This window comes from Nicotiana tabacum, chromosome 1, assembly GCF_000715075.1.
Source record: "Nicotiana tabacum cultivar K326 chromosome 1, ASM71507v2, whole genome shotgun sequence".
NCBI classification, from domain to species: Eukaryota; Viridiplantae; Streptophyta; class Magnoliopsida; order Solanales; family Solanaceae; genus Nicotiana; species Nicotiana tabacum.
The window spans coordinates 192,158,404-192,230,492 of NC_134080.1; the positions used below are offsets into that span (position 1 = coordinate 192,158,404).

The 72,089-nt window shown below is 38.2% G+C and overlaps 3 protein-coding genes across 3 annotated transcripts; 2 read left to right on the forward strand and 1 right to left on the reverse strand.

The window, feature by feature from the left end:
• Positions 1–3,138: 3,138 nt before the first annotated feature.
• Positions 3,139–4,452, forward strand: LOC107772339 (acyltransferase Pun1-like). Its single transcript, XM_016591839.1, has one exon. The coding sequence runs from the start codon at positions 3,139–3,141 to the stop codon at positions 4,450–4,452; it is 1,314 nt and encodes a 437-aa protein (XP_016447325.1).
• A 26,137-nt stretch (positions 4,453–30,589) lies between these two features.
• LOC107772338 (acyltransferase Pun1-like) lies at positions 30,590–31,531 on the forward strand. The gene is made up of 2 exons (XM_016591838.1): positions 30,590–31,024; positions 31,460–31,531. Exons 1-2 carry the CDS (start codon positions 30,590–30,592, stop codon positions 31,529–31,531), a joined length of 507 nt encoding a protein of 168 aa, XP_016447324.1.
• Positions 31,532–37,805: 6,274 nt separating this feature from the next.
• Positions 37,806–40,278, reverse strand: LOC142164589 (uncharacterized). The gene is made up of 7 exons (XM_075222544.1): positions 39,880–40,278; positions 39,398–39,624; positions 38,940–39,148; positions 38,620–38,727; positions 38,495–38,571; positions 38,263–38,452; positions 37,806–37,951 (listed from the first exon to the last, which is right to left on the reverse strand). The coding sequence occupies exons 1-7, from the start codon at positions 40,276–40,278 to the stop codon at positions 37,806–37,808; spliced, it is 1,356 nt and encodes a 451-aa protein (XP_075078645.1).
• Between the last annotated feature and the right edge of the window lie 31,811 nt (positions 40,279–72,089).

Sequence of the window (72,089 nt, forward strand, 5' to 3'; positions counted from 1 at the left end):
ACAATTCGAAGAAGATTTACGTGAACAAGTCTTAAAGGAGCACTTCCTTGCGGGCCTCATTATTGGTAATTCAAGTCTACTCTTCAAATTTCGGCAAGCCTATACTCTAGATAAAACCTGAAGTAGGGGGAATTTGTATTCATCAAAATTTTAGAAGTATTAAAATTGTTGTTTGGAGGCTACTCTATCAATACCCTAACTTTGAGGCTACTCTGACCGTAAGCCACTCCTATAAAAGAAAGTTATATATTTCCTTAAAAAATCATCTCAAAAATTGAGATCATCTCAGCAATTTCATAAATACTCGGATTATGCACAAAGAGATCAAATACAAGATTTATGAAATTTCATAATACTCTTGGAATATTCATTAAAAGATCAAAAACATGCTTCTTGATCATTAATTATGTCAAGGAGATGTATATCAAGCTATGTTCGAGAAATATGCTACTGAGACCCACGAATTACAGATAACAAATCAGAGGGAAGAATCAAGGATAAATAGAGTTGTAACCCGTAATATTATGAATCAAATTCTTTTTTCTTGATAGTTGTTTGTGACCACAGTTTTATTTTTCTGCACAAATTTATTGCAACCAAATTGGCACACCTTGTAAGACCAATTTTACCCTTCATCTCTTCGTCTTGGAAATCAAAAACTATAACTTTCAAAATCAACTAATGCGGTAGCCTTCAAAAAAGAGATATGCAGCATTGTTAAGAATTTATATCAAGGTAGTGACTCTCATAAGTAATTTTACTAGAGTGATACTTGTATAGATTCAGAAAGAAAAATTCTTCTATAGAATTATGGAAGTAGCAGTTAGGGGTGGCAAAACAAACCCAAACTTATTTAAGATGCCCAACCAGCCTAAGTTTTAATAGGTTTGGGCTTGGATGATTTTGAAAATAGGCTGTTTTGGGCTAGCCTATGTTAACCCATAAAAAATCATCAGTCCAAATGGATCCATGATAATGCCAAACCTTGACCCATGAAAATGCTCAAAGAGTTCTACTTTGACCCATGTGCTGAAAAAGATTTTCTAATTTTTTCATGTTTGGTTGGTTTAAATATTTGAAAAATATTTTCTTTACGACTTCCTTTTTCTCCAATTGGAGAAATTGTTTCTCCGAAAATATTTTCCCTATAAAGAGAAGGGAAAATATTTTCTAACACCAGGGTCGTTGTTGTTGAAAAAAATAATCATCAAACATGAAAATAATTTGAAAATTAAGAAGGAACACATTATAAGAACAGAAAAAGAACAAATAATATTTATATCAATAAAAGAAAGGACGAGTACTGAGTTATTCTTTAGGTATCACAATAAAATAAAAAAAGTACTCATTTTATTGAAATGAAAGAAAGTACTTTTTCTACATCATAAAAAGAAAATACTCATTTTGTTGAAATAAAAACAATACTTTATCTACAACATTAAAAGAAAGTACTCTAATTGTATTTCTATCTAAGGGTGGGTGGAGGTTTGGGGGGGGGGGAAGGTGGGGGTTAGGTTGGGTGGAAAGTTCTAATTCTACTATATTTTAATTATTCTAATCTTTGTTAGTATTATAAGATGATGAACTATCAAATAAATTCTAAATCCAAATTGAGGAAAGAAATCATTTGGCATGAATTGAAATTTATTCCAATACATAAGATAATTTTTATGTATGCTTGTTTAAAAGTTGAGAATATTGCAAAGATTTGAGTCAATTTTGGACGGGTTGGGTTACAACCCACTATTTAGCTCATCTTAATCCAAGTGAACTTTGGGTTGGGTTAAGCGATAACTCATTTAATGAATCATCCCATCTTCACCGGCCAAAATACAACCCAAATAGCTTATTTGCCCGCCCCAGTAGCAGTACTCTTTCTTGGCACACACGAAATTTTCTTTTATTGGAAATGTGGCATATCCTTGCACGCTTGTGAAATTGATATCCAACAGATGCAAGGGAAAAAGAAATTCAAAAGTCAGATCATTCACAAGCCACACTTCAAAAAAGATTTACGTGAACAAGTCTCAACGGAGCAATTCCTTGCGGGCCTCATCATTGGTACTTTAAGTCTCGTTTTCAAGTTTCGGCAAACCTACGCCCCAGACAAAATTTGAAGTGGGAGCATTTATAGAAATCAAAATTTTAGGAGTCTTAAAATTCTAATTAAGAGTCTATTCAGATTGCTTGGAGGCTACTCTACCGATAACCTAACTTTCTCGAACCGTAGGCCTCTCATATATAAAAGGTTATATATTTCCTTAAAAAAACATCTCAAAAATTGAGATCATCTCACTAATTTTATAAACTCTCGGAATATGCACAAAGAAATCAAATATACGATCTTTGAAATTCCATAAAACTCTTGGAATATTCATTAAGAGATCAACGACATGTCAAATATGTCTTGCTCAAAGTTCTAGCAACATTCAAGATCCAAATGGAGTGTTGCTACATGCTTCTTGATAATCAAATACATAAAGGAGATCCTTGAATTACGGATAAAAATCGGAGGGGATATCAAGGGATAAAAAAAATTGTAGCCCGCAATGTTTATCGATAAAATTCTTTTTTCTTTATAATTGTTTGTGATTGTAGTTTTATTTTTCTGCTCAAATTTACTGCAAACACCTATATATATTGCAACATCTAGACATAATCTTTGTACACAATCCCTACATTACTAATTCCTATATTATAAATATATCTTGCATTATTAATCCTTTAATTACAGTAGTTGCATCACTAACCCCGCATAATTTGCTTCTACACCAAATGGCCCCTTAGTTTAATGTTCATACCAAACGAAAGCAGGTAACGCCACTTGCTCGTTAGTTGTTAGCCTTATCAGCGGGAATTATTAAGATAACCACTAATTTGAATAATTATATTCACACGCATTACTGCATGCACGAAGTTTTTTTTCCTACCCGCTCACATTTGACTTTGAATCTTTCAAATTGCCAGTTAAAAGAACTTAGTCAAGTTGTATTTATTTTACATTACTAAGAAATGGGGTAAAAGAATTTTTTTTCCTCTAAAAAGTGCGACATAAGGGAGGTAAAGGCTGGTGGGTGTGTGTATATATAGTGACAAAGATTAACATGGAAAGTTCATATAGTGAGGAGTTTTGTTAAGATGACTGGTTTATCAACAATAATCTCCAAGAAAATAGTCAAACCCTTGTCTCCCACCCCATCAACTCAAAGATGGCACAAGCTTTCCCTTCTTGATCAAGGCATTGGTAACTTTTACATGGGCCTTGTGCTTTTCTACCCAAAACACCAAGTAGATACCTTCCAAATTGAACCAAAACAACTTTCTACACTTCTTGAAAACTCATTGTCAAAAGCATTAACTTATTACTATCCATGGGCGGGAAGTTTAAGAGACAATGCTACCATTGACTGTGATGATACTGGGGCTAAGTTCTTGGATGTTGAAGTGAATTGTCCAATGGATAAAGTTCTTTATCACCAAGATTCAAGCATAAAAAATATAGCATTTCCTCAAGGTGTACCCTTGAGAAATGCTGCAGATGGTGCCTGTTTAATTGTATCTCAACTCAGTCATTTTGAGTGCGGAGGAATAGCAATCAGTGTGTGTCTGTCACACAAAGTGGGCGATGCGCGCAGCGCCCTCTTCTTTGTGAGAGATTGGGCTGCATTAACTCGAGATCCAAACGCAGAACTAGTATGTCCTCCATATTTTGTCCAGGATTCCTTAATACCGTCACCGTCTGATGGTCCTCTTGCCTTCCCAGTAATCGTATCAAAACCAGAAGAACGTATAGAACTCGAAAAGAGGTTCTATTTTTCTGCCTCAAAGATAAGAGCTCTCAAAGATTTGGTGGCTGCTGAATCAGGCGTCGAAAATCCAACGACGACTGAGGTTGTCAGTGCACTTGTTTACAAAAGTGCTGCTATTGCCAACTTGGGTTCATCTCATGAGCAATCTCGGTTGATCCTACTATCAGATATACGAAAAGAAATTTCACATTCAGTATCATCAACATCCATCGGCAATATTCTCACAATCTTTTCCACACCAATCTATAACAACAAAGAAGACCTTAAGGTGTCAAAGTTAGTAGCCGACATAAGAAAGTCCAAACATGAGCTTTCCAACAGAGATAATTTTAAAGAAAATGATTGGGCTTCGGCGATGCTACATGCATATAAAACAGGAGAAGGTACCTATCGCCAAATTAACTGTGATGTATACCGTTGTAGTAGTGCATCTAACATACCATTTAAAGATTTGGATTTTGGATGGGGAAAGCCTATTAGAGCAACCATGCCCAGCAGTCCATTTAGCAAGATGTTTTACATGATGAGTACACATGATAAAGGAATAGAAGTGATTATCAACTTGAATGAACAACAAATGTCCGCTTTTGAGAATGACAAGGACCTTCTCGAATTTGCTACTCCTGCTCATGTTGAGGACTAAGGGTGTAAAATGGGCTAGTTGGGCTGAATTTGAATTAGTCAAAATGGATTGAGTAAATAAATGAGCGGGTCATATGTTTTGTCAAGATAAGCTAAACAATGAATTATAACCAAGCTCGGTCTACTCTTATTAAGTTTTAATTTCTTTGTTTGTTTCCTTGTAATTTGTTTAATTATCAAACAAAACTAATAAAAAAGAAATTTTCTTTATTATAGTTATATTCATTCTGTTTCAATTTATGTGAACCAATTTGACTGAGCACGAAATTTAAGAAAAAAGAGAAGACTTTTGAACTTGTGGTGTAAAATGAGGCACATATATTTTTTGTGGCTATAAGTCGTTACATAAAGGTAAATTACTTCAAAATATGAAAATGGATTCTTTTTGACACAAACTAAAAAGAAAATAAATTAATATATAAATTGAAAAAGAGTGACGGCGTATAACATATCAAATCAAACTTTTTTTTTTTGGAAAATTATTTTGATAAGGATCATGGATTACATTGGGCTAATTTTAGATGGGCTGAATTAGACGGGTTAAAATAGCCTTACTTAATAACTCGCCCAACCTTGAACAGATTGTGCAAATAATATTTTCTTGGACTAATTTTGCAACTCCGAGGACGTTTTTTTAAGTATAAGAGAAATGTATTGAAGCTTTCAACAATAGTGGAAGTGAACAAATTCATACATGTGCACGACGTGACAAGGAGCTTATTCAATTTTTCTTCCCCTATTCGATTCATAAGTTTATAAATGCGTTTCTAAATTTATCCATTTGCTTTATGTTATATTGTTAATTTCTTGTAATTCACAAATTTTTTAGTATTTTTTTTTTCTCCTGATGCTTCGATTGGGACATGCCTCTCTACTCTACTATCCTTCGGACGATTTTATTCTTGTATTAGTGGAGAATAGATTCGTCATATGGGTCTATTAAATGGTAATATGTGTCGGCAAAGTAAAGAGTGACATGCAATAATCATATATGAAACACTCTTGGGGTCGAATTAACAAGTTCATATCGTGCCTAATAGTTTCAGAGTAAAACATAAGAAGACAATCCCAAATCTTATGGAAAGGGTCATTAATAATATGAATATGAGAAAAATCAGTCAATCCCTAATTACACGGAACTTGTCTCATAAACTCAATCGTTACAAATCAATCACGTATGGCAATCAATACAATAAATAATTGTAGCGGGCATGAGCTAAACAATGTTACAAATGAGATTACTATTTAGGCTTATGAGCAGGAATTACTAAAATAACCAATAATTTGAATATTATATTCACACGTATAAGTGCACGTCGTTCTTTTTGTTTTTTCTACCCTCTCTCATTTGACATTCGATATCTGCTGGCAAGAAGACATAATTGGAATCTTTCAAATTGTCACGTAAAGAAGTTAGTCAAATTGCATTTCTTTTACATTAATAAGAAATGGGTTAAAAGAATTTTTTTTTAAAGGCAACATAAGGGAGGTAAAGGCTGGTGGGTGTATATATATATATATATATATATATATATATATATATATATATAAGACTAAAAAGGAAAATTCATTGCTGAGGGGTTTTGTTAAGATGGCTAGTTTATCAATGATAATTTCCATGAAAATAGTCAAACCCTTGTCTCCCACCCCATCAACACAAAGATGGCACAAGCTTTCCCTTCGTGATCAAGGCATGGGTAACTTTTACACGGGCCTTGTGATTTTCCACCCAAAACGCAAAGTGTTTACTCGTTAAATAGTACAGTTGAATTTGTAATGTGGTTTATAGACAAGCGAATTGATTTGACCCAAAAATGATAACGAAATAAGACATGAAGTTTTGATTTAGCAATTGAAATTAAAGAAGATAACAAGCCTCGTTCCGACCCCGGCCTTATCGAGAGAAAAAGTAAAAGTAAAAATAACGCAACAATGAAGTTGTTAAAGTGAGTGCTAAATAGTAAAGCATGGCTTTTGGGTATAGAGTGTTTCGTGTCCTAACAATTGTGTTAACCCTGCTATTTGTAGTTCTACCTAAGGAAACAACATCCTAGGATGAAGCTCCTCTATAAATAAATATAAAAGTATCATTGATGAATATGTAACGGCAAGCCTTGAATTCAAATATTCTCTGTAACGGCTGCTCAAGTAACACTAGCAAATATTCCCTCATTAAATGCTATCCCATGGTGAATCTTTGAACTTGTATCACCGGCTATATTCCCTTCGAAATTCATCCGGTACAGGTCACACACGTCGCATTCGGTACTAAATATTTCCCACTCGTCCTTTGTCTACTCTACGTGTCATCTTACCATTTGTTCACTTATTATCAACTAATTTTATGTCATACAGATAGTCCCCCTACTTTTCGATGACGCAACTTAGTGTTATCGGGAAGTAGGTGAAGATTCCTTGCTTGGCGGGAAAGTTCCTGAACAGTCTTTGATATTTGAAAGGACCCACATCTTCTCGCATTTAATAACTCAAACACGTGTTACCCCACGATATAACAAATATTTTTGCCAGTTTTCGAGGTAATTATGACTAAGAGTTTTGCCGTCTATAATTTCTTCTACTCATAATTTTTACTTCTTTATTTTTACAACTTTCATAAGTCTTTCTTATTCTCTGCATCTGCTTAGAAACCTTTAACAACCTTCAACTATTTCATCAAGAACTTTTTCTCTTACAACCTCTTACCACCATGTCTTTATATAATGCTTCCTTTGATAATAATAGTATCTTCTTCAGTGGAGGACGGGAAAAAACCAAAGACAAGGAGGTTAACGTTGAGTTTAAACCTCCAATTGTAGCACCATCATACCCCTTCATCTTAGCACTGCAAACGACTTTCAAAAAAAAGCTCCTTCTGCAACTTCTCTAGGCCACCGATTTTGGCCAGTTCTCAGGTTTTCCTCCTCCATTCGCCCTTCCAGTATCCTAACTATGAATGAGGACTGCAACTGCCCCAATATTGAAATCATCGCCCCAGATATGGTAGGGTGAGTTACCTACTCCAAGGAGAGGTTTATGTATATCTATGTGTATCCCTTTACCTTGGGCCCATTCTTTTTGGGGTCGAGTGGAGGGCTCGACCCAATAATTTTGGAGTTTTGTCACCGATATTAGGACTGCATAAAAACAAGAAGGCCCATCTATTTGGCGAACGGTGGCCTGCCTTTGACAATTGTGCATTGAGACTGGGTAAACCCTAACTCTTGGACATATAATGAACCTTTACTCTCCCAAGATTTTCCGTGGACGAGTAATAAATTTTAGCAAGCGAGGTCATCATGATATCATTACCAGCATAAAGACGAAAATGATCGTGGATGAATGGAGAGGTTCATCGTTATTTCTACCGGGGGCATTATCCCGACCACAACTCCATCCTTTCCCGAGTCGTGGAACCTTTTTCGTAAGGTTTTGGTTTTTTGTTTCCTTTTTTTGTGAAAAGGTCATTTCCCGCTTTTGTTGATTTTCTATTTCCTTCGTTTCAGCTACCCGATGGGAACCACCATGTGTTTAAGGCTTGGACCAGTGGGTTTAGAGAATTATGGATATTACAACTCCAAAATCACGGCGGTGAAAGAAAATGGCTCCCAAATACGGGTCTAAAGCCAAACACCATGGTAAGCTAAGTCCTTTTTTTTATCCTTTTTCTAACATAAGAAATCTTGTGAATAAATTGCTAGCCCCATTTTTGTCTAATACAGGGCTTCTAAGGGGTTCTATCATCTGCCCCGAATTCGACATCTTAGATGACCTGAGGAGGCTAGGAGGGTATTGCAAAATTCCCTTTCCCAAAACATAGCTCGTGGGTCTACTCGAATCTCCGGTGAAAGTGCCTCCTCCTAGAGTCCCCAGTTAGACAACAAGAAACCAGAGAGAGGACGCTCCTCCTCGGCTGGAACTTAGGAGAAGAGATCAAATAAAGTACACCATTCAATCTGGCAACAGTGGTCCTCGTTGATGAAGGACAAGCTAGTGATGAAGAGGCTTCCCTTCAAAGGAGATCTTCATTAGCTCAACCGGATGCTCAACCGTGAGAGCTCCAAAACCCATTGACAGATGAGGTCCAGGTGCTTTGGGGTGAATGGGATTAGTTGAGAATGTTGACTATCGCTTCCCGCCCTATACTTTTGTCTCCTGTCTAACCGAGTTCGGACCCTAGACTTTCTATGTCCTCAACACTTGAGCAAACAACAACTGCCACTCCTTCTGCCATCGCTGCTTCTACTCCTCTTACCCCAACAACTTCTCTCCCAAAGATGGCTGCTTCCCCTTTAGCACTAGCACCAACTACATCTCCTCCACCGGCACCAACTGATCAAAAAAGGGATGCCTTTTCTCCTCGGTCTCCTGACCACGAGAACTTGGGGAGCACCTAAGCATACCTTCTTAAGATCCCAGTAGAGGCGAAATGCCACCTTTCAGTTTCAAAGAAGTGTCATCTCCTTTCCAGGCCGATGGAGCTTGCCAACTATATAAAGCCGTTGGCCTTGGAAAAGGATTGGAAGAAGATGGGTCCTTTTCTGGGGAGTGCCTGATAAATAACAGTATGCACTATTCAGTGCAGGTACCATACTAGTTTCTTCCTATCTTCTTTTCTGCTTACGTGTTACAATGGTAGTCCTAACTTCAACCTTCTCTTTATAGGCAAATCTTCTTGCTTCTGAAGGCCGGCAAATGTTAATCCTTGATAAACAAGGACTTGCTTCAGAGCGGGATAAACTGTTAGCTGAGAGGAACCAGCTTGTTATGTGCTTCCCGGTGTTAGAGGCAAAAGCTACAGAGATAGACGATCTTGATGCTCGGTTATGGCAGATCGATCAGGATAGAATTAATGAGCTTAAAATTACTCGACATTTTATGTCTGTTTTTGGCCTTTATTTGGTTGATTTGCTAGAGATTTAGTCTGATTATGGTCTAATAGTTTGCTTTTTAGTGCAGGTAGTGTAGAGGGGATCATGGACAGATAGTGCACGAAGAGGGAGGAAAACAATCTGAGAGAGGAGGAACTCGGCCAAGCTTGTAACCTTGACACTGGCACTGTCTCAGACACAGATTGACCCAAACATGGGAGTTTCCTTCACCTTTGCATTTTAATTTTGTGATATGGAGACATGCCAATAGTTAATGTAAGGGTGGGGGTATTGTAAATAACATTGTTTAAATTTCCTTCCTATTGAAAGAAAATACAAAAATCTCAAAAATATTTTCTTGTTTTTTATATTAACTTCTTCACTTGTATTTCCATGGGTTTCTTGTTTGATTCTTGATCATGGTCGCAATATTTTGAACCAAATACTTTTTAGAGTAGATTTTTGTTATTTCTTTATTTTTAGATATGTTTTTGAAAAGTTGCTTGTAGCTGACAAAGTTAATTGTGCCTGACTAGTGGGATGCATGATCCTGTCTTCGTAAGTCAGAGAGACCATTGGTGACTGCGATCTGAATTGTGTGTCTATCCAAAAATTCTATGTTTGGTGAGGCGAATGTTTGCTTAGTGATCATGCCTGACAGGGTCTAGAACTTGGCTTGGTTGTGACTCAAGGTAGAATCATAGGTAATAGTTGAGTTTGGAGATGACTGCATGCCTTCTTTGATAACCCTTTTATCTATTGCTTTGAACCCTCATAAGAATTGATAAGTTATGCCTAGTTAGCCAAGTGTAGCCTAATTCCCTCTTTCTTTTGCAACCAGATTACAACCTGAAATCGCAGCTATCCCTAAACACTGGAATAATTTATCTGTGATTCTAAAAGATAAAAAGACATAAGTGTGTGTGTGTTTGTGGGGAGGGGGGTGATTTCAAGTGGAACCAATGAGAATTTAAAAAAAAAGTGCACCATCATGAATGCACGTGAGGTAGATGATTGTGAAAAGTGAAAGAAAAAATATGCTCATGCTGAATAATGAAATAAGAATGAACATTCCCCTGCTGATGTAAAGTCCTTGTACATTGTCCTCACAGAAATGGGAACTGGGTGTTATTCTAAAGTGGATGTATGGAGGCAATTGTAACTTAAAAATGTGTAGGTCACGTATGCAGTTATAGGAATTAAAGTTCTTAGAGAGGTGAAGGTACTTTTGCACAGATTATATCCAACCTATCCCATAGCCTACGTTGACCAAATGCAAAGTCCTACATGATCTAGACGAGACTGTTCCAACATTAGTGGAGAGTTACATGATTGCCAAGCTTATGGTACTCTTGAAAGCATGATTCATTTTTTTGTGAGGGTGAGTGATTGTTGTGTTATTGCTCTATGTTGTTGTTTGCAATTGGTATTTGAATGGGCATTGTCTTTTTCTTATGAGGTGTATTGAGGATTTGGCTCTAATTTGACCGCGACACTAGTTGGATGTCATGACCAGGGATGAGGTTGAATGTGACCGCATGATGGTATCTAGTGGATTCTGGTCGTCCACTTGTCTAAGGAGGTTACAGTGTTAGGAGCAGATTAGTTTTAGATTTGCTCAGGTCAAACAAAAGCTAAGTGTAAGGGTCTTTGATGAGCTTAAAATTACTCGAATTTATGTCCAATTTGTGGCCTTGAATTAGTTGATTTGCTAGATATTTTGCTTTTCTGTGCATGTGGTGCAGAGTGGATCAATGGACAAATAATGCACGAAGAGGAAGGAAACCAAGCTGAGAGAGGAAGAACTTCTCTTGCATGGCCGCGCACGAGTAGCCCCAACCACGCACATGAGCGCGCAAGTATCACATACGAACTAGTAGATGTGCGCGACCTTATGCATGGTCATACACCCAGATGAGCGGTCGTGCACGTCCATCTCCAAAAAACTTAAGTCAGGCCTAATTTTATAATTTATGTGCATTGTCCTTGACCTATATAAAGCCTAAGCTCGTCCAAACTAGGGAGGACAGATTTTTGGAGCAACTTTTGAAGAGAAGAAGGCAAGGAATCAACATAAATTTTGAATACTTCATCTAAATCATTCAATACGAATGTTTCTTTGAATTCATGGTTTGTAATTTTTTCTTGTCCTCTTAATATTCTTTTGATGAATATTTTCTCCACTAGCGAGTAGTCTTTCTAAAGGTTATTGACGGGTATTGTGAATGGATTATTATTTGAGGGTTTGATTGCTATTGGTTGCTTGAATTGTGGAACGAGTTTTTAATTAAAGTACAAAGTTAATTGGGGTTTCACTTTAATCAGAAGAAAAGTGTTGTTGCTTTTATCATTGTGTTATCTTGTTGGGTTAATTTCACGACTCTCATAGGTAATTGAAAGAGTTTGTAGAGTTATCAATTGACCCAATTTAGAGGAATATTAGAGAGACGTTCTTCATAAGAACATTCATTAAGTGTATTTTTGCATATGTTCATAGCACTTATCGTTAGGTTATTTTGATGGAACTCTCATTCATTTGGAAGAAGAATTTGACTCCTTAATTAGCTTAATCATCTGTTGAAATTGAAAAATTCAATATAATTTAAGAGTGAACTTAGCACACAGTTATCCCGAATAATAGTTGATCACATATTTTGTCAAAGCCCTTATTCTTCACATTGATATTCATTCGTTGCTACTTTGTCACTCAATTTCCATTATTCATTCAAAATTGAGAATCTTAGTTTTTACTCTTAGTTAGTTAATAACATAAAATCAAAGGTTTATTTTCCCGAATAGTAAGCTGAAGATTTCTTTGAACATTATTTAAACCAATCCTTGTGGAGACGATTTAATATAATACTATCTTTGATTAGCAAGCCTAGGTTTTATACAGTGGATTTGCGCTCGTCAATTTTTTGTGTCGTTGTCGGGGATTGGATATTAATAGTGTTTAAAATAATTTTTGGTGCCAATTAAGGAATAATTCTATTTTACTCTCTCTTTATGCTCTTCTTATCTATGTCCAGGCAACATGTTAAGTTCAGTGGTGCATGACTCGATCCTCCTCCAAGGAATTAGTGCCATACAATCTGGAATTAGACAAGAACATGTGGTAGTTCAGAAGGGAGAAAGAATCGAATGTATCCTTTTTGGGCTAGACTTCAAATCAAAATAAAATGGTGAACACTGAAAAGGAAGTGGACTTAGCAGCAACAGAGACAACCCAACAACAGGGTGCACGATTAGCAGATGAAGAGGTTCGAAGATTCAACCTTAACCGACCCCTAGTTGAAGATGAGTTGAAAATGCAGCCGGGCATGGGAGATCTCTTGGAGATTAGGCCATACCGGTCTACAACCAGTGGAAATACAATGTGATTCCCCACCCATTGATGCTAACAATTTTGAACTCAAGCAGAGAGTGATCCAGACCATTCAGAACGACGACATTTTCAGAGGCAAACCCAATGAAGATCCCGACAACAATCTGATGGACTTCAAAGAAATCATGAACACGTTTCACTATAATGGAGAATCACATTATGCCATTTACCTTAGAGCATTCCCTTTCTCCCTTAAGGATGATGCAAATAAGTGATTAAGGAGTTTAACCACAATGTCAATCCGTACGCGGGAGGAGATGACTATAAAGTTCTTAGAAAATATTTCTCTGCTGGTAAGACTAGAAGGATGAGGAAAGTGATTCACAATTTCAGCCAAGGAGAAGGGGAGACAGTGTTCGAGGCATGGGAAATGCTTAGGGAGTTGTTGCGGAGGTTCCTTCATGACGGAATGGAGCAATGGATGCAACTACAGTATTTATATGAAGGGTTAACTCATTTATCAATGAGATTGCTGAATAGTGCGGTTATAGGACCTCTGATGAAGAAAACTCCAGAAGAGATTGTCACACTCTTGAATGAACTATTTGAAGATGTAGAACAATGGTCTGCTGACCAAGGTGATCGAAGAAGATCAGCGGGGGTGCACCAAGTAGAATCTTTTATAGAAATACATGCCTAGATTGCACCTATGGCTAAGGACGTCAAGAAATTAAATACCTTGAGTGCAAAATCAACCATAGTTGGGATGTGATATTTGTGGAATCGGATACCCAAATCATGAATGCCAAACCTCCACTACAGAGGAAGAAGTTAGCATTGGGGAATTTAAGCAGAGGCAGCTGCCAAGGAGGTAACAATTTCAACTCTATGGAATGGAGACATCTAGGGTTATCATGGAGTTCATCAAGTGGTAGCTTGAACTCGTGGCAATAGCAAAATCCCAGAGCACCTGTGCAAGGACCTCTTGGCTTCAAAAACTAACAAAGGAAATAGTACCAGCCTCCACATCCCAACAACTCAAGTTTAGAAGATCTAATTAAGTCATTCACAAACAAATCAGATGAGAAGTTTGAGATTCAGGGAAAAACTATTCGGGAACAAGGAATTACCATCCGGAATTTAGAAAGACAAATGGGGAAGATTGCATCATTTATCATAAAGGGCACCGAGGACTCTGCCTTCTTACACCGAGAAAATCCAAAAGAGACGATCAAAGCCATGTCTCTCAGGAGTGGAAAAACATTAGCAGATCCAATTGAAAAACAAAAGGTTGAAAGGTTGATCAAATTAGTCAAAATAGTATAAGAGCATAAAATTGGTGAATCTTTGGCTACATATAACATCAGCAAGAATGAGGGTGATAAGTAGAAGTCAAACAATGAAGTTGAAGAAAGAAAGCACATGCCGGTGTTACCCTTACCACATATGATGAAGAGGGAGAAATTAGATAAATGCTTTAGGAAATTCCTAGAGATGCTAAAATAGTTGTATGTGAACATCCCGTTCACCGAGGTGCTCACCCAGATGCCTGCCTATGCCAAATTTCTGAAGGAAATCCTCTCAATTAAAAGGAAGCTCGAGGAATGACAATTGTCAAACTCAATGGACATTGTAGTACCATCATACATAATAAAATTTCTCTAAAATGTGGGGATCCTGGCAGCTTCACAATACCCTGCTCATTGGGGAGTTAAAATTTTGACAAAGCTTTGTGCGACTTAGGGGCATCTATTAACTTGATGCCATGGTTTTCAAGAAATTGGAAGGATAAATATGAATGATAAAATCTATGCTAGTATACTTGCAACTAGCTGATCAGACCACTATTATATTAGAGGGCATAAATGAGGATATTCTGATGAGGGTGGACAAATTTATCTTCCTGGTCGACTTCATTGTAGCAGATATGGAAGTGAATAAGGAGGCGCCTCTAATATTGGGGAGCGCATTCCTTTGCACTAGCCGTTCTATTCTTGACATATATGAGGGTCAACTCATACTATAAATAGAAAATGAAAAGATGGTGTTTCAAATTAAGACAATGATGAAATACTTGTGTGATGAGGCATATGCCTATGTATGTTTCAAACTGGATGTGGTTGGACAGTTAGCTGATAACACAAGTTAGACAAACTGGTAGGTGATTCATTAGAAATATGTATTACTCGATCAAGTACAATAGAGGATGAAGACACTGAAACCAAGAAAGAAGCTGAGGCATTGGAAGATGAAAACCAAGTGGTAGATAAAGAGGAATTTAAGAAAGAAAAGATCAAACCAAAGCTGGATTTGAAAGTACTCCCAACATATTTAAAATTTGGAGACTAATAATTTTCCTGTGATTGTTTCTGTTGATTTGACAGTTGAATAGGAAAGCATGCTAGTGTAGTTATGGAGGAAGTATAAAGAAGCAATCGGTTGGAGCATAGCCGATATTTAAGGAGTTAGCACTACAATTTGCATGCACAAGATCTTATTGGAAAAAGGGAGCAAACCGGTAATGCAGCCCCAACGCAAATTGAATAAAAACCTAGAGGAAGTTGTTAGAAAGATATACTCATACTGTTGGATAGTGGTATAATATTTTCTATTTCCGACAGCCAATGGATCAGCTCCGTACAGGTTGTGCCGAAAAATAGGGGCATGATGGTGGTGAAGAAAAAGAACAACAAGCTAATTCCTACCAGAACTGTCACTGGTTGGAGGATGTGTATAGACTATCGAAGGCTGAATGATTCGATAAGAAAGGATAACTTTCCTCTGCCCTTCATTGATCAGATGCTAGAGAAGGTGGAAGGGCACGAATGTTACTGCTTTTTAGATGGTTATTCAGGGAACAATCAAATGCCCATTGCTCCTGAAGATTTTGAGAAAACCATTTTTTCCTGCCCTTCAGGAATCTTTTTATACCAAGGAATCCCTTTTTGGAGTTTGCAATGCACTAGCTACTTTTCAGATGTGTGTAATGTCAATTTTTTCGAATTTGAATGGGAATTGTCTGGAGGTGTTCATGGTTGATTTTACTCACATTGGGAATGACTTTAAGGATTATTTGAGGAATCTAGAACTTGTACCGAAACAATGTGAAGGCACTCACCTTGTACTCAAATGGGAAAGTGTCATTTCATGGTCAAGGAGGGGATAGTTTTGAGGCACAAAGTCACAACTGAAGGTATTGAGTTCGACAAGGCTAAGGTAGATGTGATCACTAAGCTCCCACCACTGACAACAATGAAGAGCATTAAAATCATTCTAGGGCATGTCGTGTTTTATTGAATGTTCATCTAGAATTTCTTCGATATTACCAAGCCTTTGTACAACATTACTTGCCAAGGATGCAAATTTTGTGTTTGATGTAGTGTGACTCAGAGTATTCGAGTTGATTAAGGAAAATTTAGTGAGTACCTCAATAAGGTAACTCCCGAGTGGAGTGAACCCTTGGAGATCATGTGCGACGCTAGTGATGTGATAATGGAAGTTGTGTTGGGGTAGAGAAAAGATAACATATTCAAACCTATCTACTATGCAAGCTGAACTTTGAACGATGCCTAGGTATACTATGCTACCATGGAGAAGGAGTTCTTTGCAGTGGTCTTTGCTTTTAATAAGTTCAGATCCTATCTAGTGGGAAACAAGGTGATAGTTCATAATGATCACTCGACACTGAAATACATGATGAGCAAGAAAGAGTCAATTCTGCTTTTCATACGGTGGGTATTGCTGCTTCAAGAGTTCGATCTTGAAATCAAAGACAGGAAGGGCACAGAAAATCAAGTGGTTGACCACCTGTCGCGATTGGAGAAGCCACATGTTAAAGCGGTGGAAATTGGGGAAGAGTTCCCGAATGAGTAAATCTTTACCATTACAGCAGTTTCTAATTGACCGCCATGGTATGCTGACATAGCCAACCTTTTGGCTAGTGGATGGCTACTACATGACTTGTCTTCTAGCCAGAAGAGGAAGCTGTAAAGCGAGGTAAAAAGCTAATTCTGGAATGACCCATTTTTATTTAATTTGTGAGTAGATATCATGATTCAGTAATGCGTACCAGAAGGGGAAATGGGAAGAATACAATCCCACTATCATCATTGAGCAACTGGAAAATACTATGGAGGAAATATAACAATAGAAAATGTCATGAAAGATAGATTTTATTGGTCATCCTTGTACAAGAATGCAAGATCCTACATGAAAACATGTGACAAGTGCCAACGAACAGGTAACACTAGTAAAAGGGACGAGATGACCCTGAATTCCATTTTAGTGTGTGAAGTCTTTAATGTCTGGGGCATTAATTTTATGGGTCTCCTCCCATTGTCCCATTCCTAAGAGTATATCCATGTGGGTTGAGTAAATCCTTACTAGGACAAATGATGCTCGGGTAGTATGTGCATTTCTGCGGAAAAATATTTTCACCCATTTTGGAACTCCCCGAGTCATCATCAGTGACAATGAGTCACATTTGTCAATAAGCAGTTTGCCGCACTACTGTCTAAATATGGCGTGACTCATAAAACAACAATCACATATCATGCTCAAACTAGTGGGTAAGTAGGTATAGCTAGCCGTGAACTCAAAAGACTTTTAGAAAAAATGGTTAGTGCTTCCAGAAAAGATTGGTCGGTAAAGTTAGATAAAGCTCTATGGGCATATAGAACAACAATTAAATCAACCATAGGGACTTCACCTTTCAAGATACTATATGGAAAGTCATGTCACTTAACTGTGGAGAAAAAAGCATAAGGCTTATTGGAAAATTAAATTTCTTAATCTTGATTTTAGTCTTGCAGGTGAGCACTGAATGTCACAGATGAATGAGCTGGAGGAATTCAGGTTGGACGCGTATGCGAATGAGCGAATTTTCAATGAAAAGATGAAGAATTGGCATGACCATCTGATTTAACCAAAAGAATTTCATGAAAGGAAAAAGTTTTGCTATATAATATTAGACTCAGATAGTTCCACAGAAAAATTTAAGTCTAGATGGACGAGACCGTATGTGGGGAAGCATGTATCACCATATGTGGCAATTGAGGTCCAAAACATAGAAGGAACAGAGAGTTTCAAGGTGAACGGGCACATGTTAAAACCATATCTTGCTGGAGGATTTTCTAAGCAATCCTCTAGCATCATAATCAGTTGAGGATGCCCAGTTGAGTCAAGCTGACGACTATAACTCAGAACTACCTCTAACCTTTCTACTAGTTTGATTTTTCTTCGGTGGCTTAAGATAGGTAAAATTTATTGCAGAGTGAGAGTTAATGGTTACAGGGATATATAGGTCATGGAATGGCGGAATTGAGGTCTTCAAAGGGATATTTGAGCGTGTATAGGTGCGGTCTCGCGCATAAAGCGACGTCAGCACGTCTAAGTATGCGCGACCACACATATGAGGCCTTGACCGCGCTTATGTCCATGCATGTGCTACAGAAACACTAGTAATCATGCGCGACTGTGCATATTGTGACCCGACCATGCTGCGGCCGCACACTGGGTAGGCTTCCTAATTTTGTTTTAACTTAACCAAAAAATTTTCACCCGCCCCCATTAATTCTCTTCTCCTTTTCCCCTTTTCTCTCTTATCTTACCAAAACGAACCCTAACCCGGTTCAATTCCCCCCTCTCTCTCGCCTAAATCCCTCACACCACCCCTTTCCCGCACTATCTCTTCCCCCATTATAATCTATCCACCCCGACGTGTCTTCATCACTTGAACCCCTAGGTATGTAACGTCTTCCATATTTTTCATTTTTTTCTTTTTCTTATAGGGTTCAAAGAATGGTTCTCACTATGAATGATGCAATTTATGGATGCTGTGTATATGAATTGTTGTATATGTGGTCTACCTAATTCTAAATATCATGAGATTTTGCAGTGTGTTTTCGAGATTGTTGGCCCCCTGATGATAATCCATGAAATTTACTTGGGTGACATGGTAATAAGGGCATGGACATCGGGTACCTCCTCAATAAGTATTCCACAATTCATGATGAATGAGTTCAGCGAGGATTGAGAGTGTTCTTCGACGAACATGATGAGGCCAATTTGCTTGTTGTGCGGGAGTTCTATGTGAATTACCAAGAATATGAGGCCTATGCGTGTACAGTACAAAATAAGAAGGTGGAATTTACAAAGAAGCTATACAAAGGGTCTACCACTTACTAGAGTATGTGGACCACCTTGATACAACCAATTCCTTTTAGTGCACGGTAAGAAACCATACCCGTGGACTATGTTCATTTAGACCATTTGTGTGCCCGGAAAGAGGTGGTGTGGTTAATCAGGGACCTTAAATTTCACTCTGTTGCATTAACTTTTTAAGGGAAGTGTTGGTTATACATCATTAATAACCGCTTGTTGCCTTCAAAAAATACAACTGAGGTGAATGGTCCCCGGGTTGCTATTATTTGTTGCTTTGCCAATGGCCATGACTTTGATGTGGCTAAGGTCATTCAAGACGAGATGACAATTCACTGTCCGGTGTAGAGGTATGGGTACTTTTTCCCATTGTTAGTCACTTGGTTGTGCTGTGATGTACGAGTATTGGAAAATAAGGCTACGGATAAAAAGGTAAAGTGGGAGAAAACATGTTAGGCTGATAAGGTTGTCATTGGGAAGGAACTTGTTGTGGCTGCCGAAGTAGAGAGTGAGGAGTCTGATGCACCTGTATAGGAGAGGGTGGTGCATGGGGAGGATGTTGGTGCTACAACCTTACATATGCAGGGTGTTAGAGAACCTTTAGGTAGTGTGTCAGAAACAAGAATGGTTGCTTTGGAATAAGAGATGGCGGGGATGTGCACTTATGTTAATGATTTTGGAACTTGAGTGGAGTCACTTGCTAGGCAAAATTCCATGTCCGAGCGAAAAATCATGGCATGACTACGTGCACTCGGCTAGGCTTGTCACCTAGAAACTGGCACTGTCTCCGACATAGATTGACCCAATCAGGGAAGTTTTCTTTACCTTTGCATTTTAATTTTGTGATATGGGGACATGCCACTAGTTAATGGAAGGGTGGGGGTATTTTAAATATCACTTTTTAAATTGCATTCCTATTGATAAAAAATACAAAAATCCCAAAAATATTTTCTAGTTTTTTATAATAACTTCTTCTCATGTATTTTCATGGGTTTCTTATTTGATTCTTTAGCATGGTCGTAATATTTTGAACAAAATACTTTTTAGAGTATATTGTTGTTATTTCTTTGTTTTTAGATATGTTTTTTAAAATTTGCTTGTAGTTGGCAAAGTAAACTGCCTGACTGGTGGGATGCATGATCTTGTTCTCGTAAGTCAGAGAGACCATTGCTGACTGCGATCTAAATTTTGTGCCTATCCAACAATGTTAGGTGTGGTGAGGAGAATGCTTTCTTAGTTATCATGCCTGACAAGATTTAGAACTTGTCTTGGTTGTGGCTCAAGGAAAAATTATAGGTAATAGTTGAGTTTGGAGATGACTGTATTTCTTCTTTGATAACCCTTTTTATCTTTCTTTGAACCCTCCTAAGAATTGATAAGTTATCCCTAGTTAGCCCAGTTGAGCCTAACTCCCTCTTTCTTTGGCAACCACATTACAACCTGAACCCATAGCCGTCCCTAAGCACTGGAATGCTTTGTGTGTGATTCTAAAAGATGAAAATACATAAGTGTGTGTGGGGGAGGGGTGGGGGTTGGTTTCAAGTGGAACCAATGAAAAGTAAAAAAAAAGGTGCACCATCATGAATGCATGTGAGGTACACGAGCAGGGGATTGTTAAAAGTGAAAGAAAAAAAACGATATGCTCATGCTGAATAATGGAATAAAAGTGAATATTCCCCTGTTGATGTAAAGTCCTTGTACATTGTCCTTATAGAAATGGGAACTGAGTGCTATTCTAAAGTGGAAGTTTGGAGGCAATTGTAACTTAAAAACTGTAGGTCACGTATGAAATTTTAGGTATTAAAGTGCTTAGGGAGGTAAAGATACTCTTACACAAATTATATCCAACCCGTCCCATAGCCTACGTTACGACCAAATGCAAAGTCCTACATGATCTAGACGAGACTGTTCCTACATTAGTGGAGAGTTACACGATAGCCAAGCTTATGGTACTCTTGAAAGCATGATTCATTTCTTTGTGAGGGTGAGTGATTGTTGTGTTATTGCCCTATGCTGTTGTTTGCAATTGGTGTTTGAATGGGCATTGTCTTTTTCTTGTGAGGTGTATTAAGGATTTGGCTCCGAATTGACTGCGTCATTAGTGGGATATCATGACCTAGGTTGAGGTTGAATGAGACCACATGATGGTATCAAGTGGGATAGATAGTGCACGAAGAGGGAGGCAACCAAGCTAAGAGAGGAGGAACTTCTCTTGCGTGGTCGTGCACGAGCAGCCCCAACCATGCACATGAGCGTGCAAGTATCACAGACGAACTGGTAGATGTGCTCGACCATATGCGCGGTCATATACCCAGATGCGCGGCCGCGCACGCCCAACTCCGGGAAACATAAGTAAGGCCTAATTTTGTAATTTATGGGCATTCTCCTTGACCTATATAAAGACTAAGATCGTCCCAAACTAGGGAGGACGGATTTTTGGAGAAAATTCTGGAGAGAAGAAGGCAAGGAATCAACATAATTTTGAATACTTCATCTGAATCATTCAATACGTTTGTTTGAATTTGTGGTTTGTAATTTTTTCTTGTCCTCTTAATACTCTTTTGATGAATAATTTCTCCACTATGGAGTAGTATTTCTTAGGTTTATTGACGGATATTATGAATTGATTATTATTCAACGGTTTGATTGTTATTAGTTGCTTGAATTGTGGAACTAGTTTTGAATTAAAATACAAAGTTAATTGGGGTTTCACTAGATAAGTGTTGTTGCATTTATCATTGCAGTATCCTATTGGGTTAATTTCATGACTCTTATGGGTAATCAAAAGAGCTTGGAGTTATCAATTGACCCGATGTAGAGGAATAGTCGATAGACGTTCTTTGTAAGAATATTCATTCAGCGTATTCTTGCATATGTTCATAGCACTTATCTTTAGGTTGTTTTAACGGAACTCTCATTCATACAAAAGAGGAATTTGAATCCTTAATATAGCTTAATCATCTGTTGATTAATAGTTGATCACATATCTTGTCAAAGTCCTTATTCCTCACATTGATATTCAGTCTTTGCTACTTAGTCACTCAAGTTTCCATTATTCACTCACAATTGAGAATCTTAGTTTTTGTTGTTAGTTAGTTAATAACTTAAAATCAAAGGTTTAATATCTTGAATAGTGTAAAGCCGAATATTTCTTTGAGCATTATTTAAACCAATCCCTATGGAGATGATTTAATATTATACAATATTTGACTAGCAAGACTAAGTTTTATACAACGGTGTTTCACTTGTCAAAAATGCTCCACAGCCAAGAAGCTGCTCAATTACATTTAAAGCTTCAAAAAGCTAATGCTAAGCAGGCGGAACTTCACGATTCTATCATTCCCATTGGCGAGCGCGAGTCTTCCTTCAAGGAGCAAATCAATAACTTAAAGGCCAACTTTTGCTCCAAAACCGAAGAGGCCAATGCTGCTAAGGATAAGAGGGCCCGAATAGAAGAGAGTCTTAAGAGAGCCACGGGGAAAGAGAGGCTTCACTCATCTACAAATGTTGAGCTTGACTCCCGCTTTCGTGCCTTGAAGTCCGATAGAGAAGAGCTCTAGGCCGAAAATGATAAACTTTGGGCAAAACTCCAAGAACAAGAGAATTTCTTTGTCTTGGAGAACACTATGCCATATATTTTATGAAGAGGAAGACCTTGGAGGAGGCCAAAATGGGCATCACCAACATAGAAGATTGCATTGCCCAAGCCTAGGAACTGGAGTTATTCGCTCGTGAAAACCTTCTTGCTCAGCCCGTTGTGACTGACTCCTCAAATACTTGTTCTGAGTATCGGGAGCTGAAGGGAGACTAAAGAAGATGAAGGCCCTGAACTGGTAGTGAATCTGCCTTCCTCTGCCGTGGGAAAGGTGGATTCTTCTCTTCCTTCAGGTTATAGCGGCAATGATGTATAATTGTTTTAAAATATATTTTGTAATTATGCCAAACATTTCATTAAGTTTGGTATCTGATAATAAAAGATTTTTTTGATTTGTCAAAAAATATCCCTTTTTTGTTTAGTTTATTAGAGTTTCAAGTATATTTTTTCATTTGATAGCTTTTTGATTTTAGACATAAATTCTTCGAAAGCCTTCCATTTACTCTGAGGGTCTCATAAGAGAGGGCACTTACGTTTATAGTAATCTTGAAGAGGACATCTCCTGTTCATTCCAGCACAAGTATTTGAAGATTTTGTTAACTTTCAGACAATAAAATTAACTTGTCATTTGGACAAGAAATAAGATAAAAATAAAAGGACTTTTTTATTACCTCTATTTTTAAAAGGATATAGGCATTCGTTTGCTTATGTAAATAAAGGTATCAGTACATGTGGTTAACTTATACAAATTATTTCTACTGGGATTATCATGTAGTCCCCGATCTGGATGAAACATTGATCTCGATCATCACTATCTCGGTTTTGTGGCATTTCTGGTGTTGTATAAGATATTATTGCCCCCAATGTTCGAGTACTAAGAATGCGAATTCGAACACTGAAAGTCTTGTACCCAAACTACTGCTTCTCCGGGGAAAAAAACTAGTGAATGGTTAAATAATCTTTTTTAATAATAGAAGGCAAAGCTTGCCATCGAGCCAAATATTATTAACTATCTACATAGCCGTTTACCATCGACGTAAAATTTTTAGTGCCTGGATATTTAAAGGTCTTCCCTTTTCCAATGACGCTTCCTTCGTAGTATGCTTTCCATTATTGCCTCGTTAAAAACCTTGCCAAAAAGACCCAATTGGGACAAAACTAGTCGAAGGAAAAAAAGGGTGCAACACATACTTTTAGTATTGGTAGGAACCATCAGCAATAATACTTTTTAGGTAAGTCGTGTTCTAATTGCGAGGTAATTTGACTCCACCTTGATTTTCCAACTCATATGATCCCTGATGGTAATAGCTGAAATCCGGTAAGAACCTTCCCATGTTGGTCCTAGTTTTTCGGCGTTGACTTCCCGAGTGCTTTGAGTCACCTGCATCAAAACCAAATCTCGTACTTTGAAATAGCGGAGATTGGCCCTGCGATTATAATATCATTCCTTCCTTTTCTTTTGATCCACCATCCTTGCGTATGCCAAGTCTCTGTGTTCATCGAGTAAGTCCAGCTTCACCACCAATGCTTCATTGTTTACCTCTCCATTTGCTCGAAAAAACGGCTCTGCCACTTCTATCAGTATCAGATCCTCCGTGCTGTACACGAGTGAGAAGGGTTTTTCTCCTGTTATCGAATTTGTCATTGTCCGATATCCCGATAATACTCTTAGTAGATCATCAGGTTACTTGCCCTTAACATCTTCTAATTTGTTCTTAAGGTTCTGAATTAATACCTTGTTGGTTGATTTCGCCTGTCCGTTAGCACTTGGGTAGTATGGTGAAGACGTAATCCTCTTGATTTTTAACCCTTCCAAAAACTTTTTTGGCTTTTAAACCTATGAACTGCGGCCCATTGTCACAAGCAATTTCCTTTGGTATTCTAAATCAGCAGATTATGTTGTCCTATATGATGTTGACCACTTTGCATTCACCGATCTTCTAGTAAGGACCTGCTCCAACCCATTTAGTAAAGTAATCAGTTAAAACTGAAAGAACGTACATTTCTGGGGGTCCTAGCGAAAGAGGACCAACTATGTCTATCCCCCATTTCATGAATAACCATGTGGATAACACCGAATGCAAAAGCTATGTCAGTTGATGCAAAAGCTATCTCGGTCCAGTTGTAACCTGCACAGATCAACTTTAGAACTAACGATTTTGCACTAAAATGATTCCCACAAACCCCTTCATGAAATTCCCTCATCACGTAGTCCGCCTCCGAGGCCCCTAGACACCGGGCCAATAGTCATTGGAACGACTTCCTATATAATTGCCCATCTACGAGGCAGTAGCGCTGCTTTGGCCCACAGTGCATGGAATGCCTTTGGGTCCTCAGGTAATTTACCATGCCGGAGATACTCGACGAACTCGTTCATCTTGTACGAGACCAAGCTGGTTGAATTTACCTCACAGTAGCCATCCACGTCCAACATCGAATGTAAAAGTTGGACGACTGTACTAGAATTAGATCCTTTCAATTCCATGGATGACCCCAAATAGGCCAATGCATCTACTTCCACATTTTCTTTCCTCGGAATGTGGATAATTAACCATTCCCTAAATCGTGAAAGCAACGGCTGAACCTTGTTCAAATATTATTGCATATGTTCTTCCTTTGTGTCGAAAATCCCATACACTTGGTTTACTACCAGCTCTGAGTTGCATTTCACTTTGATGAACTCACAGTTTAGTCCCCGAGGTAATTCCAACCCTGCAACCAAAGCCTCATACTCAGCTTCATTGTTAATTAATAGAAAAGTTTTAATAGCCTGCATCAGGGTTTCCCCCGAGGGTGTGATCAGAACTATCACGAGACCAGTCCTATTTACATTGGAAGCGCCATTTGTAAACAAGGTCAAAACTCCTTTTGCTGTTTCGTCCACTAGTACTGCTTCCTTAGCATCCAAAGGCATAAGCCTGAGACTGAAACTGACAACAAAGCCGGCCAAAACTTACGACTTGATTGCATTCCTAGGTTTGTACTCAATGTCGAATTCACTAATTTGGACTACCCTTTAGCCAAATGGCCTGGCAACTCAGGCTTGTGAAGGACATTCCTTAAGGGAAAGGTTGTCACAACGGGTATCGGGTGGCACTGAAATAATGCCTAAGCTTTTTGAGACAAAACTACGAGGGCTACGACCAGCTTTTTAGCGTGCAGGTAACGAGTCTCTGCACCCGACAATATTTTACTAATGCAGTAAACATGAAATTGTGTACCTTCTTCCTCTCCGACCAAACAACACTTACCTCTACTTTAGAGACCACTAGATATATTAACAACTGCTTTCCATCCCCCGGTTTTAATAGTAACGGGGGGCTGGACAGATACCTTTTAAGATCTTTCAATGCCTATTGGCATTCCGAAGTCTATTCAAAATTGGTCTTCTTTTTCAGAAAAGAAAAGTAAGTGATGACACTTCTCTGAGGATCATGAGATGAATCTACTTAGAGTCGCTAACCTTCCGGTCAGCCTCTCTATTTCCTTGACACTTGTCAACTGGTGCGGAATATTCTCGATAACTTTGATTTTAGTCAGGATTTACCTCGATCCCTCATTGAGAGAATAAGAACCTAGGAACCAACCCCAAACACGCATTTCTTGGGGTTGAGCTTCATGTTATGCTTCCTCAAAATGTCGAAAGTCTCTTGGAGGTGTTTCAAATGATCTCCTGTATTTAAAAACTTGACTAAAATGTCATTGATATTTACTTCCATTGTCTTGCCTATCTAACCCTCAAACATTTTATTAACAAGCCTCTGATAAGTGGCTCCGGCGTTCTTAAGCCCAAAAGGCATCACGTTATAGCAATATGTCCAAAGTTTGTTATGAAAGAAGTTTTTTTCCTAATCCTCCAAACTCATCTTGATTTTATTGTACCGGGAGTAAGCATAAAGGAAACTCATTAGCTCGTGTCCGGTCGCACATCAATTATTTAATCAATGTTTGGCAGCAGGAACGAGTCTTTTAGGAACACCTTATTTAAATATTTATTGTCTACGCACATCCTATATTCGTTATTCTTTTTGGGTACTGCAACTACGCTGCTAACAATTCCGGATACTTTACCTCCTGGATAGAATCAATATTGAGTTGTCGGGTTACCTCTTCTTTACCAAACCTGTTCTTAACCTTTGCTATCGCACATTTATTTTTCCTTACCAGTGGAAAGTTTGGATCCAAACTTAACTCGTGGACTGCTATGTCTAATGGGATGCCTATCATATCTGAGTGCAACCAGGCAAAGTAGTCAACTTTTGCTTTAAGAAAATTTATAAATTCTAAATTGAGCTCAGGATTTAACCATGTTCCCAGATGAAACTTCCTTTCAAAAAATTATTCGTACAAGGCCATTTGCTCATGTTTTTCTGCGATTTACTTGGTCGCATTTGTCTCTTCTGGTACCTGAAAGTCTCTTGGAACCTGATAGGACTCCGGTGACTCCCCACTTTTATCGTGTTCATTCATAAAGGGAGAAGGCATCGTTTCCTGTAATTACTATTTGTTGGACTCTTTCCTCTTGCTACTAGAAACAGTTACCTCGTTAATTTCCCTCACCATCGATTGGTCTCCTTGTATTTGCTTGATTCCCTCCAGCATAAAAAACTTCAACAACTAGTGATATATTGAGGGTACATCTTTCATCTCGCGTATCCACGGCCTTTCAAGGATTACATTGTAACTCATATCGCTATCCACCACTTCGAATAGAGTAGTCTTCGTTACTCCTTTGGCATGTGTGGGCAACAAAATCTCTACTCTGGTTGTCACTCTTGTCATGTTGAAGCCAACTAAGAGTTTTGTCACCAGAATGATATTTCCGGTCAACTTTGCTTGCTCCAAAAATCTCCATTATATTATGTTGGCTGAACTTCCTGGGTCAACCAAAACACGTTTAATTATGAAATCTAAAACATTGAGAGTGATTACCAAAGCATCGTTATGTAACAGAAGAAGTCCGTTAGCATCCTCCTCCGTGAAGGTAATGTCATCTTTTATGACTTCCCAGGGTCATTTGTTGTGAGTCACTGATATCTTCATTTTCTTCGCTGCTGAAAATGTTACACCATTGACTTGTCTCCTCCAAAGATCATATTGGTAGTCATCCAAAGTCTGCCCTTCTGATATAGTAAAAGGCTTTGTATTGTCCCATCTTTGGCTGTAGTTGTTCTTGGATCGATCACTTAAAAACTCCCTAAGATGGACATTCTTCAACTATATCTCCACCTCTTTGCAAATATATTGGCAGTCCCCAGTTTTGTGGCCGTGAGTTCTATGGTATTCACACCACCAACTAGAATCCCTCTGGCTAGGATCTGACTGGATTGGCTACGGGAACTGCACCTTTTTTATATTTTTCATTGGTGATGCCAATTCTACTAGGCTGATGTTGAAATTTTAATTTGATAACGTGGGATTTTTGGAGTCTCGGGCCAATGGAACCTCGTTCTCTTGCAACAACTTGTTGCTCTTACCATGATCGACTCTTCTATTGGGAGAGACCCTATCCAATGTCTGAAACCCTTTGCTGCTACGCCCATCGGTCCTCTCGTACGGAAGAAAACAACCTTTAGAGGACCGTCGATCAACACTGAAATCACTTTTATACTTTTCATGGCGTTTGTCTCAACCCCGTCGCTTACCCAATATGGAAGACCTAAGTTGATTATCTTCTATCCTTATTTTTCACACATAATGGTTATGGACATCTGCCCATGTGGTTGCCTGAAACTCGAGTAAACTATCCTTCAGTTTTTGAGAGGCATCAGATCTCACTGGATTTAGACCCTTTGTGAATGCCTCTGCTTCCCACTCATCTGGAATGACCGGCAGAAGCATCCTTTCTTTCTAGAACCGGATCATAAATTCTTGCAGCAGCTTAGATTCGCCCTGCAAAATTTTTAATATGTCTGCCTTTCTGGCCTTAACATTCTTTGATCTGGCATGTGCCTTAGTGAATGAGTATGCAAGCATTTCAAAAGAATCAATTGAATTTCGGGTAAAAGAGAGTACCATGTCAGGGCCCCCTTTGTGAGTGTTCCACCAAACTTCTTCAACAAGACCGACTCGATCTCATGTTGGGCCAAATCATTTCCTTTCACAGTCATGGTGTAGCTTGTGATGTGCTCCTATGCATTCGAAGTCCCATCGTAATTCGGTATGTTCAGTATTTTGAATCTTTTTGGAATTAACTCTGGTGTTGCACTTGGATTAAATAGCAATTGTGTGTACTTTCTTGAATTCAGAGCCTTTAACACTAGTGATGCTCCTGGAATCTAATCTGAGCATGGAACTTCTTTGCATTCTAATCCATTCGTTTGTTCATTTCTCTTATAAACTTCATGAGATCGGTTTTGAAAGGGTCACTTCCGTTGTTTTTCCCAGATCCGATACCAGTCCCTCCGGCTTCGTCGAAACCAACTTCGCCCCTAGGGGTGTTGTGATCAATTCTCTGAGCCGTTTGATTTATGGGAACACTGGAAGGGCTTGGACCCCTTATGTTTGTGTTGCTAGAAGAACATGATAATGTTTGTTTTAACTATGTCGTCACCTGATCTTACCTTGATTGATGATCCGTGATTGTTTACTATTGTTCCCTTAGGAGTTTGACCGTCTCCACGACATGTTTCTCTTCAGCATCATCAGGAGTTGGGTCTCGCATATGCCGAGGATACTGACCTTCGCAAACTAGGGTTGTTTCTTCACCTTCATTGTGGGTGTCTCTGATTGAGTCATAATGTTGGAACAACTCTCCCCGTTAAATATGAGCTTCAAGGTTGTGTGCGTTGTTGACACCGTTAGCTACCATGTATGATTTTTACTAAAGAAAGAACTGAAACTCGTTAGTAATAAATGATTTGATCAAAGCAATTATGCAGCTGTCTATCTCCCACGGTGGGCGCCAAATTGTTTATCCGTAAATAGTACAGTTGAATTTGTAATGTAGTTTATAGAAAACCGAGTTGAATTGACCCTAAAATCGATAAATAAATAAGATTGAAGTTAAGATTTGGCGATTGAGATTAAAGAAGATAATAAGCTTGGTTCCGAATTTAGCCTTTATGAGAATAAAAGTAAAAGTATAGATAAAGCAAAGATGAAGCTGTTAAAGTGAGAGCTAAATAGTAAAGTACAACAACAACAAACCTAGTTTAATCCCATACATGAGGTCTATGGAGGGCAGTGTGTACACAGCTTTGCCCCTATCATATAAAGGCAGAGAGGTTGTTTCCGATAGACTAAATAGTAAAGTATGAGAGCAAAATAGTAAGGTATGACTTTTGCATAAAGAGTGTTTCCTGTCCTTACAATAGTTAACCCCACTATTTATAGTTCTACCTAGGAAAACAAGATCCTAGGATCAAGCTTCTCTATAAATGAAAATAAAAGTGTCATTGATAAATATGTAACGACAAGCCTTGAATACAAATATTCTTTGTAACAGCTTCTCATTTAACACTAGCATATATTCCCTTATTAGATGTTGCCCGATGGTGAATCTTTGATCTTCTACCGCCGGCTACATTCCCGTCGGAATCCATCCGGTACCAGTTACACACGTTGCATTCAGTATTAATTGTTTCCCGACTCGTCCTTTGCCTATCTTCGACTCAACGTATCATCTTATCATTAGACCACTTATTATTAACCAATTTTACCCAATACACCAAGTAGATATCTTCCCACACAGACCAAAACAACTTTCTACACTTCTTGAAAAGTCATTGTAAAAATCAATAACTTATTACTATCCATGGGCGGGAAATTTAAGAGACAATGCTACCATTGCCTGTGATGATACTGGGGCTGAGTTCTTGGAAGTTCAAGTGAATTGTCCAATGGATAAAGTTCTTTATCACCAAGATTCAAGCATAAAAAATATAACATTTCCTCAAGGTGTACCCTTGAGAAATGCTGCAGATGGTGCCTGCTTAATTGTATCTCAACTCAGCCATTTTGAGTGCGGAGGAATAGCAATCAGTGTGTGTCTGTCACACAAAGTGGGCAATGCGCGCAGTGCCCTCTTCTTTATGAGGGATCTAAACGCAAAATTAGTATGTTCTCCATTCATTAACCAGGATCCTTAATACCATCACTATCTGATAGTCCTCTGGCCTTCCTAGTAATCGTGTCAAAACCAGAATAACGAATAGAACTCGAAAAGAGGTTCTATTTTTCTACCTCAAAGATGAGAGATCTCAAAGAATTGGTTGCTACTGAATCAGGCGTCGAAAATCCAACAACAACTGGGTTAGTCAATGCACTTGTTTACAAATGTGCTGCTATTGTCAACTTGGGTTCATCTCATGAGCAATCTTGGTTGGTCCTACTATCAGATATACGAAAAGAAATTTCACATTCAGTACCACCAACTTCCATCGGAAATATTCTCACAATCTTTACCTCACCAATATACAACAACAAAGGAGACCTTAGGGTGTCAAATTTAGTAGCCGATATAAGAAAGTCGAAACATGAGCTTTCCAACAGAGATAGTAGTTTTAAAGAAAATGAGTGGGCTTCAAGAATGTTACATGCATTTAAAACAATAGATGGTACTAATAGCCAAAGTAATTGCGACGTATACCGTTGTAGTAGTGCATCTAACATACCATTTCTAAAGGTACAGGAGGGGGTGTATTATAGCCAATTGTAAAGCTTAATTCACTAAGAAAGGAATTAGTTGACTAACTTTACAGTAGGATCAATTGCAACAGAATTAAATTGTGTAGAAGGAAAAGTAAAGATGGCACAATAATTTTATACTGGTTCAATACCGGTGTGGTACGTACGTCCAGTTACCTTGGATCATAAGGGTTCTCTTAGAACTTCAATAAATTTTTACAATAGTGATGGTTTTAGTACGTTCACCACCAACGACATACAACAATAATGTTTTTTAGTGTTGACACACCTCTTGTTTTGTATTCTAACTCTTCCTGTCTTTTGCGATACTTGTAGACTCGGGAATATAGTGTTTGTACTAGGAACTAGAAAGGTGTAGAAATAGATGTGAAGTTGCATGATCTTCCTTGTCCTTCAACTTCTTCTTTTGTAGTGCTCGATGAGTCTTCTAATTTCTCTTTTCTGGGATCGCAAAGGAGCAATGATTGGAGGTTTTTCCTTGTGATGCATCGACTTCTAAGAGTGAGACTGATGCTCCCCAAACACACATGCAAATATACGTGATTGTACAAGTAATAAAATGATAAGTCGAGTGTCAAACTCACAGAGACTTATATCAACTACCCACTAAATTCACCAAGATTGTTATTCAGTCAAGCTAAATTTGAGTTTAAGAAAGTGATTATACTAAATTATAATTCTAAGTAGTAACTAAATTATTAAGCAGTAAAATGGTTGTTGTGTATTCAGTAGAGACAATATTCTAGGGTTGTGATCGATTCACCAATCCGATTGTGTTCTAGTTACCTCTCCGTTTCATACAATTTACTAATGGTTGCTAATTAATCGAATAGTTTCTCTCATAGCCTTCTCCTAAAGTACTACTCGCCCATTCGAAATAGATTAACGCCTATATTCCTATGAAATCAATCTATTAAGAACGCATTAAGGTTAGGATATTTAATTAAGTACGATGACTAGGTATATTCCTATCCTAACTACAAATCCGCCCCCATTAGAGTTAAGATCATGCTCTCTTCAATTCTTCTCTAATAATCTAAACATGGCTTTCCCAAGCATAGCATAGATAGTAAATAGAACCTAACTGATGGCCAGACAATTAAGCAATTAATCACATAATAGAAGAAACAACCATATATTGGTGAATTATAATCAAAGTTAAGTCAACATTAAACAACAATATTCATGGCTAAATCACAACCCTAGAACTATTGGTTTTAGCCACTCATGATAGTATCAAATAAATTCATAAGTGTTAGATAATTGAAAATACTAAGAAAAGATGACGAAATCTGAGATATCCTTACTCCTGAATGTTTCCCATGTGTATTCTCTATTCAAAGTGGCGTCTATCCTCTAAAAATAAGCTTAGTCTGGCTTTTATACGCATTCGATAGGTCTAGGACCGAAATAACCTTGTCCTGGGCAAAGTTCGACAATTTTCTCGGCACTAGCGTCCAACCCAGCACCCCATGCTGGCTTATTGTGCATTCTGTCTCTAGCGCCAAAGGTGGCGCTGAAAAATCAAACTTTTTCTTTTTCCTCTATTTTGGCTCTAATATCGCACCTTTCGCCCCCAATTGCTTTCAGATAATTCCTACACACAAAATACCTCGAATTAATATAAATCAACATATTTTACATCCGAAATCCGTGAAACACGAGTAAAACATGAGGCGATATACATATAAATATATATACTTTAAGCTAAATATCAACACCCCACACTTAGACTCTTGCTCGTCCTCGAGCAATAGGACTAACAACTCTATCCCAACTATATACAAATCTCAACTAGAGAGGAGCACTTTATTTTTATAACCACACACTCTACCCTTGACTATGATCGATACCAGCAATCAAGCATGAACATACAAAATTCACATTCTTACCGTTTTAAACATGCCCAAGTATAACATTTCAATTCAATCAATTCAAACAACCAATTTGTAACCACCCAACATCGAAAGCCGACTTGTAATCACTAAGCACACTCAACTCGTGCACTTATCCAACAAGAGGAGTTCACAACATTACCAATCATTCATGAGATCATCTGCCCTCACTAACAAATGAAAGAGTAAATATAGATTTAGTCCACCCATTCAATTATGCTTTTGGAATATAAATTAAGGACATCACAAAATTTAACAAAATTCGCTCACTTCTCACACAGAATTCATATGCATCTTGTGGTCGCACCATAAGCTTGCCCGTAGTGTACATCTCTACTAATCTAAGCTAGCCAAATCTAGGATCAATTAGGACGTTAAGGTTGTAATGTAGGCTATGGGACATGTATGACATGTTTAGGAATAGTGACTAACCCTCCTAAGCACATTATTACACTACACTCACATATCGAGCACATCCTCTTCTCAACCAATTTGCTCACCACAAACCATATACAACATAGCCCTATTTTTCATTGAGCACTTCTATACTCCTACTAGCACAAATTAGTAAGATTAAGATGTGTGTATTTTTCTACATAGTTTGACTATAATTTTTTTCTTATTCGTGCAATCTTTTTATTTTTATTTCTCTTTTTTTCTTTCTTTTCTACACACACTCCATACATTAAAGTTCATCGGCTAGTGACTTTTGATTTAAACTTTAATGATCCAAGGGGCCCTTATATGGTTCCACTCAAAATCTACTCTCCAATCTCTCACCTTACTTCTTTTAGCGTCTAAGTGCTTTAGGAGGTAAAGGTTCAACAATCTGAAATTAAGATCAAAATAGGGGTAAGGCTTGTAATGTGGGTGCCAAAGAAAAGGTCTATGGGCTCAAAGCGGCTAGCAACGGAAAATTTTGTTTTTATGTCACAACACATCTATGATCATGCAAGAAATGCCTATGTCATCTCCTAGATTAGCACAACTTAATAATTTCGCTTCGATTAACACACGTGTCAAGTTCTAGACTACATAGGATAGCACAAAGAATCACAATTCCTCATATATACACATTGCACATGACTCAATTAAGACAGTTCTGTTCAACTCTCAAGTCAAGCAAATATATAAGATTGAGAAAATTAAGTAATAAAGCTCTATGTGTCATACAAGTCGAATAATTGAGAAAAGACATCACAAAATAGGCTATTTAATTTACTCAGGCACCACAATTCAAGCCAAATATACGGGGAATTAGATTGCATATCATATCCTAATATGCCAGCACCAAACATGTCACTAGGCATCTCAGAGCAACTCGGTTTTTTTCTAACCTATTCCTAAAAAAAAATACCTGGTTCGAGCTACACCCTTAGAGAAGAACCTGCGCCAAAACAAAAACTAAGGGATACTACCTAACTATCCTAATAATAAAATCTTTTTGGTGTTTTTAGAAGGACTTTATCCCTCAAGAAAATTTTCCAAAAAATCCATAATCAGGAAAAGTGCGAGCTTTTTCTAATTTTTATTCTTTTTGTACTTTTCTATGTTTTTTTAGTTTTTTTTCTAAAACAAACTAGACTAAAAAGTAAACTCAGTAAAACTAATAAAAGAAGCAAAGTGATACAATTTATACAAAGTACATCAGAAGTAGTAGTTCTCCCACCCCACACTTAGTCTATGCATAGTCCTCGATACATATAAAAAAATGTAAAACAGAGTAGGTTGAAAAGAAAACTCCCTGTGAGTCAAAGTCCTTCTTCTCAATGTGCATTCCATCAGCAACTCCGGGCACATCAACATCAGGTCCTAGAGGCATCAAAGACATGGGCCCCATAACATCACCAACAACCGCGTCCTCCGTGTCTAAGCCCTTGATACTGGTTGCGTCCTTCGACAAGTGAACATGGCTTCCAGACGTAATCCCCAACATCTCTTTGGACGAAATCGGAAAGTCATTGTGTAAATGCATATGCTCCTCATCTGAGATACCAACCCTGTTCATGAGTAAATTCAATGAGTTATAGAGGTACATGTTGAAGTTCTCGTCTCTGTCATTCTGTGCTTCTTGAGTGAGCATAGACGACATCTCCAACAAGGATGTGATGTCCAACAGCACTGTAGGAGCCTCCATCACCTCATCATTCCCTGGGTACTCTGGCACTTTCTGGGAGATCGTATATTGCGTGAGCAAGTTGCTGAAGAAAAACCTCTTAATCTGCCACCCAAATTGTGTGTCGTCCATCTCACCGAGAATGATCTGACCCACATAATGGGTTTGCCAGTCATAAAAACGAATATGACACACAATTGAGCTCGAGTACATTCGCTGCTGTGCTCCACTGGCATGAGTTTGGCTTGCACAAAATTCTACCACACATTTTGGCGGTCTTGTTGAAATTAGAGCGAACCATCTGCAGGTGAATATTGCCTTGCTTTCTGGTCCACTTGGCATTTGAATCCATGCTACAAAGAGTGTGGCATATACCTGTGTAGTTTGGGCTTCTAACAAATTTTTGGAGCCTCCTTGGGTCAGCATTCTCAACCCCCAAAAATGCACATAAGGACCGTCTATCAAGTGGCACGTCCTTCACACGTACATGTGACCAGAACAAGTGTATATCCTAGTTAGTGTATAGTTCCCGAACCATGCTCAAATTTTCATGCCCGAAGCATTTTATGAATTTGTCCATGTTCAGTGCTTGCAACCGGCCAAGTACGTCCGGGAAGTTTCTTTCTAAAGCTTTGACATTAATCCCCATCTTAGAGACGTACCTCCCATATGGCATGAAATCCCTATGCCATGCAATAGAGGCATCAAAGACTATATTCAAATGAGGCCTCGGTCGCAATAGTTCCTGCTGTGATCCCTCAACAACTTGTTTCCCTTTATCTTGCCGCGAGGAACCTTCTCCTTGCTTGCGTTTTTTTGGGTGCGGGGCAGTGGTGGAGGACTTTCCTATTCCCTTTCCTTTACTTGCACTATCACGAGCCATAGCAACCTGCAAAAAAAGCAAATAAGCATGAATCCGAGAACTAATCAAGAAATACGCCTAAGGTTGTCACGCATGTCAAAAATGATCCCACACTTAAAACCGAAGGCTCCATGTACAATACTTTACAACTGTGATCTAAAACGCACAAGTATTGCACTACAAGGCCATGGGTACTCAAGACTTCCCCATGCCACACAATAGCTAAAAGGCACTAATCAATGCCATACAAACAAGTGATTGATCATGGCTAAGTGAATTCACCTCAATACAATCAAGTGGCATATGGTACTTCAAATTTACAACTACTACACTAAATTAGCTAATCCTACAAGTGCTACAACCTACATAATAAATAATACATGATGTGGTCGACATGTATGAATTTAAAACCGAGCTCCCTAGCATATAAAATCATCCTCACACACCCCACACTTAGACCAATATCATATACAAATACACTTAGTTACTCAGACTTCGCCGATGCACAAAATAACCATTCAAACATTTTAACAAATATCTTGTGGGAATGAAGTGTATGAATTCTAGCTTAACAATGGTGGAATATGGTGTCCCTCCCAAATTTCAATCAAGTAGAGAGAATTCTAGTTTACTACTCCGTATACAATACAACCACAACCAAATTCAGCCAGTAAATGGACCTCCCACCATAGACCATCTTAAGAAGCAACTTAGGTGCAAAATTTGGGTATTAGGGAAATTGGGGAGATGGGATATTCATTATTATCTACTTATTAGAAGAAGAAGATACCTATAGAATTTAGAATGAGAGCAGGATAGGAGCTTGAGAAATTTTGAGAGAGAAGAGTAAAGAAACGGTCGCGGTAGAACTGGGGCATGAGAGAGGGGGGCATTTTTAACTTAGGTGTTTTAGGATATTTGAGTTATGTTTTAATTTATGTTGTGGGTGGGTATGAGTAATAAGATGGGTAATAGAATTAGTGTAGAAGGGTATATGGGTTGGGTTTTATGGGTATGGGTTAATTAAAATATATAATTAAATAAAACGAAACAAAATTAAAACATACTTTCCCCCCAGCCCTGCGCTCTACGCTATACCTGGCGCTGGGTAATTTTGACACACTTCTTTGGGGCCCCAAGTAGCATGGAGCGCTGGCCTGAGCGCTATTTTTGATGATTTGTTTTAACATCCCGATCGCCCGAGCCTTTTATATAACCAATTTACATGTTCCACACCATTCTACCTATAATTTCTATGCCTACAAAAAAATGCAAACTTTATTCTACTCTAACCAATAAAAATTAAAAACTAAGCTATGAAAGCAATAAAAATTAGTTTACCTCCCAACAAGAACATGATTTAACATCGCGGCATGACGTAAGACCTCGCTTACTCATCAGCGAGTACAATGTTGGCCTTCTCACGATCAATTATTCCTCCCAAATAGTGCTTGAATCTGTGTCAATTCACCACAAATTTTCTTTCGAAATTTAACGCGCGCAGCTCAATAGCACCATAAGGAGTGACTCTCACCACTTCGAATGGGCCTGACCATCTCGACTTTAACTTCCCCAAGAAACAATTTAGAGCCTAGAATTGAACAATAATACATGTTGGCCTAGCTTGAAATGACGTGGCTTGATGCGCTTGCCATGCCATCTTTTCGTCTTCTCTTGTATAGCTTAGCATTTTCATAAGAGTACAACCTAAACTCATCTAACTCATTCAACTGCAAGAGCCTGTTCTCACTCGCGGCTTTAATGTCCATATTCAACTTTTTAATGTCCCAATACACTTTATGTTAAAGTTCAACAGGGACAGGCATTCCCATAAACAAGCTTATACGGCGATGTCCCAATTGGCATATTATGCAGTTCTATATGCTTAAAAGGCATCATCTAACTTTGCAGCCCAATCCTTCCTATTCACATTCACCGTCTTCTCTAATATTTCTCTGTTAGACACCTCAGGTTGTCCACTCGTTTGAGGATTATATGCCGTAGCAACTCTATGGCAGACTCCATATTTAGCTAGAAGTTTATTCAATAACCAATTTCAAAAAATGTGTCCCTTCATTACTAATCGAGCCACGTGGAGTCCCAAACCTCAAGAATGTGTTCTTTTTCACAAAACGCAACTACCACCATGGCATCATTTGTTGGCAATATGATCGCCTCTACCCATTTTTACATGTAGTCAACTGCTAGCAAAATATATTTGTTTCGTCTGGAAAATGGGAATGGTCCTATAAAATCTATCCCCCACACATCAAAAATCTCGACCTCCAGGATATTATTCAAAGGCATCTCATGCCTCTTTGTGATTGTTCCTGCTCTCTAACACTGGTCATACTTCTTAACAAATGCATAGGCATCCTTGAATAATGTTGGCCAAATGAAACCAGATTGTAATACCTTTGCAGCTGTTCTATCGCCTCCATAATGGCCCCCATAAGGTGATGCATGACAATCATATAACACTAATTCTACCTCCTTTTCTGGAATGCATCTCCTCATCAACTGATCAACACACTGCTTGTACAAATATGGCTCATCCTAATAATAGAAGTTCACATCATGTAGAAATCTCTTTCTAGCTTCATATTCAAATTCAGTAGGAAGTACGCCACTCACAAGATAATTCACATAGCCTGCGTACCATGGGGAAAGGTCTTAGGTGATAACAAAAAGTTGCTCACCAGGAAATGTCTCTTTAATTTGTCCACCCTCCTCCACATGTTCATAATATTCCAGCCTTGATAGAGTGTCAGCTACTTGGTTCTCTGTACCCTTTCGATCTCGTATTTCTACATCAAATTACTGCAATGACAAAACCCAGCGCATCAATCTAGCCTTAGAATTTTATTTGTAAATAGATACCTGATTGTTGCATGATTGGAATGTACTATGACTTTTGTTCCCACCAAGTATGCCCGAAATTTCTAAAAGGCCCACACAACGGCTAACAACTCCTTTTTAGTGGTAGTGTAATTTAATTGTGCATTATCAAGAGTCTTACTCGCATAGTATATAGAATAAAACACATTGTCTTTCCTCTGGCCTAGCACTGCCCCAGTAGCATGATCACTTGCATCACATATAAGTTCAAATGGTAAGGACCAATGTGGTGCCACAATAATGGGAGCAGCCACCAAATTCTTTTTAAGCTCTTCAAATTTCTTGAGGTAGGCATCATCAAAATTGAATGTTACATCCTTTTCAAGCAAACTGCACAAAGGAGTAGAAATATTAGAAAAATGCTTAATAAAGCGCCGATAGAATCCTGTGTGTCCCAAGAAACTCCGAACACCCTTCATAAATATAGGTGGAGGTAATTTTTCAACCGCCTCTACCTTCGCCTTATCAACTTCAATGCCGCTCCTGGACACTCTGTGACCCAACACGATGCCTTCCTGCACCATAAAATGACACTTTTCCCAATTCAATACCATATTTGTTTATTCATAGAGGGCCAACAGCTTGCTCAAATTATTCAAACAATCATCATAAGAAGACCTAAAGACTGAAAAATCATCTATAAAAACTTTCACAAATTTTTCGACCATATCAGTGAAAATAGCTATCATGCATCTCTGGAAAGTGGCTGATGCATTACAAAGACCAAATGGCATGCACTTGAAGGCGAAACTGCCATAAGGATAAGTAAAAATGTTCTTATCCTTATCCTCTGGGTATATGACAATCTAATTGTATTCAGAATAACCATCAAGGAAGCAATGAATGAATGGAAGTGAGAATTGGTCCTTGCGAGCTGCTTTGTTGAGCCTTATATAATCAATGCAAACTCTCTACCCCGTCATAGTTCGAGTATGATTTAGCTCATTTTTTTCATTCTCAACCACAGTCATCCCCCTCTTTTTGGGAACACATTGAACCAGGCTTATCTAGTTGCTGCTAGAGATAGAAAAGATGATGTCTGCATCGAGCCACTTAATTACTTCCTTCTTCACGACCTCCTTCATAATGGAATTTAGCCTCCTTTGCTGCTCAACACTGGGGCGGTGTGCATCTTCCGGAGAGATTTTTTGTATGCAAAACGATGGACTGTTTCCCTTGATGTCAGCAATTGTCCACCCAATAGCATTTTTATGCTCGTGAAGTACTCTGAGCAATTTTTCTTTGTGTATAATAGTTAAGCTGGATGAGATTATCACTGACAATGTCTTAGAGTTTGCCAAATATGCATAGCGCATATGCGCTAGAATGGGCTTAAGTTCTAGCTTTGGAGCTTCTTCATTAGATGGCTCATGAGGGGCCAGAGTGACAGGCCTTTCCAACTCCTCAAATTTTCCAAACCCATGGATATAACTGCAACACATGTCAAATACTTTCTCCATTTCTCCCATCATTTCATCTTTATTGTCTTCTTCATCCCCAATCAAAGCTCGTTCAAGAGGATCTTTGGGGGCTCATATAAGGCACTAATTACGTAGCATCACTTTCCACTACATAAGTCATAGATAGCTCTTCATAGTGGGCTAGAAATCTAAGTTCCATATACACATTGAATACCTCCACTCAATCACCGACTCTCATCGTCATCTTTCCTTTGCATACATCAATAATAGCTCGGCCCGTGGCTACGAATGGATGCCCCAAAATAAATGGGACTTCCTCATCAGGATCTTAGTCCAAGATAATGAAATCGGCTAGGAATATGAAATAAATCACTTGAACTAACACATCTTAAATCACTCCTTCAGGATGAGCAAGGGAGAAATCAGGCAACTATAATATTACCATTGTTCGACGCGGCTCACCTAACCCCAACTGTCTAAACATAGATAGCAGCATCAAATTGATGATCAGTCCAAGATCACACAAAGCTTGCTCGACTGAATGCTTACCAATCGAGATTTGGATAGTGAAACTACCTGGATCCTTCAATTTCTGAGGTAGCTTGCTTTGAATTCTAGATCTACATTCCTTAGTAAATGCCACAGTCTCAAATTCGGTCAACCTCCTTTTATTTGCCACTATGTCCTTGATTTATTTAGCATATTTGGGCCCTTCTTGCATGATGTCTACGAGTGGAATATTAATTTGCAACTGCTTTAAAATATCGAGAAACTTTTTATACGCGGCATTATCCTTCACTTTCTACAATCTTTGAGGGAACCGAAGTGGTGAAATTGCAACCAATGGTAGGGGTTGCTTAGCCACGGCCTCTTCAGCTGGCTTCTCTAACTCATTTGATTTTTCTAATTCTTACAATATAGTGGTCGGCTCCTCATTAAAGGTAAGTTGTTTTCTCTTTTTCGGCTGGACTTCTTCTAACTATCACCTATTCCTCAATGATACAGCATTAATAGATGCCTTAGGATTAGCCTCAGTGTCACTTGGAAGAGCTCCAACTGGTCGAGTATTTTGGGCACTGGCAAGTTTTCCCATTTGTCACTCCAAATTTCCCATTGCTACGGCTTAGGCCTGCTGGTCAGCCTTCACTTTCTTCATCATCTCTGTTGTGTGGGATTGCTAGTCAGCCATCAATTTTTTCATCATTTCCTCATGGTGACTTGTTAAGTTTGCAGGTTGTTCAGCCTGAGGTGCTCTATATTGTTATTGAGGTTCTTGTGGTCAGTATTGATTCTTAACACCTTGGTTTCCACCCCAAGAGAAGTTTGGGTGGTTCCTCCAGTTGGGGTTGTAAGTGTTCCCATATTGGTTTGCCTTACCCCTATTCTTATTACCCACAAAATAGATAGAGTTTGGATTAACTGGGCATAAGTCGCTCGTATGACCCTCCCCACATACTTCACAAAACAATTGGACATTTTGCACAAGCTAAGCTTGTTGCTTGTTAATAACCAAGGTCATCTGATTGATCTAGTTGGTCAATGTGGAAATCTACACTGATAACGCCAAGAAGACATCTAACTCGAGAACCCCTGTAGATTTTTGCACGGTGTTTATGCCTATATCTCCTTGACAATCAGGATTTCTTGTGGAGAATCTGTTCAACAATGCATATATCTCATCAAAGCTTTTATCCAACACTTGACCGCCAGCTGCATCGTCCAGCACAATCTTTGTCTTAGGATGTAGCCCTTCTATGGAAGTGTGAGCTAACACTTCATTTGTCTGATTGTGAATAAGGACAGTCTTTGAGTAGCCTCTTAACCTCTCCCAAGCTAAGTATAAAGACTCCGCCACTTTCTGTTTAAATGTGACTATCTCACTTCTGATCTTTGCAGTTTTGCCCGAAGGGAAGAACCTTGCAAAACGTTTCCTTGCTAGATCATTCCATGATGTAATAAAATTAGTTGGTTAACGTGTGAGCCTTACATAGTCTGGAGTGACTCTGTTAGTGATGTAAGTATCACTAATATCCAAGAAATTCAGGATATGCTGCTATGGATCCTCGTGTGGAAGACCAATAAAATGGCCATTTACATGAAGTAGCTGGATCATGCTCGATTTTAGCTCAAAATGCCCAGTGATTTTGGGCTTTACAATGCCGGAGGTGACATTAGCAATGCTGGGCATCACCACCTCCTGAACATCCATATGTTTCTCCTCTACCATGTTCATAGGAAATTGAACAAGTGCCAAATATTATTTGTATCCCTTGCTTCCCCCAACCTCCTATGAAATGTTCTATCGAGTTTGGGGTAAACGTTTGAAGTCTGTCCTAGCTTCTGACCCTGAGTATTCAATTAAAGTTCCTGATATCAGAGCAACAATGAAGTAACATTAGACTTGACGAAATAGATAATGAAAGAAAAAACTCGAAAGTAGTGAATATTCAAGTCCCCTGCAATGGCGCGAAAAACTTGTTGCTCCCCAAACGCACGCGCAAGTATACATGATCGTACAAGTAATAAATTGATAAGTTGAGTGTTGAACAAATAGATACTTGTATCAACTACCAACTAAATTTACCAAGATTGTGATTCAATCGGACCAAATTCAGTTCAAGAATGTGATTATACTAAATAATAATTCTAAGTAGTAACTAAATTATCAAGCAATAAAATGGTTGTTGTGTATTCAGTAGAGACAATATTCCAGTGCTGTGATCAATTCACCAGTCCTATTGTGTTCTAGTTAACTCTTCCTTTCATATGATTCACTCATGGTTACTAATTAATCAAACAATTGCTCTGATAACCTTCTCCCGAAGTACTACTCGCCTATTCAAAATAGATTAATGCCTATATTCCTATAAAATAAATCTATTAAGAACTCATTCAGATTACTATATTTAATTAAGCACGGTGACTAGGTATATTCTTATCCTAACCATAAATCCGCCCCCTCCCCTCAGAGTTAAGATCGTTCTCTCTTCAATTCTTCTCTAATATAAACATGGCTTTCCCAAGCATAACATAGATAGCGAATAGAACCTAATTGCTGGCTAGACAATTAAGCAATTAATTACAGAATTGAAGAAATAACCATATATTGGTGAATTATAATCAAGGTTAAGTCAACATTAAACAACAATATGCATGGCTAAATCACAACACAAAAATATGGGTTTTAGCCACTCCTGATAGTATCAAAGAAATTCATAAGTGTTAGATAATTGAAAATACTAAGAAACGATGAAGAAATTTGAGATATCCTTGCTCCAGAATGTTTACCGTGTGTATTATCTCTTTAAAGTGGCATCTATCCTTTAAAAACAAGCTTAGTCTGGCTTTTATACGCATTGGGTAGGTCTAGGCCAAAATGACCTTGTCTGAGCAAAGTTGGACAATTTTCTCATCACCAGCGTCCAGCCCAGTGCCCCATGCTAGCCCTGGCACTGGCTTATTATGCATTCTATCTCTGGCGCCACATTTATGGTGTGGAGCGCTGCCTGTGGCGCTGAAAACTCCAACTTTTCTGTTCTCCTCCGTTTGGCTCTAATCTCGCACCTTTCACCCTCAATTGTTTCCGAATGATTCCTACACATAAAGACACCTCGAATTAATATAAATCAACACATTTTACATCCAAAATTCACGAAACATGAGTAAATATATACATACATATACATACATATATATACATACATATACATACATACATACATACATACATACATACATACATACATACATACATACATACATACATATATATATATATATATCTTAAAGTATATATATATATATATATATATATATATATATATATATATATATACTTTAAGCTAAATATCAAGATCCAAGGATAGCCTTATGAATCTAGCTTGAGAGATGTGGCCAGATTCATTCTCAGCTTGATGTTTTGGATCCTCCAATTAACATTGTTTAGAGCTTCCGCATATTTCCCTTAATTATCTCTCTATCCTTGATTGGCTCTCTTTCCTTTCTTGCATGCTTGAGAATCTTTCCTTCATTGTTCTTTGATTGAATGATTTTTTTCTATTTGATATAGAGTTTGAAAAATATAGCCGTTGGTTTCCTCTGATTTTCTTGTATGATTTTCTTTCATTTCATTCATCAGAGCTATTGTGAATCTACAGACAAAGTGAGATAATACTAGTTAAGGATATTTTCATTATTGATCATTATTTAAATTCTATGCCTAACAATCTCTCCCATTTTGATGATCACAATAATTAAAAAAGAGTTCGACTAATTTTACGAAAGTACTTCTGCTCCCCCTGCCTTTGTGCTCCTTGTTTGTTTGCATGCTCCCCCTTTGTTTGTACTCTTTTTATTCCCCCCTTTGACATCAATTAAAAATAGCAAGAGAAGATTCAAAAAATAATAGCTAATAATAATATTAGTTAAATAGGCAAAAAATATATACATGTAACAGTTATACCAGGCATAGTCGACTGTATGACCATCCAAACATAGCCAAAAGAGAAGTTTTAACTAGCAACACAAAAAAAAGACTGTTAAACAACCAAGACACTTAATTCCTTAAAAGGAAATACTTCAAAGTATTGATCATTTTGGTGAAAAAACTATCATAGGAATCATCAATCTCCTTGGTGACTTTGGTCATCTTCTTAGTGACATCCTGCATTGCCCTGATCCCTTGTCTCTTTATAACTTGGAGGGTGATCCTTAACCTGGCCACATTTGCTCGAGTTTCCTTTGTCACTTCTCTGATGTTGTCCACTTGTTCCTGCATAGAGGTTAGCAGTTCTTTGATACCTACAATATTTTGCTACATTAGTAGCAACTGATCTTAGGAAGAGGGTTTGCTTGCTTCATATTTAATCCATCCAGTGCCCTATTGAGGAGTGGATTCGGGTGGTTTGTCTTTCTTGAACCAGGTTCCTAAACCAAAGAGTACCCCTATCATGACAAACACAATCTTGTCATATGTGCTGGAGATGGTATTAGGGGCATAGGGAGACAAATTTACTTTCATAACATGCAAGATATAAGATATTAATAAACAATAAGGCAAGCTGTTAGTAGAAGGTGAGACATCCCTGATGCTTTCAAGCATGTACTAATGCACTCAAGCAAGCCAATTAATAGCCTCCTCATTCAGGAGACAGTACATGACAAACACATCTCTAAAAAATAGGGTGCTAAGAGAACTACTACGGGGTAATAGGGTGGTAGAAATAATGTGTGCTACTACACAGTGCTCAAATTTTAAATTGTTGGGACCAATATCGGGGGATGGGGGGGGGGGGGTGATATAACACACTATTTGCTTTCTCAAACAATACGTCAAAACTATTAGGCCAAGAATGTTAAAAAAACTATACCCAATAAACTTTGTTGCAAAGGTTTTTTTAAACTGATAAGAGTAGAGAATAATGCGAGTTCCCAAAACCATGTATTTTAAGTCATCTTTATCGTTCACAAATAAACTTGCACAAAATATACGCACATGTTCTTCATAGACAGTGTCACCAATAGTAGCAAATAAGGAGACAAGTTTTTATGTTTCAAACACAGAGATAACATCACAATGAGAGCTTTTCATAGGTTTCAAACTTACAGTGCGACCATAAACAATTGACTTCCCTTTTTAAGCGACAAAATTTTCTTTCTCTTCGGGACCACAAAAGTTCATCTTGTCTTCGGGCCCAAACTCTATGCTTTCTGTTTTCCCTCTCTTTTGAGCTGATTGTTTGGGGGTGGATGGTTTCCATCCCTCTTTTGAGTGATGAGAATTTCTTCCTGAGAATCACTGGATTCATCCTCGAACTATTAATGACATATACTCTCTAACGACTTTACATCCACAAATTATCAGTTTGATGGTTTTTCTTGAAGCTATGGCTTCTTTTAAGCATCGAAGAAGATGGAGAGGGTTTTGCTTTAGCCATGAGTAAGAGAGAGCAAAGAGAGAGAGAGTCTTTCTTTGAGATAGTGGGGGATATGAACGAGAGAGTAAAGGTTAAAAATGGGGTGAATCGACGCCTCGTATCTGGAGAGACGTATGAAAGTCAACTGAAAATTTATGTTCTACAAGCCCGTCATCAGTCAGCTAATAAATGCATGTATAGAGTAATAAAATACTAAGAGATATTTAGGGCGAAAATCATGAAGATCAATTATGCAATTTTTTTGTAAAACAGACAAATTTAGAGAAGTTAAACGAGAATCAAGTAAATACCAATTTTAGCATAAATGAAACATAATCTCTCTTCAAGCAATGGTTTTATGAAAATATTTGCTAACAAATTTTCAGTATTGATAAATTCTAACACAATGTCACCTTTTTCAATATGACCATGGATAAAATGATACTTAATCTCAATAAGTTAAGCTCTAGAGTGATGCACCGAATTTTTTAAGAGGAAAATGACACTAGTGTTATCACATATAATAGGAGTGCAATTAAGACGTAAATCCTAGTCTAATAGTTGATGCATAATCCATACAACTTGTGTGAAACAAATTTCTACAGCCAGATATCTGATAATATGTTTAACAACAGTCAAGGGGGATTCTTTGGGAGCTGACTAATATCCTGCACATTTGCAAACACTAAACATAATATCAAGTAGACTAGTTGTAAGATAGAGTAGAGCTCCAATCATACCTCTATATGTTATTTCATCAATACTCTTACCATATTTATCTTAATCTAGGGTTGTTGATGGACTCGTAGAAGTTCCTATAGCCTTAACATTAGACATGCCAAACTTCTTGATAAGCTCTTTTGTATAATTTGTTTCACTAATGAAAGTCCCTTTTTGTACTTGCTTGATTTGTAGTCCAAGGAAGAAGGTTAATTCTCTCATCATACTCATTTCAAATTCTCCTTTTATATTTGAAAAATTCTTGCATAACACTGGGTTAGTACTTCAAAAATTAATATCATCTACATAGATTTGCACAACTAGATTACCTTCAACTGATCTTTTGATAAGGATAGTAGTATCAATATTACCTCTATTAAACCTATGTTTGACTCGTAAGGAACTTAACCTTTCATACCAAACTCTAGGAGCTTTCTTTAGTCCGTACAGAGTTTTGGATAACTTGTAGATATGATTTGGAAAGGATTCATTTGCAAATCCTAGAGGTTTCTTAACGAACACTTCCTCAGAAATGAAATTGTTTATGAACACACTTTTTGTGTCCATCTGAAATAGTCTAAAACATTTGGATGCAGCATAAACTAATAAGATACGGATAGATTCTAACCTGGCAACATAAGTGAAAGCTTCCTCTTAATCAATTCCTTCTTGTTGTGAATAAATTTGAGTAATCAGTCTAGCTTTATTTCGTACCACTTGTCCAAACTGGTTTAACTTATTTTTTTATACATATTTTATTCCAACAATGGATGCATTTGGATGTTTAAGGATGATTTCCCATACTTTATTCTTCTCAAATTGGTCAAGCTCCTCTTGCATTATAATTATCCAGCTTTTGTCCCCAAGTGCCCCATCTACCTATTTTGGTTCGAACTGAGTTACGAGGGCAATATTTAACGTTTGCTTTAGAGATCTTCTTGTTTTAATGCCTTCATGAGGATTTCCAATGATATACTTATGTGGATATCCTAGCCCACTTTTCCATTCATTTGGAACAACTAATACTGGCTTCTTTTCAATGGGACTTGATTGTTCAACTGTAGAAAGCTCCTAGTTCTCAACATGACTATCAGTCACTTCTTTATCTTTTGAGTTGTTCTGCCGGATCGGTCGCTCAAGATCTTTGGTCTTTATCCGGACCCGATGGGCCCCGAAAAAGATATGAGGTGCTCGGAAATGACTAAAACTGCTGATCAGTTGCCTCATCACGAGTGTTCTCACATGTATTGATAGACTTTGGAACTATGGAGATTTCCTAATCTTCAGGAAGTTTTTCATTCCTTGAGCGAGGGTTAGTGTCCACAAATACAACATGTATGGATTCTTCAATAGATAAAGTACATATATTAAAAACTCTATATGCTCTACTGGAGGGAGAGTATCCAAGAAAAGTTCCTTCGTCGCTTTTTAGATTAAACTTACCAAAGTTGTCTTTTCCATTGTTATGGATAAAACATCTGTAACTAAAAGAATGGAAATAACTAATGTTAGGTCTTTTGCCTTTCCATAGTTCATATGGAGTTTTTTTGAGAATAGGTCGAATTAAGCATCTGTTGATGATGTGACATGCTATCCTTACAGCTTCTACCCAGAAGTGGGGTGAGAGGGAGTTTTCCACAATCATAGTTCTTGCCATATCTTGCAAGGTTCTATTTTTTTCATTCTACCACTCCATTTTGTTGAGGTGATATGGGAGATAAAAAGTTGTGGGAAATCCCTTAATCATTGCAGAAATTATCAATGCTTTGCTTTCAAATTCTCCTTCATTGTCACTTTTTATGGCAGATATGTAGTATTCTTTTTCCCGATGTATCTTCTTACAAAAGACTTCAAATTTCTCAATTCTTCATCTTTATGATTCAGAAAAATAACCCAGGTAAATCGTAAAAAATCATCTACCATAACAAAATCATATCTTTTACCACCTATGCTGGCAGTTCTAGTTAGACAAAAAAGGTCCATTGGCAGAAGTTGAAGAGATTTTGCAGTAGAAACTATATTTTAAACTTTAAAAGAGGACCGGGATTGTTTTTCTAATTGACATGCATCACAAATTTGATCTTTTGAGAAATCTAGTTTTGGGAGACCAATGACAAGATCATGTTTGGAAAGTTTTTGAATAGTATACAAGCTAGCATGACCAAGTTTTCTATGCCAAACCCAAGGATCATCAATCATAGAAGCTAGACAAATTTAATTTCCAAGATTGTCTACATTACTAAGAGTGTAGACATTCCTATCTAGATTTCCAAAAAGAATAACTTTCCCTGATTCGTCTTCGATAAATCAACCATGCTTTTTAAAATCAACCTCATAATCATTGTCACATAGTTGACTGATACAGAGTAGATTATAGCCAAGCGCATCTACCAGGTATACTTCGTCTACATCACACGTTGAGTTGAGGGGGACTCTTCCAACTCCACTTACGTTTCCTTTTGATTTGTCTCTAAAAGTGAATGATCCACTATCTAGTTTAGTGACAGTTTTGAATAGTTGTTTGTCACCTGTCATGAGTCTGGAACACGCGCTATCAGGATACCATTTCCCTTTTTGATTCTTCTTGCTGTGTTCCTGCAAAAATAAATTACTTATTTTTAGGCACCCAAGCCAACTTAGGTCCTGGATGGTTAGTAATCTTAGAATTAGCATAACTAGAGGCTTTGGGTCTCTAGACCCATCTTTTGTTGTTCTTAAACCTACAATGGTTAGATGTATGGCCAGGTTTTCCACAATAAAAGCAAGAGGATTTATTGGAACTTTCAGAGAATTTTTCTCCTTTATTTCTAAACCTACAATGGTTAGAGGTGTGACCATTTTTCCACTAATGAGTACATGCAGAGCAATTTCTTGTTCTAGATGTGAAATTACGAGGGGTTGACTAATTTGATTTGATGGAACTATGACTGTTGGATCTTCGCAATCTATTCAATTGAAGTTCAAGTTCATTAATTTCATCTTGAAGTATGTCCCTTTCAATTTTAGAAACATCTAATTTCAGTGCCCAGTATTTCTTCTCTCTTTGGATCTTTGAAGCTCATTTAAAACTTTCTCAATGTCTGCAAGAGTAATATTAATAAATTCATAAAGTTCATTACAATTAGGACATGTAGGAAGATACACCTCACCTGTTCCTTCGTCTTCCATGAGACCAAGCCCACCTGAATCTTAATTACTATCTTCTTTAATGGCCATAAAACACATGTTGGTAATTTCATCATGATCAGATTCTTCTTCATCACTCCATGCTCTAAAATATATTTTTTTCGAGAAATTTCTCCTTAGTTTCTTTTTCATCTCAGGGCATTCAACTTGAATGTGTCCATGTTTTCCACATTCATAGCATCTTCCATCATTTTTGTCATTCTCGTTATTCATCTTCCCTTTTCTGAAATTTGATTTACCTCTTCTACTATTTCTGTTTTTCTTCATCATGCTTGTTACAATTTTAGAGAGTATGGCTATATTCTCATCTTGTTCTCCTCATCCTTCTTCTTATTCTTTTTTTTTTCTTCTTCTTCTTCTTCTTCTTCTTCTTCTTCTTCTTCTTCTCCTCCTTCTTCTCCTCCTCCTTCTCCTCCTTATCCTTCTTCTCCTTCTTCTTCTCCTTCTTCTCCTCCTCCTCCTCCTCTTCCTCCTCCTTCTTCTTCTTCTTCTTCTTTTTCTTCATGCTTATTACAATTTTAGAGAGTATAGCTATATTCTTATCTTGTTCCTCCTTCTACTCCTTCTCCTTCTCCTTCTTCATGCTTGTTACAATTTTAGAGAGTATGGCTATATTCTCATCCTTGTCCACTTTCTTCTTCTTCTCCTTCTTCTTCTTCTTCTTCATCATCTTTTTCTTCTTCTTCTTCGTCTTCTTCTTCTTCATCATCTTCTCCTTCTTCTTCTTCTTCTTCATCATCATCTTCTCCTTCTTCTTCTTCTTCTTCTCCTTCTTCTTCTTCTTCTTCATCATCATCTTCTTCTTCTTCTCCTTCTTCTTTTTCTTCTTCTTCTTCTTCTTCTTCTTCTTCTTCTTCTTCTTCTTCTTCTTCTTCTTCTTCTTCTTTTTCTCCTTCTCCTTCTTGAAGTCTGACTGGAGATCTACCTTCTCCTTCTCTTCCTCCTCCTCCTCCTCCTCCTCCTCCTCCTCCTCCTCCTCCTCCTCCTCCTCCTCCTCCTCCTTCTTCTTCTTCTTCTTCTTCTTCTTCTTCTTCTTATTTAGCTACAGTTGATTTGAATGCAACTGCCTTCTTTTTTCTTGATGAACTTACCTGTCTAAATGTAATTTCTCAAATATAATTAAATCACCTCTGAGTTTATAATAAGACATCTTGTCAAGATCTTGACATTCCAGAGCAATAACTTTGGGTTGCCAAATCGTGGGAAGACTTCTTAGAATTTTTTTGACTTGTTCTCCACTTCTTATTGGTCTGCCAAAGGATTTAAGTCTCCAAGGGTTTTACTGAATCGATAGAATATTTCTTCCACTGATTCTCCATCTTTCATTTGAAACTATTCATAATCACAAACTAGGAGATTAATCTTTGTTTCTTTCATTTTGTTTGTTCCTTCATATGTTACTTATAACTTGTCCCATATTTCTTTTGAAGTTTCATAGTTTGATATCTTTTCATACTCTTCTCCCTTATGGTGTTATACAACAGATTTTTTTTCTTGGCATTCACTTGGATAGCACCTGCTTGTTCTTCAGTGTATTCATCTAAATCAAGAGGATCGGATGATACTATGATCTCACCGTCTTTGTCCTTCTTTGGTGGAACTTGAAGATTTCCCTTTTTGATCACACGTCACACCTTAATGTCATATGACATAGTGTAGGTTCATACGCACTTTGTAGTATGAGAAGTGTAGGCCATTGATGTAAGGAGGTCATACCTGAGAAGTTCCTTCTTGAAATAGTGGTCCAACGACTGTGCTTGAAGCCATGATCTTTCCTCACTTGCTGTAAGGCAATATTTATGACCTTGCTCTGATACCAATTGAAAGTACAAGCGAGGAGGTGAATTATATCCTATTTAGAAACTTCGTTGACTAAGAAATGAATTAGTTGACTAAACTTTACAGTAGGATCAGTTGCAACAGAACTAAATTCTGCAGAATGAAAAGTAAATGAGGCTCATCAATTTTATACCGGTGTGGTACCTACGTCCAGTTCCTTTGGGTCACAAAAGTTCTCTTAGATCTTCAATAAGTCTTTACAGTAGTGATGGTTTTAGTGTTGACACAACTCTTGTTTTGTTTTCTAACTCTTCCTACCTTTTGCAACCCTTGTAAACTCAGGAATACAGTATTTGTAATAAAAACTAGAAAGGTGTAGAAATAGATGTGAAGTTGTGTGATCTTCCTTGTCCTTCTTATTCTTCTTTTATAGTGCTCGATGAGTCTTCTAATTTCTCTTTTATGGAATCACAAAGGAGCAATTATGGGAGGTCTTTCCTTGTGAGGAATAGGCATCTAAGAGTGAGACCCAAGGGTAGCCTCATGAATCTAGCTTGGAAGGTATGGTCGGATTCATTCTTAGTTTGAAGCTTTGGCTCCTCCAATTAACCTTGTTTATAGCTTCCGCAGATTTCCCCTGATTAGCTCTCTATCCTTGATTGGCTCTCTTTCTTTTCTGGCACGCTTGAGAATCTTTAGCAAGTCTGGTTGATTGTGTTTTCTTCCTTGTTCTTTGATTGATTTATTGATTCTTTTACCATTTGTTATAGAGTTTGAAAAACATAACCGTTGGCTTACTCTGATTTTTTGTATGATTTTCTTTTCTTTCGTTATTAAAGATGTTGCGAATCTGCACATAAAGTGTAATGACATTAGTCAAGTCTCTTTTGATTATTGATCATTATCAAAAATCTAAACCTAACAATTTCAGGATTTGAATTTTAGATGGGGAAAGCCTGTTAGAGCAACCATGGCCAACGGTCCCTTTAGCAAGATATTTTACTTGATGAGTACACATGATAGAGGAATCGAAGTGGTTATCAACTTGAATGAACAACAAATGTCCGCTTTTGAGCAAGACAAAGACCTCCTCGAATTTGCTACTCCTGCTCATGTTCAGGACCAGAGGTGTCAAATGGGCTAGTTGGGATGAATTTGAACGGGTCAAAATGAGTTGAGTAAATAGATAAATGGGTTATGTGTTTTGTGAAGATGAGCTACACAATGGATAATAATCAAACCCGCCAAATCTTATCAAGTTTTAATTTCATTACGTGTTTCCTTGTAATTTATTTAATTGTCAAACAAAAATAATACACAAAAAAATTTCTTTATTATAGTTACACACAATATATTAAATAAAAAAACTTTTCTTTTGGAAATTATTTTTATAAGGATCATGGATTAATTTGGGATAATTTTTGATGGGTTGAATTAGACGAATCAAAATGGGATGATTTAATAACCCGCCCAACCTTAAGCGGATTGTGCAAGTAATATTTTCTTGGATTAATTTTGCCACCCTAAGGACATTTTTTAAGTATAGGAAAAATGTATAGAATCTTTCCACAATATTGGAAGCGAACAAATTCTTACATGTGCTCGACGTGACAAGGAGCTTATTCTTTTTTTGAACATAAAAGTACGATAATTATATTACTTAAAACATATTACAAAAAGAGGACATAGTCTTTAGGACATTACTATTGCCCATACTTGATAAGTAAGTAAAAACATCAGTAGAGATAGTTTTAATACTATTAAAAAGTTTATGCTTGTTCTTTAAAACTTCTTGTTCAGCAAAATGAGGCGGACGAGCATGATAAACACAATTGTTATTGGGAGGATGCTTCATTTCTTCTTTAACCATTCGATGTGCCACTTCGTTTTCTTCCCTAAAATTATGCTTTAGGATTGGGAGCTTCAGTTAGTGCATTAACCATCTGCATTAAAAAATAATGTTGTGGAAATTAGTACAATCTTCATGCATGATTTTTATTACGTCAGTGCTATCAGTTTCAATTTCCATATTTGAAAGATAAAAATCCTTTGCAATTGAGTCCTTCAAGCAGGGCCAACAATTCTCCATGAATTGGCGAGGAGACATGTATTGCTTTATGGTAACCCATGGTCCAGTCTCTATTGCTATTACGGAATGACCCACCAATTTTTGTTGCATTATTATTAGAAGAGAAAGCTCCATCACAGTTTAGTTTAATAACATTCTTAGGCGGTTTATACCATTTGATCTTAATTGGAACTTATTTGGCAGTGAAAGAGTTTCTTTCTGTGAAGAAGATATATTCCCATGCAAAGTGCATGGGCTTTTTCACATCCAAAGAACAACTTAGGTTATTTATGTTGTTTTTATTTTTGTTTTTCCAAATTTCCCATATGCAAAATGGGAAGAGAGTTTCCCAAAAAATGTTGTGAGAGTTTTGATGGATGAAGGAATCACGTAGGTCCCCAAGCCAGTTAACATCTCCAATTGTGTTGAGGTAGTTGATACCCATGATTTTCCGGAATTGGCGGGTGAATGTGTAGCTTAAGAAGATGTGTTGGATGTTTTCAATGCCTAATCTGCATGTGGTGCATGTGGCATCAATGTTCATTCCAATTTTGTTTAGGTAGGCACGCGAGGGATACGATTATGAGAGCATTTACAAAGGAAGATTTTAATTTTATTAGGACAACAAAGGTCCCATATCCATTTAAAGGAGTTTGAGGAAAGATTAGGATTAGTGAGGAGATTATAGCAAAACTTTGTAGAGAAGGTACCATTTGGGCTTAGTCTCCAGCTAAATTCATCAATGTTGGAATTGTTTGAGGGTGTTGGGGTAATACTAATATTATAGATCACCTTAGGAGGTCATTCAAAGGATATTGCCTTTAAGTCCCAATTTTTGTCATTGATTAAGCATCCTAGTGAAGGTTACTCTCATTATTGCTGAGGGGCCCTCAATAGAGCTTCTTAGGGAAGATGAATTATAAATCCTATTGTTATACCAGATATTCAAATGAGAATTATTTGAGGGGTGACAAAGAATTCCTTTGTTGTATATTCTCCATCCCTGGAGAATGAATTTCCAGATGAAGGAAGTATTGGTTATTGACTTGGATTGAGCAATATTTGGACATAATGAGGTGACAACAAGGAGTGAAAGGGTTCTTAAGAGTTTCCATACTAGGATAGAAAGGATAACCAAATTTTTCTCTTTTGCCTAATGAATACCCAAACCACCCTCCTTTTTCCCCCTTGTAATAGTATCCCAGCTAATTAGATGAAGTTTTTTCTTGTAGAGTCCGAGATAAAATCTCTTTGTATTTTATCAATGGATTTTAATGCTTTGGGTGAAAGAATAGTGTATTGCATTAAGTGTGAGGGAATTGCCCCTAGAGTACTGTCACGACCCAAACTGGAGGGCCATGACTAGCACCCGACCACACTTGCCGAGCACCAACGTACATTTCATCTAACCTTCATTATTATCTTTTAGGGCTGACGAGATCAATATAAAGGGTAGACCTGGATCATGGACAACCAGCAATAAAATATGACGACATGAACATACATAGCAGGGGATGACCAGACAATCAAGAAACTACATATAAGGTATGAGGTACCACGCTACTATGAAAGACTATACAACAAAAACTAGCCGACAAGGCATACCCAACTATACATGAGTCGACACCTGTCTATGAGCCTCTAAAGGAACGTAAGTGCTGCAACATAGCCGGAACAGGGCCCCGGCATACCCATAATGTCTATAACAAAAATGCATACCAAGACCAAGGCAAGTCCGGAGAAGGGATCTCGCCAATCACCGCTGAACTGGACAGCCTACTGTGGTGGGGGAGCTGCACCTGCCTGTCTATCAGGACCTGCAGCACGACATGCAGTGTCCACAAATAAAAGGACATCAGTACGAATAAAGTACTGAGTATGTAAGGCAGGGAACCATAAATACGATCAGTAATATAAGCAAGGATAGAGAATATACAACCTGTAACATCTTAGTACCTCTGAGGGCTACTTACATGAAATGCATGATACATATGTATAAATACATAAACCTTTAAAACATTCTCCTCTGTGGGCATCATCATCATCATATCGTACCCGGCCATAATAGGCTCGGTAAAAAAATGTACCCGGCCATCATAAGGCTCGGTAGAATCGTACCCGACCACGTGGAGCTCGGTAAAACCCAATTGATCAGTGGTTGCACAATAGGTGCCGTACCCGGCCGACTATAGCGTGGCTCGGTAGAGTAAAATAGATACATATATATAATGCATGCCCGACTCATGGAATCACATTCTAAACCTTTCGGAATGACGCAAGGTCGGTATCCTCTGTACACGTTATTAGGACTAACTCTTCACTATGAACCTTATAAGAATCAGGAAGTACCAACAACATTTATAACATAAGAATAAGAGAAGCAACATTAACATCAATCGTTCCATAAGAGGGAAAACAATGTAAGTACTGCTAGCTTCTAAGAGTAGAGTATCTTTGGAAGCTCGTTCATTGCATTATGTACAATCGGAGCCGTGCAAAAGAAGGAAAGGTATAGCCTCACATACCTTGTATATACTACCCCAATCTCAAGCTATGCAATTGTCAAAACTCCTTAGTCTACAATAAGAGAAACGATACTATCGTTATCATTTAAGCGTCATAACTATTATGTATCGACCACAACCTATTTTACGATGAAACGGACAACACCTCCCCTATATATATGACCTCACACCATTCAAAATAGTCACCAAACAGCCCAAACAACATCAATAATAAACATATTGAGCCTCCCAAAATAGTCCACATACAGCCTAATCACTCCATACATACGACGACCACCGTAGTCATGTCAAACAACCTGGAAATGTTACGAATAAATATCAGCCCATAACCCTACATATATATGGTGTTTCTCCACACCCTTCCTCCACCAAACTCCACAAAACAGTAGTAAAATACGCAGCTCAACAACAACGCAAAACAATCCACAAAATAATAACATTACTACCAAGCCTTTCGATATATATTTCACAAGTTCTAGCTTCAATGGCTTAGCCGCAACTTGGATAATCTTAAATACATATATATTAAGAGGTTCCTTACCTTTATACAGAAAGAAAAACTCCAATTTGACCTTAAATTTCCATGAAATATCCCTCCAATGCTGCCACAACAATAAAAAAGCGAAACTAGCGATCAATTAGTATTTTTCGGCACTAGAATCACTTTAGAAGGCTTGAAATCACCTAGGATTGATATTAAGAACATGAGGTAGTATTTACAGAACATAAACCCTTTAAAACAACCTCCCACACGAGCTGGAACGACACACAAATGAGCAACAACAAGAAGAACAAGAGACTTACTAGCGCCACGGAATTCCCGACACTTGATTTGTGTTGTTTGCCCTTTTTTGGGTCTTGAATCTTGAGAGAACCTTGAGAGGATGTTCCTAGGGTTCTAAGGTCTGAAAATAGTGATATAAATGACTTAAAATGGGTTGGAGGCATCCTATATAGGTCCAAACATCTTAAACCGCCTTAGTGGGCCCCATAGAGAGGTGCTTGGCGCAGTCTCGCGAAAATGCGAATATCTCTATACTCCGAGATTGTATCGATGAACGGTTTAATGCGTTGGAAACTAGACTCATAGATCTTTAATTTTGTTGGCATATAACCCCGTAATTCCTTGTAAATTAGGAGAAAAGATTATAAACATTTGACCTAATGTTTAAGTAAAATTATGAACCTAAGTTGCGACAACCTTTGTCGACTTTTGTTTCATAACTCGTTTGACATCAAAAATTATGATACGGATATTATATGATTAAAATAACTTAATAAATGAACTCTTGAGTGTATTAAGCACCACTAGATTACCTGAAAATACGAGTTACAACAACCTTGATTCATTTAACTTCTAATACTTGTTAATCACCCTTATACACTCTTGTATCACTTAAGAACAATAGGATTGACTTCTTATCATCTCAAAGATAATTCCTTCTTGGATTTATGTTAACTAATATATGGCATGAACTAACACATGTGGATATGGGTTGTAACAAGTACTAGTTTCTAGGGTGGTACGACCAGCCATATTAAGAAAGGAACATTTCCAGTGAGATAGTTTGGAATGTAACTTGTCCAAGATGAATGGGAAGTCTTTAGTTTTAGGATATTTTTTAAGGATTGGAAAACCAAGGTATTTACACAACTCATTGGTAGATTTTATACCAAAACAAGATGTTAGAAAGTTTGATTGATCTTTTGAGCAAATTGTCGGAATGATAATTCTGGACTTAGATTTGTTTATGGCTAAACCAGATTCCATAGTAAAAAAGTCCATGCATCTTTTTATGCAAAGGCTTGTTTTCTTATTAGCTTTTCCCATAAGAGTTAAGTCATCTGTGAAAAGAATGTGGGACAAAGAAGGGCCCCTATGGCCAATTTGGATGGGATCCCAATTTCTAAGATCAACTTGGTGGTTGATTAGTCTAGAACGTAATTCAATACTTAATATGAAAATATAGAGGGGGAGAGGATCTCCTTGACGAATACACCTACTAGGTTGGAAAAAATTAGTTCTTGTCCCATTAACTAAAACAACTATTGAGCTAGTAGTTATATAATGCATAATGAGACTAGTCATCTTAGGAGAAAATTTGAAGTATTGAAGGGTCTTGAGAACAAACGACCATTCCATCCTATCAAAAACTTTCTCTAGATCCAGTAAGCATATCAAAATTGATTTTTTTGAACGCCTAATTTCTTGAATTATGATAGCATTATCACTAGTTCTTCTATTTTTAATGAAGCTTGATTGCTTTGGACTAATAAGGAGGGTAGGAAAGGCTTCATTCTATTAGCGATTATTTTATTGATAATTTTATAGGCAATATTGCACAATCTAATAGGTCTAAAAAATTTAAGATTGTTTGCATTAGGGAATTTGGGGATGAGACATAAGTAAGTATCATTGATGCCACTAGGTAAGGACTGAGAGATGAAAACTTGGTGGCAGCATGAAGTGAAGGAGTTTTCTATTATATGCCAATTTTTTTGGCAGAAAAATGGATTGATGTCATCCGAACCCGGTGCTTTAAAAGGGTTGAATGAAAAAATAGCTTTAGTGATTTCTATATTGGTAAGAGGATAGTCTAGGAAGCTTAGATCAGGCTTATTGGCATTTGAGGGGTCCGAAATAGAATTTTTTATTGGGGAAACAATCTTGGCAGTTTGAAAGGTTTCTCTAAAGAAGGAGAGTGTGTGATCAAAATTTGCTTTGGATCAGAGATCCATTCTCCATTGTCATTGGTGAAATACATAATGGCATTACGACGTTTATGATTTGAAGCCATAATATGAAAAAACTTGGTATTGGCATCACCTTCATTTAGCGAATTACTCCTAGACCTCAACATCCAAAAGTCATGCTCCATATGAAGAATATTGTTATATTCCAGTTGGAGGTTGAACTCGAGGTTTTGAAGGAAGTGACTTCTTTGGTAATGAGGGGAAGATCAGATACTATTTAGTTTAGCCAGGATTTGCCTCTTTTTTTAAAAATATACCCAAATGTAGTATTTTTCCAATTTATAACCTCATTAGTAAAAAAATTTTGGGCATCAACTAAGTCTTTGCCTAACCAACATTACTTGAAAATATTGATGAAGTCCAGATGCCTACACCAAATTGTTTCCAAACGAAAAGGTTTATTTCTACTATCCCCATTCCTAGGGATTAGATTAATGAGAAGATGATTATGATCAGAATGAGTTTTAGGAAGATGAATGACCACAGCCTTAGGATATAGAGAAATCCAATCTTTGTTGACAAAGATTCTATCTAGACGTTCCATAATCAACCCTTTAGATTTTTTCCTATGGTTAGACCATGTATATTTACAACCCTTATAGCCTAGGTCTATAAGATTACAATGATTAATACTATTCCAAATTGTGCTGCTACGTCTACGGATCATGGAGTTACCACCTAGTTTATCATTTGAAGTAAGAACATCATTGAAGTCACCCCCAGTAACCAAAGCCCCTTAAAATTATTTCTAGCCTTTTCTATGTTATTCCACATTTCAACACATTTATAAAGTTTAGTACTAGCATAAATGGAAGAAAAAAGTCAAGTAGTTTTTGAAGGGAATACCTTAATAGTGGCAGGCATCTCTTGATTATTCCTAACAAAGTCACGCACCTTGATAACACTAGCATCCCATAAGAGCACAATGCCACCGGACTGACCTTCACTAGGAATCTCGATCATTTGGAAAAAATCAAAATCACTTAGAAGGGACATGTGACTTTCCATTCTAGTTTCTAACAGAGTAACCATGCAAGGTCTATGAGTGTCCAACATTTCCCGAAAATTGATCCTAAATGTTTCGTTGTTACCTCCCCGGATGTTCCACATTATAATATTGGTAGGCCTATACATGTTTGCATGGTTGGTTGTTGTCCCATTTTCCCTTTGGGTTTGAAGGACTGGATTCCTCCTTAATGATAGAACTAAGATCATTGCATGGTTTCCCACCGTTGGGTCCTGAGGGGGCCTCACATACATTGAGAATTTGTACAGTGTTGTTGGGCAGCTGAGTACATATCTCTTCTCTCATTGGTCTCTGAATAGATACACTTTTACCTCGTTGATTCTTGAAAACTCTAGGACTGGTCCTGATCCTAGTAGATTTACATCTTCCTCCTCTTCCATTTCTATGTTTTCTGGTTCTAGTGAATTGGGAGGGATCATTTGAGGGATCTGAGGTGGTGCATGTGGATCTTGTGGGGGTGGAGGTTCTGTATGGGTTGGTGGCTGCATTTGGAGATGTTTTTTGGAGCTACAATGTCGAATGGAGTTGTCCAATGGATGAAGATTGGGTTTTATCCCCTAGTAGGAAGAAGGGGAGATCGATTGGAACTTGTTGAGATTGGATTGGATTGAAGTGAGGGGGTAGACTCCAATGATTTCTCATGGCTTGATCTTGACTCAGGTTCAGGGACGGGGCTAGAGGATGAAGGATGTTGTTCATCCACACATGATTGAAATATTATTCATAGCCATGTTCATCCCCTCAGAAACTAATTGTGCTAGGAAGTGGGAGTTTTGGAGGACAATGATCATTTCCTGTCCATTTAGAACTATGTTGAATATTATTGCATGGCCCACTAGATCTTGTTCCACCCATGAAAGAGGTTGGTGATCTTGTGGTAGTGGTGGCTGGATGAGGAATGTTTGATTGCTCGTTATTGGATTTGGTGTAGAGGTGGATTGGACATTTTTAGGGCCCGTAGGTTCCTTAGTATTTGCACTAAACGATATCTTCTTCTCTGGGTTATTGGGATTCTTGCCATTGTCACGAGAAGAAATAGGGTTTATATGAATGCTAGGAGGGGAGCTAACTAGGTCTTTTTAGTGAGTAGCCGAGTTGGAGAGACTGTCTGTCACGACCCTAAACCCGGATTCGGTCATGATGGTGCCTTTCATGAAGACAAGGCCAGCCGACACTTACCCATTCCAGTTTTAAGCAATTAAACAATAAGAATTAAGTCTAAAAATGTAATAACTAATCCCAAAGTAAGCAGTTAATAGTACAATTTGCGGAAAAATAAACCCAACACAGCCCGATACCAGGGTGTCACTAGTCATGAGCCTCTATCAATTCTAACACAAGTTTGATAAGTCTACAAAGCTATTACAAAGTCACTAATAAGGGAAAGGAATGAGATAAGGGGGAGAAACACGGGACTGCGGACACTAAGCAGCTACCTCGTGAACTCTAAAGTCTGCTGGGAGCTCTCAACTCTCGCTAGAAGGATTAGCAATGCCTGAATCTGCACACGGGGTGTAGGGAGTAAAGGGAGTACTCTAACTCAGTGAGTAATAATCAAAAATAAAGACTGAGAAATATGAGCTCACGCAAGGCACATTACAGGCTATAATGAAGCAGTAAAAGCCATTAAAGACAGTTAATCAGTAAAGATATGTAGAATCATTTTAGTTCAGTTTAAACTTCAGGAAATGCCTTTTCAACAGTTAAGCAGGCAATGACAGGCAAATAATGATGATAAACACATAAAGGATCGCCCCTCGAGCACAGTGTCACAAATCCGCCCCTCGGGAAATATCTCAAAAACAATACCAGCCCCTCGGGCTATATCTCACATCACAATGGGTACTCGCGCTCAATGGGGGTGTGCAGAATCCTGGAAGGGCCCCTTACGGCCCAAACACAATATCAAGCCATCTCGTGGAATCATTACTAGGCTCTCGGCCTCATATCAACAAGTCATCTCATGAGATACAAATCTCATGCCCTCGGCCTCATAATCATAATCAGATGTTCCTCACAACATAGGCCCTCGGCCTTACTCAGTCAGAATCTCAAAAGCCACTCGGGCAATAAAAAAATGATGCTCAGCCCAAATTATCATTTTAAGTGTTAAAGCAGAGTAAACATGTTTGAGTTACGAAAACAGTAAAATATAGCATGACTGAGTTCAAATATAAGGTCAAAACAGTGAGGAAATATAAATAAAATCCCCTAAGGGTTCAAATAATTTGCATGAGGCCCAAATATGGCATTCAACCCAAAATATGATGATAACAAATAGATTTCAATCAAATACGCGGTAAAATAGTTATTTGGGACGGACTAAGTAACAATCCCCAATTGTGCACGACCCCACGCTCGTCATCTAGCATGTGTGTCACCTCAATATTGCACAACGATGTGCAATCCGGGATTTCATACCCTCAGGACAACATTTACAATCATTACTCACCTAGATTCGGTCCAAACTCTAGCCCGCAATGCCTTTTCCCTCACGAATCGACCTCCGGATGCTCCAAATCTAGCCACAATCAGTACATAACCATTAAAATATGCTATGGGAACAAAGCCCACTCGAAAAAATCTAATTTACATCTAAAATCTAGAAATTGCTCAAACCCGGCCCCCGGGCCCACGTCTCGGATTCCGATAAAATTTACATCAATAGGTTCCTTATCTTCCCACGAGTTCATACATATCAAAAGTATCAAAATCCAACTACAAATGACCCCTCAAATCCAAAATCCTAGGTCCCCAATTACAAGCCCTAGTTCTTCAATACTAGGCTTAAATTCCATGATCAATTGAGTAGTATTTACACAAGAATCGAGTATTGAGTTCAAAAATCTTACCGCCAGGTGTTATCTCTTGAATCCCTTTTCAAATCCTCTCAAAAAGCTCCAAAATCGCCCAAAAATGGTGAAAGTTAGCCCCAAAATCGGGGACAATGGCTATTTAAACATTCTGCCCAGGCATCAAAAACTTTATTCGCAAACACGGTCAAAGCCTCGCGTTCGCGAAGCACAAACTTAAGTTGACCAATTCTTCCTTCATCGCGATCGCGACTATCACTACGCGAATGCGAAAGCCTAACTTTCTAACACACCTCGAATGCAACACCACGTCCGTGAACGCGAAGAACAAACACCCTGGACCCAGCTGCTCACCTTCCTTTTCTGCGAACGCGGCATGAACCTCGCGAACGCGATGCACGAGACTCCAGCCCTTCGCGAACACGGAGCCTTCATCGCGAACGCGAAGAATAATTCCTCAGACTCACCAGCTAACCCTTCGCGAACGCGAAGGTCAATTTTCCTGAAATCCTACAACAGTTTTCTTCAACTTTTTAAAACATGAAATAGCCCGATTGACCACCCAAAACTCACCCGAGGCCCTCGGGACCTCAACCAAACATGCCAACATATCCCATAACATCATTCAAACTTGTTCCAACCTTCGGAACGCTCAAAACAACATTAAAATACCAAATGTGTATCGAATTCAAGACTAAGAATTCCAAAATCTTCCGAATTACACTTTTGATTAAAAACCCAACCAAACCACGTCCGAATGACCTAAAATTTTGCACACACATCACAAATGATACAATGGAGCTACTGCAACTTTCGGAATTCCATTCCGACCCCTATATCAAAATCTCACTTATCAATCGGAAAACGCCAAAAATCTCAATTTTGCCAATTCAAGCCTAAACCTTCCACGAACTTCCAAAATACATTTCGATCACGTTCCTATGTCCCAAATCACCTAATGGAGCTAACCAAATCATAAAAATTCAAATCCGAGATCATATACTAACAAGTCAAAACTTGGTCAAACCTTTCAAATTTTAAGCTTTAAACTGAGAACTATTCTTCCAAATCCATTCTGATTACCCTGAAAATCAAAACCGACGATTTACATAAGTTATAATACATCACACGAGGCTAGTCATGCCCTAGAACTAGTGAGCAAAGTGTAAAATATCAAAACGACCGGTCGGGTCGTTACATCCTCCCCCACTTAAACATATGTTCGTCCTCGAACGTGCCTAGAGTTGTCCCAAAAGCCAACCAATCGCTGACTAGCCTTACTATGCACATTCTCGGGGGTGATCCCACGTCACCCTATCTCATATAGGTCCGATAATACAATGTAACTGAAATTTCACAATCCAACCTAGCCCATAAATCTTAGAACGACATTTCCACTTCCGAAATCATCCACAGGATCAGAATTTCACTTCTATACTCTGAATAAGCCCAAACAAGGTGTAATAACCCATACATGCAACATCAGGTGTAATTACATGATATACCACATAAATCAACACTTGTAGCGATAACTTCTAATCACAGCAGCTGCACACAACAATCGAATACCGATAGAAAACCTCTTATCAACTAAAGTCTCACTCAAACACTTTCATATACTGCCAATGATAAATCAAACACGCAGTAAACCATAACCATCTCTCAAATCAACCATTTATGAAGCCACTTCTCCTTTGGCAAAGACCATAGCAAATTCCTGAGCCGAACCTCAATATTATCCTTCCAATATGCTGAAATCGAATCTGTTCGTATTCATTAAAGATCCCAACGATCTCATCTAATCCAACACAACTACTCTGGTGACATGACACATCAATAGAGGCTAAATCCACAACTTGTGCAATCTGCACACCAATAAGCAACAATCCGAACTTACTCAAATCATGAAAATGACTCAAATGAAAGAGCTGCACCGCAAGCTCACCAGTACCACTATAGAACAACGCTGAGAACCCGCCACACATTATAGAAACCGAATACTCGAATCTAACCCGAAAGGTCATACTTCTACATAACTTCGCTGCAATGCGCGACCCTATCCAAACACTGGTCCACATGAAACACCTTCAGTCACTCTGCTCGAAATTGACAACCACATGCAATTGATGTCTAGAACCAAAGAAAATCATCATAACTACGGTGAAGCAAATACATAACATCACACAAACCCGAAGGACATAACCGATACGCCATCCGCCGAGCAATATCCAATACTTCTCCCGTTTGAGTTCCACTGAGAGACCCCAATAACCCCGCACTACATGTGCCCATAACCAACAAATCCCAATGCCTCGCAACATGGAAAGGTAACTCATAGATCTCTTCAAAACACTAATAGGCTCAATAACAATCAAATCACACATCCCTCAGCAATACAACTCGGAGCCAACCAGGACGACTCAAGTTAGAACACACATCCACACTGTCCTGCCAACGAATCCCTTATCAAGGAACCCCAAAGCTGCTTATTCAACTCCTTTAACTCTGCCGGTGCCATACAATACGGTGTCCGGTATCAAATCAATAACGAAATCGACAACCTTGCCCGAAGACATTCCCGACCACAAGAAACACATCCGAAAAGTCCCTCACCACCAAACTTGAATCAATGGTAGGAGTCTCTACACTAACATCCATCACGAAAGCCTAGATAAGAAAGACAATCCTTCTCAGCCATTCGTTGGGTCTTTGAAATATAAAACCACCCTATTAGACATAATCCGTTGAACCTTTCCACTCAATCCGTGGCTTTCTCGGCATAGCCAATAGCGCCGTCTTAGCGCAATAGTACAGAATAACATGACATGGAGACAACCAGTTTGTACCCAATATTACATCATAATCTAACATACCAAGCAACAAAAGATCCACTCGGGTGTCCAAACCTCCAATAGTTACCATACAAGACTGATATACACGGCCCACAACCACAACATAACATGTTTATGAGAGCTTTCCGTCTTCAAATTCATATAGCACACAAATCACCATATTCGATCCCAATTCCGCCGTCTGAATACGTACTACCCCTCTAATACCCAATCATTCCACGAGATATACTCTAAAATTCTTCTGTGCCACCAAGCAAACTCGAATATCAGTGGTCGATCCAACAAGAGAGTGTCACAATACTAATGAAGTATCATCAACTCAATCACATTGCCCCTTTTTCTGAAATGTATGCTCTCATCGAGCCGGACAAATTAGTGAGATCATTTACTTAGTCATATGAAACTACCCGTGTTGCCTAATTACTTCATGACCTTCCTTTTAGAATTGGATCGAAACCTTACACACGCAAGTCTCAATCCTACACAACATACTACATAAACCATACTATCCTAGGATAACCATGAGAACCTCATATCCCTTCCGAGCCACGAGCAACTATGTACTCAACTAACCAAGAACATTCCACTGGTTCCATCTAGAAGAAAATCACTATACATCCCAAGCTCCTCACACTCATAGAAAACATACATCTCTAACCGTGGTAGAAACCATCAAGAACTCTCCGAATTTCCTTTGCACAAACCAAACCTATCAGGATTGAATCCTTCTAACTTAACCAAGCTACGCAGGCCACTAAAACTCAAGGGCATCGCCATGAAACACCTGTATAAACTCATTACCTCATACGCATCCAAAGAACTAATCATATCCTTACCATACCGATTCGCCCTACCACCAAGTTAATCCATCTATCCGAGTTTCCTTCTGATTTACCTTCAACTTGATACTCCTTCTTTCTATAACACCACAATTCCTCAACCCAGACTCACCACACGAGACCCAAGCATAAGACCACACTGACTAAGGCTTATAAGCCGCCAAACTCTCTCTTAAATATTCCCAAACGTACCACATACAAAATACCTACCCTGCAGATCCAAAGCCATTACCTTCACCTTCTGATACTGATACATAGAATCCTATAATGATATAGAAATACCACGAGTCTTGACACCCTCCAATGCAAACTTTAGTTTTTAGACAAAAATACAACTCGAAAATTTTCACTTATTACATGAAAAATCTTGAACCCATTAGAACCATTTCCGAGAGTCATTTAATCTACTCAAACTGCAATTATCCTGACCAATCAAACCGAACAACATGTGCCTCATTAGAACTCCAACACTGCAGAGTGTAACCTCATCCTAAACCAACCGAGCAATTTCCTGCTCTATGCATCAAGCATCCTTTACCAACAACTCACGACATTCCATGATTTTCACACACCTATGAAGCATACTATAACCTTTTCAAGAATTTTCCTTTACTCGAGCCATCTTCGGTCTCAATCTCCGTAGGCCATAACTGATTCTCCCGTGCGCCTCAACTGGAACCAATATAGAACATACCCATGCAGTCACTCTGATCAATCGCAGACTCCCTTACTTGGATCGAAGCCATAGATCAAAACACACACAGTAACTCATCATGCATATACTCTATTACTACCATAATACCATAGTGAGATTAAACGCAATCCTTCATAAGCTCGTACAACACGGACTGTTTATTACCTCAAATCTTCTGTAAATCTCGCCTTAGCTCTCATAACAGTCAAGCTTACTCTCTTAAGTGACCCAAATTTAAATTGCAACACATATATTTCGCTTGTAAATGAGATCATCTAATAGACAACATAAGGATCACACAACCTCAGAACACTCCGCATGAGATAACCCACCAGCTTTGCCTCAAACTAGCATTTCTGTATACCTTACACCGTCATAAATATTACGCAGTCACTTAATCTTCCTGATTCTAAACTCATACTGCAACATGAAACTTACTTCACTCCCAACTAGAAAACATGAAAAGATTCTTCACACACCTATAACTCGGGGCTATACCTCGAATCAAGATGAAAATCAAGCACATAATAGTTCTTCTATCCTCCAACAGACCTTTCTTGCTGCTTCCAAATCATATGAATACATCTCGCAAACATAACATACTCATCGCATAGCCATCCAGCCATCACTTCTACTAATATGGACACTACCGAACATATAAGTTCAAAACACATTCTCACACCATCAGCACCTCGGTGCTCAAGCTATAGGCAAAAATCCGGCCTCAAGTCCTCCAGACTGGCCCAATATCAACATACATAGATCACATTTTGCCCCTTGATCAGGGAATCACAAGCCATCGATGCACATCTGATACCAAGCGCTCATGCACGCATACGAACGCGTGGAAGGAATTCAAAGAGTTACATTTAGAGCTGCATCAAGGATGCACGATAAGAATTCAAGAATGTGAAGTTTTTCCTAAGGGTTGTACAACCTCCCAAGGATAAGTATAGACGTCTCCGTACTGATCCGCGAGACTCTACTAAACCTGCTTATGACTCATGAGACCTAGGTAACCTAGGCTCTGATACTAATCTGTCACGACCATAAACCCGGACCCGGTCGTGATGGCGCCTCTCATGAAGACAAGGTCAGCCGACACTTACCCATTCCAGTTTTAAGCAATTAAACAATAAGAATTATGTCTAAAACGTAATAAATAATCCCAAAGTAAGTAATTAATAGTACAGTTTGCGAAAAAAAAAACCCAACACAGCCTGATACCGAGGTTTCACTAGTCATGAGCCTCTATCAATTCTAACACAAGTCTGATAAGTCTACAAAGCTATTACAAAGTCACTAATAAGGGAAAGCATTGAGATAAGGGGAGAAACACGGGATTGTGGACGCCAAGTAGCTACCTCGTGAACTCTGAAGTCTGCTGGGAGCTCTCAACTATCGCTAGTAAGATCAGCAATGCTTGAATCTGCACACGGGGTGAAGGGAGTAAAGTGTGTACTCCAACTCAGTGAGTAACAATCATAAATAAAGACGGAGAAATATAAACTCACACAAGGCACATTACAGGCTATAATGAAGTTGTAAAAGCCAGTAAAGACAATGAATCAGTAAAGATATGTAGAATCATTTTAGTTCAGTTTAAACTTCAAAAAATGCCTTTCAATAGTTAAGCAGGTAATATCAGGCAAATAAGCAAGATAAACACACATAAAGGATCGCCCCTTGGGCACAATGTCACAAATCCGCCCATCGGGCAATATCTTAGAAACAATACCAGCCCCTCAGTCTATATCTCACATCACAATGGGTACCCGCACTCACTGGGGGTATGCAGACTCTTGGAGGGGCCCCTTACGGCCCATGCGCAATATTAATCTATCTCGTGGCATCATCACTAGGCTCTCGACCTCATATCAACAAGTCACCTCGTGGCGTATAAATCTCAAGTCCTCGGCCTCATAATCATAATCAGATGTTCCTCACAACATAGGCCCTCGGCCTTACTCCGTCAGAATCTCAAAAGCCACTCGGGCAACAGAAAAACATGATGCTCAGCCCAAAATATCATTTAAAATATCATTTTAAGTGTTAAAGTAGAGTAAACATGGCTGAGTTATGAAAATAGTAAAATATAGCATGGCTGAGTTCAAATATAAAGTCAAAACAGTGAGGAAATATCAATAAAATCCCCTACATGTTCAAATAATTGGCACGAGGCCCAAATATGGCATTTAGCCCAAAACATGATGATAACAAATAGATTTCAGACAAATACGTGCTAAAATTGTCATTCGGGATGGACTAAGTGACAATACCCAACATTGCACGACCCCACACTCGTCATCTAGCGTGTGTGTCACCTTAATATAGCACAACGATGTGCAATCCGGGGTTTCATACCCTCAGGACAACATTTACAATCATTACTCACCTCAATCCGGTCCAAACTCTAGCCCGCGATGTCTTTGCCTCACGAATCGACCTCCGAATGCTCCAAATCTAGCCACAATCAGTAAATAACCATTAAAATATGCTAAGGGAACAAAGCCCACTCGAAAATATCCAATTTACATCAAAAATTCCGAAATTGCTCAAACCCGGCCCCCGGGCCCACGTCTCGGATTCCTATAAAATTTATCTCAATAGGTTCCTTATCTCCCCACGAGTTCATACATATCAAAAGTACCAAAATCCAACCAAAAACAACCTCTCAAATCCCAAATCCTAGGTCTCCAATTACAAGCCCTAGTTCTTCAATACTATGCTTAAATTTCATGATTAATTGGGAAGAATTCACACAAGAATCGAGTATTGAGTTAAAAAATCTTATCTCCATGTGTTATCTCTTGAATCCCTCTTCAAATCATCTCAAAAGGCTCCAAAATCTCCTAGAAATGGTGAAAGTTAGCCCCAAAATCGCGGACAATGGCTATTAAAACATTCTGCCTAGGCATCAAAAACCTTCTTCGCGAACGCGGTCAAAGCCTCATGTTCGCGAAGCACAAACTCAAGTTGACCAATTCTTCCTTCATTGCGATCGCGACTAGAACTACGCGAACGCAAAAGCTTAACTTTCTAACATACCGCAAACGTGATACCACGTCCGCGAACACAAAGAACAAGCACCCTGGACCCAGCTGCTCACCTTCCTTATATGCGAACGCAACATGAACCTTGCGAACGGGATGCACGAGACTCCAGCCCTTCGAGAACGCGGAGCCTTCATCACGAACGCGAAGGCTAATTCCTCAGCCTCACCAGCTAACCCTTTGTGAATGCGAGGACCTACTCGCGAACGCGAAGGTCAATTTTCCTGAAATTCTTCAGCTGTTTTCTGAAACTTTTCAAAATATGAAATGGCCCGATTGACCACCCAAAACTCACCCGAGGCCCTCGGGAGCTCAACCAAACATGCCAACATATCCCATAACATCATTCAAACTTGTTCCAACCTTCAGAATGCTCAAAACAACATTAAAAAACCAAATTTGCATTGAATTCAAGCCTAAGAATTCCAAAATCTTCCGAATTACGGTTTTGATCAAAAACCCAATCAAACCACGCCTGAATGACCTGAAAGTTTGCACACACATCACAAATGACACAATGGATCTACTCCAATTTTTGGAATTCCATTCCGACTCCTATATCAAAATTTCACCCATCAACCGGAAAATGCCAAAAATCTCAATTTCGCCAATTCAAGCCTAAACCTTCCATGGACTTCTACAATACATTCTGATCACGCTCCTAAGTCCCAAATCACCTGCTGGAGCTAACCAAATCATAAAAATTCCAATCCGAGATCATATACTAACAATTCAAAACTTGGTCAAACCTTTCAAATATTAAGCTTCAAACTGAGAACTATTCTTCCAAATCCATTCTGATTACCCTGAAAACCAAAACCGACGATTTACATAAGTTATAATACATCACACGGGGCTAGCCATGCCCGAGAACTGGTGAGCAAAGTGCAAAATCTCAAAACGACCGATTGAGTTGTTACATTGTCAATGATGATATCTGTAGAGATAACGTTTAGATTAGTTGGAGCAGTGGTATTAAAACAGTTTGGCTTGGATTTTGTTTGGTAAACATGGTTGGTTTTATTGGCATTTGGGGATGGATATATAATTCTTTGTCCACGTGATTAGAAAGTAGATGTGGAGAATTACTCTCCATGCAGGAAGGTAAGTCCTTATTAGTGCGGGATTAGATAGTATTAGAGGGTTTAGTGTTATTTGAGTGTGAAATATGATTGGTTGTAGGGTGTGTTAGGGCATCATTAGTAAGAGAGGAATTATTAGGATGCGTGTAGTTTAATTGGTTTATTTTAGGGGCCGCCAAATGGAAGTCCATTGGCTCAATGACTGCCACATCAATAGCCATGCAAGAAGTGTCGATACTTCCTAGGCTATTTGGGCTTGTATTTGGTGATGTTAGACGGAGTTTCCAATGCATCAAAGGTATTGTTTGTGACAATATTATTTTTATTTTGGTTAGACTTTTCAGCATATAGAAAAGTAGTAATAGTAACTTTGCCATTAAGATTAACATTTTGTAGGGGGTAGGCTTACCTGGGGTGGGAAATAATGGAACCATTGTCTTACCAGAGTTGTACTGCTACGTTTTTGGCTTGTACATAGACCTTCTTTTGTTTAGGGAATGTAACAGTGTGTCAGGCATCCTCTTTGGGCAGTAGAGATTCTAT

What these genes read in the sequence shown, in the direction of transcription:
- LOC107772338 (XM_016591838.1), top strand. Translation starts at nt 30,590, where the DNA reads ATGAGAGATCTCAAAGAATTGGTTGCTACTGAATCAGGCGTCGAAAAT. An exon ending in CTAACATACCATTTCTAAAG is followed by an intron (nt 31,025 to 31,459) that starts GTACAGGAGGGG and finishes CTTCTTTTGTAG; the next exon opens with TGCTCGATGAGTCTTCTAAT.
- LOC142164589 (XM_075222544.1), bottom strand. Translation starts at nt 40,278, where the DNA reads ATGGAGAAAGTATTTGACATGTGTTGCAGTTATATCCATGGGTTTGGA. An exon ending in TTATTCTATATACTATGCGA is followed by an intron (nt 38,728 to 38,939) that starts GTAAGACTCTTG and finishes AATTTGATGTAG; the next exon opens with AAATACGAGATCGAAAGGGT. An exon ending in TGTTAAGAAGTATGACCAGT is followed by an intron (nt 37,952 to 38,262) that starts GTTAGAGAGCAG and finishes ATAAACTTCTAG; the next exon opens with CTAAATATGGAGTCTGCCAT.
- LOC107772339 (XM_016591839.1), top strand. Translation starts at nt 3,139, where the DNA reads ATGACTGGTTTATCAACAATAATCTCCAAGAAAATAGTCAAACCCTTG.